General features: G+C 46.8%; 2 protein-coding genes across 2 annotated transcripts; both read right to left on the bottom strand.

Moving 5' to 3' along the window:
- Positions 1-1,284: 1,284 nt before the first annotated feature.
- CFAP157 (cilia and flagella associated protein 157) lies at positions 1,285-13,981 on the bottom strand. The gene is made up of 9 exons (XM_028714554.2): positions 13,745-13,981; positions 12,874-13,145; positions 11,680-11,833; positions 9,574-9,841; positions 7,242-7,372; positions 6,923-7,073; positions 5,924-6,111; positions 3,792-3,939; positions 1,285-1,783 (listed from the first exon to the last, which is right to left on the bottom strand). Exons 1-9 carry the CDS (start codon positions 13,888-13,890, stop codon positions 1,679-1,681), a joined length of 1,563 nt encoding a protein of 520 aa, XP_028570387.2. The 5' UTR covers positions 13,891-13,981; the 3' UTR covers positions 1,285-1,678.
- A 1,309-nt stretch (positions 13,982-15,290) lies between these two features.
- On the bottom strand, positions 15,291-47,809 carry CERCAM (cerebral endothelial cell adhesion molecule). The gene is made up of 13 exons (XM_028714951.2): positions 47,488-47,809; positions 41,191-41,301; positions 40,496-40,613; positions 38,902-39,036; positions 37,804-38,008; positions 36,694-36,813; positions 34,988-35,064; positions 34,548-34,654; positions 32,885-33,017; positions 31,465-31,592; positions 28,805-29,008; positions 23,956-24,212; positions 15,291-19,247 (listed from the first exon to the last, which is right to left on the bottom strand). The coding sequence occupies exons 1-12, from the start codon at positions 47,736-47,738 to the stop codon at positions 23,966-23,968; spliced, it is 1,836 nt and encodes a 611-aa protein (XP_028570784.1). The 5' UTR covers positions 47,739-47,809; the 3' UTR covers positions 15,291-19,247; positions 23,956-23,965.
- Between the last annotated feature and the right edge of the window lie 9,890 nt (positions 47,810-57,699).

Genomic DNA, 57,699 nt, shown 5'->3' with positions numbered 1-57,699 from the left:
AAAGCGCTCCACATATTGCTGGTCACCCAACTCCCATTTTCCCTGTCCACTGGGTGCCACCGGAGACACCTCCCTGGGTTCCTGTGAGGATAAGATGGGGCACGTAAACTCAGTCTCGGTATTCAGCCCTGAGCTCCTTGGATGAGAACTGGGCCACAGGGCCACTACAGATGTTGTATTTTTTTCTTGTGTATTCCTGATTATTTGTGCCCATGACACTATGAGGGTGGTTATATACATAAGCCCATTTTCAAGGCTGTTTATACCTGCAAATGTTTCAGGGTGGACATACAGTTTCGCTCCCGGTCAGTGCACATCATGTAGCTTCCTGCTGAAAAACTGCAACCTCTTATACCACAAATGTTCCAAAGTTGGTGTTTTTGCCCTGCTTTTGTTACGTTGCAGTGCAAAAGGGGCCCTCTGGACTGCAATAATGCAAAAACATCTCATAAACTTTGCAGGACAACTAATAAGGCGGAGTGATGTGTGAACAGTCTAGTATAATTCCACCATTAATGCACTTTTGTTGTTGCAACAACAACCTTAATTGGGAGGAAGTGCACTGGAGGAGAGGAACGTTCCCCTCCCCCTCCTACTTCTCATGATGAGCTGCAATGATTACTTGTCCCAGATCTCCAAGCCTAGTAATTCCCAAGCTGTGTAGCATGAGAGAGTGTGGGCATCTTGCAGGCTACTATGAAGAAAACGTGAATGAAATAATTTAAAAAGCTTTTTGTGAGCTTCCAGTGTGTTCACCCATAGACGAGGCTCCCTGATAATGCACAAAACAGGAGGGTGTGTGCAAAACAGCTTTCCCCCCTTTTTCTTTGGGGGTAGCATTTATGGCTGAGGAGTGGCAGGTGGGGTGTTGTTTGTTTTTAAATGCTTTATGTGGCGCTGTGGGTTAAACCACAGAGCCTAGGACTTGCCGATCAGAAGGTTGGAGGTTTGAATCCCCACAACGGGGTGAGCTCCCGTTGCTCAGTCCCTGCTCCTGCCAACCTAGGAGTTCGAAAGCACGTCCAAGTGCAAGTAGATCAATAGGTGCCGCTCTGACGGGAAGGTAAACGGCGTTTCCGTGCGCTGCTCTGGTTCACCAGAAGCTGCTTAGTCATGCTGGCCACATGACCTGGAAGCTGTACGCCGGCTCCCTCGGCCAATAAAGCGAGATGAGCGCCGCAACCCCAGAGTCGGCCACAACTGGCCCTAATGGTCTTTACCTTTAACTTCTACATAAATAAAAGTTTCCTCACACCTCTAAAGAGTAAACCTTGAGTATAAGGGTTGAAGTGTGTCTTCCACTTTAATTCAGAAAGGAAGAAGAAGGTGGGAGCATATATCAGCTACCAGAAAGGCCGGAGGCCTCCTATCCTAGCTGGATCCCACTTCGCAAAGACCTGTTGTCATGCGGGAGCAGTGTGGTGGCCTTGCCCTAGGAAATCCACCCAGCCTCGGAACATGGTTGGGTTAGAGGGCCGCTTGTGCCTCCTCCTTTGTTTGGTTTCCGTTTCTGACTCAACAGCTCAGTGGCTCTGTAACTTGCCTCAGGCAGTTCTGCACTGACCTATTGGGATATAAAAGTCCTCAGAATTCCACCCCGAGTATCATTATCTCTTGGAGGGATAGGTGCTGATGCAAAATGAGAATACTGGATAAAGGGTTTCTTCTTCTCCATTCACTATTCCTCAGTTGGTTGCTGTGCAGCCAGTTTCTTACAGACAGCTTTCTCTTGTGGTTTGGTCCCTTCCTCTTTCAGCTCCATTCTCCATGCTGCTATTAAAGGCTATGGGGGAAAGGGCAGGTGTTCAGGCTAGGGATGTTAAATCCACACCCCTCACAATTTCACAGATGAAAACACAGATAAATGTACTCATAAAAAACAGGACCAGCCCAATACATTTCAGTGCCTGAGGCAGAGGAGAAGGGTAGTTCTCCACAAAACGATTCAACAGAATAGCACCTGGACACCTTTATTTATCAGGCTCATTTATATACTGTTCTTGGCGTAGAAAATTCAAGGGTGGTTTGGAAATATATATATATATATATATATATATATATATATGCAGGTTTTGGTGTCCTCGGGTATCTTCCCGTGTAAAAGTTGGGGTGTCTAGGCGACGTTTCGACGAGGTCTCACTCGTCATCTTCAGGCTGGTGCTTTCGGCTTCTTGTTACTGGAACAGAGCAGGATCTCAGTGTTTGAGTTCCTATAAATACTGTTGAGGAGGTGTGGCCTCCTATGTTCTGGGCAGAGAGGAAGTTCCCAGGCTAGTGTGCCTTTTCTTCTTTTGTTCCTTAATTGCTTGAGGGATATCTTGAGTGATTTCTTGAGTGATATCCTGAGTACCACTTAGGTGGGTCATTAGGTTTTTCTGGCTGGCACAGGCCACAAAACCACAGCTCGCCCCTATACACGAAGCCAAGCCAGAGCACAACTAAATGTAGTACACCCATCTTCTCAGAAAAACTCTTCACAAAGTTCAAGAGGTCAAGACACAAAGGCTTTAGCAACTAATCCACACCTAATGACCCACCTAAGTGGTACTCAGGATATCACTCAAGAAATATATATATTTGCTTTCGTAGATTTTCACGGGTACAGGAATGCAGGTTTTGGTGTCCTCGGGTATCTTCCCGTGTAAAAGTTGGGGTGTCTAGGCGACGTTTCGACGAGGTCTCACTCGTCATCTTCAGGCTGGTGCTTTCGGCTTCTTGTTACTGGAACAGAGCAGGATCTCAGTGTTTGAGTTCCTATAAATACTGTAGAGGAGGTATGGTGTATAGCCTCCAATGTTCTGGGCAGAGAGGAAGTTCCCAGGCTAGTGTGCCTTTTCTTCTTTTGTTCCTTAATTGCTTGAGGGATATCTTGAGTGTTCCTTAATTGCCCTCAAGCAATTAAGGAACAAAAGAAGAAAAGGCACACTAGCCTGGGAACTTCCTCTCTGCCCAGAACATTGGAGGCTATACACCATACCTCCTCTACAGTATTTATAGGAACTCAAACACTGAGATCCTGCTCTGTTCCAGTAACAAGAAGCCGAAAGCACCAGCCTGAAGATGACGAGTGAGACCTCGTCGAAACGTCGCCTAGACACCCCAACTTTTACACGGGAAGATACCCGAGGACACCAAAACCTGCATATATATATATATATATATATGTGTGTGTGTGTGTGTGTGTGTGTGTATGTATATGTATGTGGGAATCTGGGCCAGCCTACCCTACTTCATTGGGTTGTTGTGAGGATAAATGAGGATAAAAACTACAAGCCCCCTTGAGTTCCCTGGAAAGGGTATAAAAGGTGGGATAGAAAAGTAAAAATGAATGAAAATAAAATAAACACTAGGCTATGTGCAGCCCATACAGCTCTGTCACCCCAACAGAAGGGAAAGGCTTATTGGGTCACATCCATACCATGGATTTTTAAAGCAGTATTATACCACTTCAAAGGTCGTGCTTCTCCCCAAAGCATACTGGAAACTCTAGTTGTTAAGGGTGCCAAGATTTGTTAGGGAAGAGAACCATAACACATGGAAGTTCCCAGAAATCTTTGGGGGCAGCCATGACAGTTTGTTTACTATTAAATTAAATCCCACCTTTTCTCCTAAGAGTTCAAGCTGGCATACACGCTTCTCTCTGTCAATTATATCCTTGCAACTATCCTGGCTGAGAGACCGGTGGCAGCAAATTCCATGCATTATTGCTCCAGCCTTCATTCCTGCAAGTTGCCTAGGTTTTGGTTATTGCTTCCCACCTGGGGGCCAATAAGTCCTGATTCCCCACTCACCTCTGTGGCACTAGCGTACGGCCGGACAGTATCCTCACGGACCTGGGAGATGTTGCGCAGAGATGGCATACTGTGGACAGCATGGGTCCCTGAGATATTGGCAACATTCATGTGCGACATGATGCGGGAAGGCTTGATAGCAGAGAGGCTGAGAAACAGATATCTACAGTTCCATATCAGTTTGCGAATTGGCTTATTTATTTTACAAAACATTCCTGTGGAAATTCAGCAGCATTTTCCTGCCAATTTCCCCTAACGCTCAACATTTCTACATGCAATTCTGCCTAACCCACACATTTTCCCAGAATGCTGCTGTCTAATGTGGTTTATTTTGTGCATGTGCTTTCCGCTGGTGTATATGCTGTTTCTACACACGCTTTTCTCTCTAGAACATGTATTTTCGGCTAGAGAACTACACTGCAGAATTGAAAGAAGTGTGAATTTTGAAGAGTGGCTGCGTTTCGGTTCATGCACTGTTTCAGAAAGTGCAAGAAGAAGAAGAAGAAGAGGAGGAGGAGGAGTTTGGATTTGATATCCCACCTTTCACTCCCTTTAAGGAGTCTCAAAGCGGCTAACATTCTCCTTTCCCTTCCTCCCCCTCAACAAACACTCTGTGAGGTGAGTGGGGCTCAGAGACTTCAGAGAAGTGTGACTGGCCCAAGGTCACCCAGCAGTTGCAGGTGGAGGAGCGGGGAAGCGAACCCGGTTCCCCAGATTACGAGACGACCGCTCTTAACCACTACACCACACTGGCAAGTTTCAAGGTTGCTCTGAGGCAGCACTGGAGCCCATCTAGGCTTGTAAAAATAAAACCCATGTGCTGGAAGGAGTGTGGTGATGTGACTTCCTTTTTCCATGCATTACTTCCTTTTTCCACACAGTAGTATGAGAGCTTTGGGATGAGACATTTGAATCACGTGTACATCTTTGGAGCAGGCCCTTGCACTCCTCATTAGACATTAATATGCATAAGGAACCAATCTGCATTTTATTAACAGCAGCCAGGCTTGTAATGTTTGGGAAGTGGCCATTTCAGATCAAGGCAGAATTTTGGCAACCTGTGGCTCCCCCCCCTTTTTTTTTCTTTTTTTTTTTTGCATGTGCTAATAAAGGAGAGAGACCTTTCCTTCCTCTTTCATCTCAGGAATGCCTGTGGATACGATTGTGTAGACTGATAACTTCCACGCTAAGCAGAGGCAGAGAGTTTCACCCAACATTGGGGGTTTCCCATCATGGGCGCCATGACATTTGTTGAGGCCTCCCACTGCTGCCACAAGGCTCAACAAGGGCTGTTACTGCAGGGCCTCCCCCCCCCCCCAGATTGGAGGGGCTCATCCCAACAAACTTTGCAGGGGCTGAATACATCTCAGCCCTATAGAATTGGTGCCTATGATGTTAAGCTTATATTGAGAATTGGCATATGAACTATGATTGCTGTAGACTGGATAGACTGGAATTATTTTCTTTGGTAAGACTATTTCCTTGGATATTAGAGTTGGAAGGCATCCTCAAGGCTCATATAGTCCAACCCCCTTGTTATGTATACAAATTAGAAATTTAATGGTGGGGGAAGAAAGTGTGGATTCCGCAGTTTTGTCTTCCTGTGCTATTTGAATCAAGTTTCCTCTTCCATTCCTATGAGGCAGCTATCTATATTGTATTGCTTCCTTTCACTAAGTAGCTCTGCCTGCTTGTCATTTTACAAGAACGTAACAGGAGGTGGCGGGACGCGGGTGGCACTGTGGGTTAAACCACTGAGCCTCTTGGGCTTGCCGATCAGAAGGTTGGCAGTTCGAGTTGCCGCAACAGGGTGAGCTCCCGTTGCTCGGTCCCAGCTCCTGCCCACCTAGCAGTTCAAAAGCACATCAAAGTGCAAGTAGATAAATAGGTACCGCTCCAGCAGGAAGGTAAACGGCATTTCCGTGCGCTGCTCTGGTTCGCCAGAAGCGGCTTAGTCCTTCTGGCCACATGACCCGGAAGCTGTACGCCGGCTCCCTCGGCCAATAAAGCGAGATGAGCGCCGCAACCCCAGAGTTGGCCACGACTGGACCTAACAGTCAGGGGTACCTTTACCTTTACCAACAGGCAGTGGCACCCCTCCCAACCCTCATGGATCTCATCCCCTTTCTTACCTGCTGCCCTCCGAGTTGGTAGGTTTGAACACCTTGCTCTCTACATAGAGAGTCCGGAGAAGCTGATTGGCCTCGATGCGTGCGATGCTTCTGTTCAGGAGATTCAAGGTGGCTTGCAGCACATCATTGCGCCTTAAGTGGAACATCACGTCAAAGTGGCCATCCTCATCCTCATCAGATGGGCGTTCCTGTGGGAGTGAAGAGGAAGAACACGACTGTAAAACCCTCTTAGATTTCCACCATATTTGTTTCCCACACTTCAAATAAAATGCAAAGTTTGAAGTGGGCAAGTATGTGATCCCAGTTTGCCCAGCCCAAATGCTTACAGGAAGCAGACAGTTTAGGTTAGTTCATAGAACTGTAGCCAACCCCTTGCTCGATGCAGGACCTACAAAAGCAAGTTTTACAAAAGTAAAAGCAAGAGTTTGGCTTTTACTAGCTTGATCCTGTTCAGAGAATGGAAGATGGCAGGATCTCCTCTATGGAAAGATGGTTTCAGGCACCAGACCTGTTGGCAAACCAACTCTGTGTTACAAAGATTTCTGCAGATGTGACATGAAGGCTGGAAACATCACCCCCACAGTGTGGGAATCACTTGCAAACGACCACAGTGCCTGCAGAAGAGACAGGTTGTGCATCCTTAGCAGTAACCAGAGAAGGAATGACTGCTGGGAGGAGCGCAGAGAGAATAAATGCCTGGGTGCACCTGCAACAGCACAACTGGACACCTTCCTTTGTCCCAGCTGCAACAAAACATGTCTCTCCCATATCAGTCTCCACAGCCACAGCAGGTGCTGTATCTCTCTGATGGTTTGAATTCACCCCCAAAGGCGCACTCCTCCATTGTCTCCCGAGACAGACAACTCAAATGCAAAGAGATGCAATATTGACCCATAAAAATCAGCCAAAGCTCATAAGGCCAATCAACTTGGATTTTCTTAATGTGGCAAAAGGTCTCAAAACCCTCCCAACAGTGTCCCTATAGTCCCAGACACTCACCAGCAGCACTTCCTTGAGGCCCTGGGCAGTGTGCCTGAGGATTCTTTCAGCATTCAGCCGCAGCTGATGCTCCTCTTCAAGGGCCTTTGATTGGCTTTCCTCTTCACTGCTTTTCCGTTGCATCTCCTGCCTCTGCAGAGTCAGCTCCTCTCTGAGTGGGGCAGGAGAAGGCCAGACCAGGAATAGAAACAAGACAGTTAGTCGACAACCAGCAGCGCCTAACCAGGAAAGAAGCCAGGGCAGTGAAAAAACTGACTCTGACTCTTGAGAGAGAGAGAGAGAGAGGGAGAGAGAGAGAGAGAGAGATGCCTGTACTAACTTTAGCGCCACGTTCTGCTGCTCCAGCACCTCATTGGTCTCCTGTGTTTGGGCCATGACCTTCTTCATCTCCATGTACTCTTCCACCTGCGCCTGCAGCTCCTTGCACTTGTTGGTGAGCATCCAGATCATCTGTGTACCAAATATGCACATGTGAGCATACCTGCACATGTGAGATGTCAAAGAGATAAATAATTACCTGACATTCAGAAGACATCTTAAGGCAGCCCTGTTCAGGGAAGTTTTTAATATGTAACGCTTTACTGTTTTTAACACTGATTGGGAGCCGCCCAGAGTGGCTGGGGAAACTCAGCCAGATGGGCGGGGTATAAATAAATTATTATTATTATTATTATTATTATTATTATTATTATTATTATACCTGTCACATACACAGGTGATCAGTAGTCTGCATTCTGCCTTCAGCTGGGTGTGGAAAGGTTCAGCACCATTTGAATATAATATAGTAACTAATATCAGCTTTCCCACAACCTGATGCCCTTCTGGTAATGTTGGACTCCAACTCCCATCATCCCCAGCCAGCATGAGCAAAGTTGGGGATGATGGGAGTTGGAGTCTAGTAACATGGGAGGCACAAGGTTGAGATGTTAGAGGCAGCCCTGTTTAGGGAAGCTTTTAATGTTTAATATGTTATTGCATTTTAGTGTTTTGTTGAAAGCCGCCTAGAGTGGCTGGGGAAACCCAGCCAGGTGGGCGGGGTATAAATAATAAATTATTATTATTATTTATTATCATTTTATTTTATTAAATATCTTTATTATGCCCTTTGCTTGGACACCTGGGCCTATTAGCTGGGTGGATTTACTCAAGTGGTGCACAAAAGCATCAGCCCTGGATCATGTCACTGGCTCTTGTTATCCTGATGAGCAGAAAATGCAACATGGGAGTCAGCTGCTGTTTCATTTTCATGGGTAGTCAATGTAGGGTCCTTCAGATGTTTTGGACTACAGTTCCCATCATCCCTGACCATTGACCATGGTGGTTGAGGCTGATGGGAATTGTACAAAGGTGCCATGGTCCAAGACTGCCCAATAAGTTTCTAACCACTGAAAATAAGTATTCCCACCCTTTGTGCTGATTGGAGTCACTGAGGATGGACTACCAGGGTCACTCTGGAGAAGGTATGCAGGAAGGACACAAAGGAGGAGGAGTCTGGCATGCTCCAAAGCCAAGCTTTTAGCAACACTGAAAACAAAAGGAGCTTCAGTCTCAAGAGAATGGTGTGCAAGTTCTGTTATGTACAATGGAACTTCAGGGAAAGCGCAACTTCAGTCACTCCAAAAGTACAGGTGAAACTCGAAAAATTAGAATATTGTGGAAAAGTTCCTTTATTTCACTAATTCAACTTGAGAGGTGAAACTAATATAGGAGATAGACTCGTGACATGCAAAGCGAGATATGCCAAGCCTTGATTTGTTATCATTGCGATGATCATGGCATACAGCTGATGAAAACCCCAAATTAAGAATCTCAGAAAATTAGAATATTCAAGGAAATCAGCAAAACAAGGATTGCAAATCGAGCAAGATTGGACCTCGGAGAAGCGGAAGCACATCTCGCTTTCCATGTCATGAGTCGATCTCATATATTAGTTTCACCTTTGAAGTTGAATTACTGAAATAAATGAACTTTTCCATGATATTCTAATTTTTCAAGTTTCACCTGTAGCTCCTGGAGCACTCCAAATAATTTGTCCAAGTACATGATCAGAATGCAGTAGATCTAGCTGGAAGGCAGTGCATGGAGGTTCTCATTGATTGTTGTTGTAAGAATGTAAGAGTCTGCAGGATCAGGCCAATGGCCTGTCTGTTCCAGCATTCTGTTCTCATAGTGGCCGACCAGGTGACCTAAAGGGAAACCAGACCTGAGCACAAGAGCAACTTTCCCTTCCTGAGCTTTCCAGCAACTGGAATTCAGAAGCATCACTGCCTCAAACTGTGGAAGCAGAGTGTGACCATCCTGGCTAGTAGCCATTGATAGCCTTCTCCTCCACTACGAATTTGTCCAGTCCTCTTTTAAACCATCCAAGATGGCGACCATCACTGCCTCCTGTGGAAGCAAGCTCCATAGTTTAGCCAAATGCCACATGAAGAAGTGGACTGTATCTTTTAAAGAGGATTGTATAATCTTAGAAGTGGATGCAGCTGTGAAGTTGTGTGGTTGTGACTACTTTGAAGGGAATTTCATGCACTTCTGAATTACCCACTGTGTTATTGGAGTCAGAGTCTAACAGCATTCGGAAGGTACCATGCTGGCCACCCCAAGCATAAATTGTGGCCCAGCCCGCAACTTTTGCAAAGGACAATTCTTACTTTCTGGTTGCTGAGGCTGTTCTGTGCCATCTTTGTCTCGTTTTCCTCCAGCAGCTCCAGCTGCTTCAGAGCTTCTGAGTGGGCCTCCTTGAGCCGTTCGTTCTCTTGGAGGAGCTGGAGGCTCTGCTCAGTTATCTTGGTCAGCTGGAAGCTGATGGTGACATTCTCCCGGATGGTGCGCTTAGTGGTCTCTGCCATCTGGCTGTGGGCCACCTTGCGGAACTCAGCAGCCACCGTATTCACACGGTGCATCATCTCCTTCTTTAACCTGAGAGAGAGAGAGAGAGAAAGGAAGAAGAGAGGAAGAGTTTGGTTTTGATATACCCTAAGGAGTCTCAAAGCGGCTAACAATCTCCTTTCCCTTCCTCCCCCACAACAAACACTCTGTGAGGTGAGTGGGGCTGAGAGACTTCAGAGTAGTGTGACTGGCCCAAGGTCACCCAGCAGCTGCATGTGGAGGAGCGGGGAAGCGAACCCGGTTCACCAGATTACGAGTCCACTGCTCTTAACCACTACACCACACTGGCTCATTATCCCAGCATGGAGCTGGCAGTAGGCACAGCTCCTGGCCTTGCAGCTGGGAGGTGGCAAAGGCGGATTGGCCAGTGTCTGAGCCACCCTGGTCTAGTAGGAAGCCCTCTGGAAAGCATCCAAGGATCATCTGTCCTACTGCCCCAGGCAACATGTGCCATTTCATTTCATTTGTAATTTCAGTACCACCATAAGTCCTGCTAGATTGGGCCAAAGGCCCAACTCATCAGCCTGTTTTCATGCTTTTCTGCATTACAGGATTCAAGGAATTTGCAATCCAGGAAATGACAAAATATACATTTTTTAAAATCACACTGTTGTCCTATAATAGGGGTGGGTAACCTTTCAACAGCTATGGCCATTCCTGGACCAATAAAGACTTGCCACCGTAGTTCATGCACCGGTTACTTCAAGCCTGGATTTCTGCACTGTGCTCTATGTGGGGCTTCCCTCACACTTGATCTGGAAGCTGCAGTTAGTGCAGAATGTTGCGGCACAGTTGCTGACGGGAGTGAGGCCTTGTCAGCATACAGCAGCTGTGCTCAAAGGTCTGCACTGATTGCCAATTTGCTACCAGGTCAAGTTCAAAGTGCTACTATAAGTACATAAAGCCCTTAACAACTTGGAACCAGCTTATCTGAGAGATCGCCTTACCCCAACATGTGCCCACTTGACCACTTTAATAAGCAGAATTGGCACTACTACAGGTGACACATAATACCTGTTCTGCATTTGTAAGAAATCGATCGCAGCACCTACACTTTGGAACCCTCTGCCTCTTGAGATCAAGCAGGCGCCTTCAATGTACTCTTTTTGACCTCTGCTAAAAACATTCCTGTTTCAACAATCCTATCCAGATGCTTAGAATGGAGAGGTAATTTTAATCTGTTCTGGTAATTTAACTTTCATATGTTTGAAAGTAGGGTTGCACATTTTTCTTGATTTTACTGCTTTATTTTTTTTTTGTAAACCACTTTGAGGTTTGTCTGGGTTTTTGTTTGTTTTTTACAACCGGTGAAATAAATAAATAAGAAACAAAAAGAGAGGTTGCCTTCACCAAGCCAGCTATTGCCTGCTCGGACAGGCACTGGCTCTCCAGGTCTCTCACACCACTTGATATTTAGTCCCTTTCCATATACTGAATCTTGGTTACATTAGAACCCCTGATCTCTAGTTTCACAGTGGGGATGTCTGGGTTTGGATAGGCAGGCCATCTCAGCAGAGCATGTCTCCACCCCTGGCCCGCCATTTTGCCTGTAGCTCTTCCCCTCACTACTCTGCCATTGTATTGCTACCAGCTCCAGTTGGCTGAACCATGAGATCATTGCAAATAAATAAATAAGAACAAGAACAATACAGTTCTGCAAAGCCTGTAGTCTGCATGTGTTCCATCCTACTGAACACCTGAAACAATGGCGCCCTTGGTCAACCCCAGCCTTCACCAACCTGGTGTCCCCCAGATGTTTCAGACTACAACTCACGTCAGCCCCAGCCAGCTGATGGGAGTTGTAGTTCAAAGCATCCGGGGGGCACTAGGTTGGCGAAGGCTGGTCACCCCCATCCCACAGCACACACCTCTCTTTATCAATCACAGCTTTCCTCTCCAGGTTATAGATGTAATCCTTGTGGTCTTCTGCTTGCTTCTTCAGTTGTGCCTCGAGTTCAGCAAACTTCGACATGATCTCATCTTTGTGGATCCTAAAATCCTCCAGGGCAGCCAGCTTGCCACCTAGCGACCAGAAATTCTGACTTTAGGCAACCCCCTTAGGCCCCAGTCATCATACTGGGGTATGAATATAGCCAGCTCAATATATTTTGCTACCTGAGGTGAACAAGGAAACAGTGCCCATCCCTGTAACCTGTTATGCAGAGGTAGACTGCCCCTGAACCTGGGGGCTCTGTTTCTTTCCCTTTGGTTTTCTAAGTACAGAGAGCCCAGCCAGGCAGCCAAGTGATCAACTTGGCTGCCCATCTGAGGCGGCCTCCATGTGCCAGGATGGCACTCGTTTGCCCACCCCACCCCCTTGTCTGCCTGCCTCTACCCTGCCCCTCTGCCACCCAAGTGACCTCACCTCAGGAGTGCCATGGAGAACTTTGTGCCCTCAGCCAGGTCTTGCACCTGGTCTGACCGCCTGACTCACCAGGGCAGCAGCCACCCATCCCCACACCCCTCTCAGCCTGTTTGGAATCTAACTCCTTCCTTGTGCCCAGTTGCTAAAAGGAGGTATCAGTAGGGGCAAGAAAGAGAGGTGCAGCCATGTCCTTCTCCTTGGCACCGTCCCCTGGAGCACTTCTGAGGTCTCTGCAAGGCAGGGAGGCAGGTGGGGCCCCAAATCCACACCTGCTGCCCCTCCCCTCTCTGCCGCTGAAGCAACTGCCTCATCAAGACTCCTGGTAGTGCCAACCTAGGTGAGGGGGTTTATAGGAGACACACATCCTCTTGTGCACGGGTGGTGCTTTTCCGACTACATAGCCAATGGCATTTGCAGCCTGGATTGTGGAATTATGTACACATAGATTAGGAACAACAGAAGTACATGCTCTGATTTTACCTTCAGCATGCTTCAGAGGCTTGGTGTTATTTTCAGTTAACTGAAAAGAGAGTTTAAAAGTGCTGCAGATGCAAGGCAGGCACTGTCCTGGAAAGCAACTGAAAGCAACTCCTTTCTAGTGTGCTCTACACAGGCACACTCCGCCTGTGGAGCTAAGCAGAGGAGCCTAAACCTCCTTCCCCTTTGCTTTTTCCAAAAAGCGGCCTGGCAGCCTTACTGAGGTTCATATTCTCAGAAGTCAGCTGATCCTTGGTCTCCTGGAACTCGTGCCTCAGCTGGCCTAGCTGGGCCTCAAAGGCGTCCTTCTCTGTGTCTTTGGCCTGCTGGAGTAACTGGAGCTGCTCCGTCAACTCTGCAATCTCGTCCACCCGCTGGTTGAGCGTCTTCTTCAGAAAGGACACAATCTCCTTGTTGTCATGGAGCATCTTCTCGTATTCATTGCGGAAGATCTCCTCGCTCACCTGCATCTCGTCCCATTTCTTCTGGTACCTAAGCGAAAGAAGATCAGTCAAGAGGCAGGAACCCAGAACCCGTTCCAAATGCAGCGGGTTGTAACCAGCTAACTTGACACCCACGAGCAGAGCCATTGAGATGAATGAGCCTAAGTTGGCCATGGCCCATTCGTTAGGATGGGTGCACTCCAAGTAGGGTTCACATTGGGCACCACCTTAGCATGCAGGAATCCAGCCTGTGTGCTCCTTCTGCACAGTGGGGCCCCAGGTAGAGTTGGCTCAGTCGGTAGAGCATGAGACTCTTAAATCTCAGGGTCGCTGGTTCAAGCCCCACATTGGGCAAAAAGACTCCTGCATTGCAGGGGGTTGGACTAGATGACCCTTGTGGTCTCTTCCAGCTCACTGATTCTATGATTTGATAATTCAGCACCCAAATCCTACCCTGATGGTACCCCTGGCTACCAAGAAAGGGGATGCTTTCCATATGCCCCATCTAAGGAGCAAATGCATAGCAAAGATTTGTGGAAGTCGGTGTCTATGCTCTGTTCCAGCTGCCCTTCCCTATACACCTCAGAGAATACAGTGTACACACAAACAAACACACACACACACACACACACACACCCCTTTACCCACCGGGCTAGTCGCCCCTCCAGATCTCGGATCTGAATCAAGTAAAACTCCCGGCTGTGTTCAGGTACGATATCATCATCCAGCTCCGGTTCCTTGGCAGCCTCTTCTTTCTTGCGCCCTCCTCCTCCTCCTTTCTTCTTGGGCGCCATTGGTGTTGCTGGGGTTTTCTCTTGCTGAGAGCGGGAGATTCAGGGATGGCGAGGTCGAAAGGGAATGCCGCCAGGGCCCTTTCAGAGGCAGAATGGTCACTAGGGTGGAGGAGATGTGCTGTCACTAGGGTGGAGGAGATGTACATAGCAACAGTGGGAAGGGGGGGGCGTGCCCATCTGGAATGAAAGCTTAAAGGGCCAGGAAACCTCCCTCAAAGACACCACAAGCAGTTTCCTTTCGTTTAGAAGGGATAGTATGGGAAACAGCCCTACCAGAAAAATTAAGCAATACAGTGGTACCTCGGGTTAAGAACTTAATTTGTTCCGGAGGTCCATTCTTAACCTGAAACCACTTTAGCTAATGGGGCCTCCTGCTGCTCCGCCGCTGCACAATTTCTGTTCTCATCCTGAAGCAAAGTTCTTAACCCGAGGTACTATTTCAGGGTTAGTGGAGTCTGTAACCTGAAGCGTCTGTAACCTGAAGCGTTTGTAACCTGAGGTACCACTGTATACGCAAATGGATCCAGATAAAATCCACACTACACCTATAATCTATAATCTAATCTATAATTAGATTATAGAATACAGTGGTACCTCGGGTTAAGTACTTAATTTGTTCCGGAGGTCCGTTCTTAACCTGAAACTGTTCTTAACCTGAAGCACCACATTAGCTAATGGGGCCTCCTGCTGCTGCTGCGCCACCACTGTGCGATTTCTGTTCTCATCCTGAAGCAAAGTTCTTAACCCGAGGTAATATTTCTGGGTTAGCGGCGCCTGTAAACTGAAGCAAATGTAACCTGAAGCAAATGTAACCCGAGGTACCACTGTAAACAGAAACTCACACGGGGACAAACGGAAGAAGATGCCTTCACCCCGGTATGGCTCCCCTTTATCACACACACAGCCCAACAAGACAATGACAAGAATCCACCAATAGCATATGAATCAATATGGCTAACCTGATCCAAAACACCCATCCACCCCCCTCACACATGAAAACAAAGACCACCACAGCCAACCACAAATGAACAACCATACCCTAGGCCAACCCCAACCTCTCTCACCACCAAAGGAACACAAGGGAACAGCAGAGAACCCGCACAAGCAACGCTGACACCAAACCCCACACATACATTAAGCAAATTAGAAACATCACCTCCCCCCCCCTTTTATTCCTAATGTAACCCTCAACAAATGAAACTGACCTATGGAAAATGTAACTTGGAAAAAAGATAGGTAGCCGTGTTGGTCTGCCATAGTCAAAACAAAAAAAATTCCTTCCAGTAGCACCTTAAAGACCAACTAAGTTAGTTCTTGGTATGAGCTTTCGTGTGCATGCACACTTCTTCAGATACACAGATGTGTATTTTTTTTGTTTTGAAAAAAAGAGACATTGCGCATACCTTTGTAAACCAAGAAAACTTTAATAAAAATATTAAACAAAAAACAAGGGTTTGATTCTCCTTTACTGTGAAGTCTGTGGACAGGGGGCCTGGTTCCCACTGTGGGAAGGAATTATCACTTAACAACAACAACAACAACAACAACAATTTATTTATATCCCGCCCTCCCCAGCTGAAGCCGGGCTCAGAGTGGCTAACAACAATAAAAGTAACACAGCATTCTAAAATCAATTCATTCTAAAATCAATTCAAAATCAAATTAATGACAACCATTGGGCTATAGTTCTGTGAGGATTACCGAAGGAGGGGGGGTCAGACTGTGCCTTGGCCAAAGGCCAGGCGGAACAGCTCTGTCTTGCAGGCCCTGCGGAAAATGTCAAGTCCTACAGGGCCCTAGTCTCTTGTGACAGAGCGTTCCACCAGATCGGGGCCAGTGCTGAAAAGGCCCTGGCCCTAGTTGAAACCAATCTAACCTCCTTGAGGCTCGGGACCTCCAAAGTGTTGTTATTTGTGGACCTTAAGGTCCCGTAGGTATGAGGGTCCTAGGCCGTATAGGGCTTTAAAGGTCAAAACCAGCGACTTAAACCTGACCTTGTACTCCACTGGGAGCCAGTGCAGCTGGTAAAGCACTGGATGAATGTGATCCCATGGCAAGGACCCCATAAGAAGCCTTGCTGAAGCATTCTGCACCCGCTGGAGTTTCTGGGTCAGCTTCAAGGGCAGCCCCGCGTAGAGCGAGTTACAATAATCAAGACTGGAGGTGACCGTTGCATGGGTCACTGTGGCCAGATCAGGGCGAGAGAGGTAAGGGACCAACTGCTTAGCTTGGCAGAGATGAAAAAATGCCACCTTTGTTATAAGAAGCAGGATGCCCAGCTGCATGCATCAAGGCCCTGGGTTCACCCTTGCAGTATCTCTGGTCATGGCTGGGCTCATTCAGTGTTGCTATAGGACATTCTAGGATGTTAAAATGGGGGGGGGGGGCTGCCTACCCTGTGCTGCTACCACCCACCACCAGGTACTTTCATTTTAAGGCTGTGCAAGTTTCTAGCCATGTGGGCAACCACAGGTAGAATATAGTCTTCATTATTTGTTATATTGTCCATTATAAACAGAGCCTAGGAGGTGCTTTCTAAACCCTGTTTGTTCAAGAAATCAGCCTCCACTTGGCACAGAGGGTTCTGCGGTGGTTGAGTGACTCTAACACCTTTGTGACTCACAAAGCGGCCCTTTTTGCTCTGGTGGCAAGGAAGATTAGGAAGAGATAACTAGACAAAACAGCAGTAAATTTAAATATACTGTATGTAGTCATGGAGGCTTCTCATTTATAGTCCCGCTTGCATTACATGGTCCCATTTGTTCAAGTAGAGGCTTTGTTTTTTTTATTTTGATATTGTCTGAGCTTATGGTTTTGTCACAAGACCTATAGAACGCAAAATTTATCACTTCTCTGGCCAGGTATAAAAGCAGCTTATTTTAATCTGACTTAAAAGCACTGACGTAGGATTTGAGCATTGAGCAGAGGCCTCTGTCGATTGCTCCTTCAACTCATGTGGAATTTCATCAATATTTAAAAATAACTAAAACAACCAAGACAAAATAAGAATGCAAATTTCTTTATGCATTTATTGTAATTCTACTCCCCCCCCCCGCCCCATAGCACACCTACAATTTTCTCATCACAGCATTAGGTTTACATGCTAGATTCCTGACCATCAGAACCCACGACGGCTGAAGTGCAAATGCTCCAGGTTAGCATGTACCCTAAACATTCAAGGTTGCCAGATTTCCCTCCTGCACAGGGCCTTGTGCTGTTATCACCTGTACAAACTTATATCCAGCTGGTGAAGTTCCCTGCCCTGCATGGAGACATGTTGGTGGAGAAAACATCATAGGCCGGACTTCTGTTTGTTGTAAAGGTAAAAGTAAAGGGATGCCTGACCATTAGATCCAGTTGTGGCCGACTTTGGCGTTGCGGCGCTCATCTCACTTTATTGGCCAAGGGAGCCGGCGTACAGCTTCCGGGTCATGTGGCCAGCATGAATAAGCCACTTCTGGCGAACCAGAGCAGCACACGGAAACGCTGTTTACCTTCCCGCTGGAGCGGTACCTATTTATCTACTTGCACTTTGACATGCTTTCAAACTGCTAGGTTGGCAGGAGCAGGGACCAAACAACAGGAGCTCACCCCGTCGTGGGGATTCAAACCGCCGACCTTCTGATCAGCAAGTCCTAGGCTCTGTGGTTTAACCCACAGCACCACCCGCGTCCCTCTGTTTGTAAAGGGGCCTTAAAGGGCAGAAGAACATTGGCAGAAAAAGTTGGCAATGATGGGTGATATCCAGCCAAGTCATATTGAGAGGACACCCAATGAAATAAATGAAATTCCTGAAGTCAATGGGTCTACCTTGGTTATGGCCAGTGGATATCACCCCATAGCTTTGGAGAGGAGAACAAGAATACAGTAAAGATATGGCTCTGTACATTTAAATAAGAGATCAAATTTAACCTTCAGTTTGATTTACTAGTTTTGCTTTTTTAAGAAATGAAACAAAGAGTTGAGGAAATGGTGTGCCAGAGGAAGCTGACAGTGGAGAGAGAACTGGAACTGAAGAACTCCAGAGTCAACAGGCAGCTCACAGTCTTTCAGCCAACGTGGAGGTCCCATCCCTGCTGGTGGCAGCTGAACAGATTACTCAAAACTGGAGAACTTCGGATAATTTACAGTCGGCTGTTTGGAAGCAGGAGGTTTGCACAGCAGCTCTTATGGAAAGGCAAACCCAACAATTAAGAGCACTAAATGGACCACAAATGGAAAACAACTTCAAAGAAATATGGAACCACAGAGCCATAAAGCTGGACAGTACCCCAAGGGTCATCTAGTCTAACCCCATGCAATCCAAGAATGTACAGCTAAAAAAACCCTAGTTATCTTAAATGTTTTCAGTTATGCATCCTCCAGCAAGACATGGCCAGCTATGTATAGTGAGGTACATTTGGCTAGCCTTTGTTATCTTACTCTTCTGAGAGAAGTGTTCTTTCTTCTTGATTGTATGGGTGTTTTCTATTTTGCTATACTGTGAAAATTGTTGTTGTTTTAAGTCAAAGAGGCAGTCCTGAGGTCTCCTAGCTGGCTTAGGGGAAACATTCACTTACTAGCAGCCTTCTGGGGGGGACCGAGGCAAGAGTGAGTGAAGCATCAGGTGTAACTTCTGCCATTTGTACCGTAAGCCAGATTCCAACCATGCAAATGTTGAGAGGTTTTCCCATATATACATCCACACCTGTTGCTCCACCTATATCCCTGCTGAACAACACATTTCACCCAGGGAAGGGACTGAAGGGGTGTGTGGCTTCAAGAGGATGTCAAAGGCCTGATAGAAAGATCTTGAGGGCCAGAGGTTCTCCCCTCCTTTGGTGTTCAGTGAAGACACTGTCTCTCTATACCAGCCATGCCCATGGCAATGCCAGGCAGGGCAGAAAACTCCAATCGCTGTGCAGATTATTTATCCAAATTGGACAGTAAAAAAAAGTTGGAACGGCCTGTTCTGACAGCAAACATCTGCACAAACCAATCTACATCTCAGCAGGCTGCAGAAATTAGGTCTCTTGCAAGTGCCGTGTGCGTGTGTTGTGGAGAAAGGAAAACAGCCAAAGGCACCCAGCTGGTGCCAATATCAGCTCCAAACCATCGTATAAGTGAAGGAAGCTTTTGCTGCTAGGAGAGCACAAATATTGCAGCACCCCAAAACTCCACCGTCATGCAAAAAGGGAAATTCCAGAGGCATTGGCAGAGCACAAACTGGTCTTCGATGCAAGTTTTGCACACGGTGCATTCGTTTCCCTGTTCAACACAGCTCAAGCAAACACAGTGTCCTAACACAAGGTGGTGAGTGGGGGAACCAGTCCTTGATCTGTCATCGTCTTCTCGCTCATGGGCTGCAGCAGGTACACCTGGGAGGGGAAAAGGAAGAGATGGGTGTTATTAGGACAGAGTAAAACCTACTGATAGAGAGCAGGAAGAAAACACTTTGGCATAGACCTGCTGCTATAGTTGGAGACACAGGCCGTGTGTGCAATGATAAGCAAGGTGCTTATTCCACCAGCTGCTGTTCTTGCAGGCATTGCTTTCAGGGCACAGGGGCTAGGAACTTGTCCTTCGTTGCTGTTTAAAAGGAAGCCAAGATTCTCAATATTGACAAATTACAAAACTCTGCGATTTGCATGGAATTTCAAGGCACACACTGTCAACATATAAACCTGCCCAATGGCAGCAATCATAGTAAGAGGAGTAAGATTAAGGCCACATTCATACTGTACATTTAAAGTGCTATGAAACCACTTTAAACAAACACAGATTCCTTTGAGATGAGTTTGTTAAGCGTGCTGAAAGTTTATAAAGGATACCCTGTCAGTGGCGTAGCGTGGGGGGTGCAGGGGGGGCCGGCCGCACCGGCCGCAACATCTGGGGGTTAGGGTTAAGGGGCGCAAATCCACGGGTTAGGGGGCACAAATCCACGGGTTAGGGAGTGCAAATTACTTGGCTTGCCCCGGGTGCTGACAACCCACGCTACGCCACTGTACCGTGTTCCCTTCCCAGGGTGGCTTAAACAATCAATCCCAATCATAGGATACACTGGGGATCGTAGGTCTGTGAGGGGAATAGACAATTTCATAGCATGCCAGTGGTGGTGTGATAGGAATTTTATGGTCTTAGGCAGGGCCAGAAAAAAAAGGGGGGGAGTAGACAATGAATGTGCTTTTTGCCTTTGTGCAGTAGGCTAGTTTCTGCACACATGTGCAGATTGCCCTCTACCCTCCGTCCAGGGAACCAAGAGGCATGACCAAAGTTCAAAGACACATTCCAGCCAGGCAAAAGCACTCATGAAGGTCCCAAAGCCAAGGCTGGTAATGGGTGCAGCCAGTGAACAGTCACACAGAGAGAGGCCAGGAGGGTCAGATTTGGCTCCTGGGTCTGAAGCTCCTCTTTCCTGCGGCAAATCATTAACCAGCACATGCAAACTGGGACCCAGAAATATCTTTGTTGCAGGAAACCGATCCAGCTTATAGCGACCTGCGTTGCATGGTTTTCATTATTCTGTGGTTGCATTCTTGACACAGGGAACAGCAAGCGGGCTCCGTGTGCAGTGCTTTGCTTGCTTCATTTCCTTTCCCTGTGCATCACCAGTATGTAGGATCTTTTTCAAAAAGTGGGGGTGCGGGAGGCAACAGCTGAGAACCAGCTGGCTAACAGCTAAGCAAGCCAGACTTTCCTGACCCTCCAGCTGCAGGGAGCACAGGGCCGTTGTTTGTTTACCTCGGAATCTGAGCAGTTTCTCGGGATTTCCTGTCCTAGCAGCTTCAGGGAACTCACAAAAGCAGCACTGAGCCTCAGCACACGTCCTTAGACAGAGTCTTTTGAAACCCCTGCTTGTTTAGGCTCTGCAAGACACACAGGCAGTCCAGAGGAGAGAAAGAGTCAGCCAGAGTAGCAGAGGAAGCCCACGCGGCATTTGGGAGCCGAGGCCAACTGCCTGAAATCAGGATAAGGGCAGGAGGATTCAGAGCCATGTTCCAGCTGCTGAGTTTTCTCTGGTTTCCAGGTTCTTTAGAGGGTCGCAGGTTTTGCCCAGATGTCAGGCTCCTGCTAGTGCTAAAACCTCCCACACAAGCAAGGCTCAAATCAGAGAGAAATCCACAGAAGTGGGACAGAGGGTGGGGCTTGTGGAGAATGCACCCCTCTTTCCTTGGACTAAAAACTGCCAGATTTTTCATTTACAAGGTTGTTTGTCCGTGATGTGTTATGCAGTGGTTAGGATGTTGGGATCTGGGAGACCTGGGTTCAAATCCTCCCCTTGCACTTGGCCATGAAATTCACTGGCTGACCTTGGACCAGTCAGTCCTTCACAGTTCAAGGCCCTACCTCACAGGGGTGTTATGAGGATAAAACAAAGAAAGGAAAGAACCTTGTGGGCCTTGAGGGAAAGGTGGGGTATAAATGTAAAAAGAAACCCAAACATATTAGATTAAAGTCTGCTTAACTACAATAACAAGTGTCCCCCCTTTTTTGTAACGTACACAATATCCTCTTCTGTTTTGTTTTCTACATAGGTACTATTTCTTGTTTCCTCTTCTTTGTGTCTTATCTTACTCTGTGCACTTGCAATTTTGTACTTTTTAATTTTTCAATGAAGAATATAAAATAAAAAAAGAAACCCAACCCGATTCCAAATCACCCAAATTAGGGACAGACAGGGAAAACAATGTAAAATTCACACATATTTCAGCTCTCTATACAGTGGTACCTCGGGTTAAGTACTTAATTCGTTCCGGAGGTCCGTTCATAACCTGAAACTGTTCTTAACCTGAAGCACCACTTTAGCTAATGGGGCCTCCTGCTGCCACTGCGCCGCCGGAGCACGATTTCTGTTCTTATCCTGAAGCAAAGTTCTTAACCTGAAGCACTATTTCTGGGTTAGCGGAGTCTGTAACCTGAAGCGTATGTAACCTGAAGCGTATGTAACCCGAGGTACCACTGTATTATTCTGCTTCTTTGATTCATACGCAGTATTTATGGTGAGTGCTCAGCAGAAGCGACTTCCACCCTCTTCAGTAATAAACTGTATACATGATTAGAGGAAGCTGCAGTCATAGGCCCACATACCTGGAAGAAGTAAGCCCCTCTGAGCTACGGGAGGGGTTCACTTCTGAGTAGATGCAGACAGGACTCTGCAGGAGGATCATGACCAAGCACATGCAGTGTGTGGGAGATGTGCAAAGGGGGTGGAGACATACTCCTTAGCAAGATGAGGCCCCACACAGAAGGAAGACTGAGCGAAAAGCCTGCTTTCACAACTAGGGGCAAGTAGACAAGTGGTGAGAAAAGAAGTGGAGGTGGGCAAGTGGAAAGGGGGAGGTTGCTTCCTGGATGCAGAACAAAGCAGGGGTGTTCTGAGTTTGCCCCACCTCCCACCAGCTTTGCCCGGGGGCTCCTTGCCCTTCAACTTGGGGGACGCTGTTCTGGAGTTGCTCCATCTTCCCTTTCAGAATAGGGGACCCTGCCCTTGGCTGGTGTGGCAACTTAGCTCTCCCCACTGACCAGCGCAATGCAGCAGCTCCAGAGCCTGAACATAAGAGGAGTCCTGCTGGATCAGGCCAATGGCCCATCTAGTCCAGCATCCTGTTTCTACAGCAGCCAACCAGAGGCCTCTGTTGGGGAGCCTGCAAGCTGGACGTGAGTGCAGCAGGAACAACAACAAGAAAAACCCTGTGGTTTCCAATAACTGGTATTCAGAAACATTGCTGCCTCCAACTATGTTGGCAGAGCATGGCCATCCTGTCTAGTAACCGTCAATAGCTTTCTGCTCTGTGAAATGGTCTAATCCAAAGCACTCCAGGTTGCTGACCATTGCTGCTTCCTGTGGGAGTTCCACAGCTTGACGTGTTTTCTGCATGAAGAAGTGCTTTCTTCTATCTTCCCTGAATCTTCCAACATTCAGATTCACTGGGTGTCCATGAGTTGCGGTGCTTTGAGAGAGTGAGAAAAACGTTTCTGTCGGTTTTCTCCAGGCCGTACATAATTCTATAAACTTCTATCATTGTCTCCTCTTACATGTCTTTTCTGTAAACTAAAAAATCCTGACTGCTGCAGGCTTTCTCTATATTTGAGTTGCTCCATCCCCTTGATCAGTTGGGTTAGGGTGAGGCCTTTGCCAAACTTTTGGGGGAGGCACTGCCTCCTCAAATGTGCCACCCCAGGTAACTACCCACTTTGCTCCCCCCCCCTAAATATGGAGGGAGAAAGAGCCTCACAGGACACAGACGTGGCCAGAAAAACAAACAACAGGCCTGGCTTGCTGCTTTTTAAGAGAGATCTGCAGAAATGAGCAACTGAAGATGTAGAGCTCAATACAAACATCAGTACATTTCAAGCAGCTGTCCAGCGAGTAGCAACCCTCACCAGGATAATTATTACTTTGCTGCCTTAATCTAAAGAGCAACGATGGCAGAACTGAAGAGTCTTGGCAGGAATGAACACTTTGGACTTCAGCAAACTGGCGCCCAATGTCTCAGCAAAATTGGTGGCTCCAGAAAGACAGTTATTGATTTATTTATTATTTTAAGGGGTGGAACCTTTCCAGTTAGCTCCATGACACGTTGAGGACACGCGCACACACAAAGAATCCAAACAAACGGCAAGTTACATACACACATCTCTGCATACAGGCCTGCAGGAGACCACCTACCCAGTAATGAATGTGAGCCTCCTTGCAAGGTGCTCATTTATTTATTTTGGTCATGCAGTAAAAGTATTTATATACTACCCACTCATAAAGGTATCAGGGCAGTGTACAGTAATATAAAAACATTTACCGGGCACTGCCCAGTAAGCAAGGCTCCTTCCATGCTCAAAAAGAGCTTTCAAGCTCTCCACCTGGTGTGCATTTAATTTGCACAGTTTCAACCGGTCTGTTTTCAACAGTGCAAGTTTGCAAGTTAATTGTGCATAAGATGTCATTATGCTGTAGATGAGTTGCAGGGGGGGGGGGCGAGGAGCAATCACTTCTGGGAAAGGCTTCCTGCAGCCAACTGCCCTACAGCATGCGGCTCTGCCCAAGCGGTTCCACATCTGCTGCCCAGCTGTTTCCCAGGCCTTACTTACCAGCCAGATGTTATAGCTCATCCCGAGAGGCCGGGCGGAAGGAGTGGCCTGAAGTGCCTACGCTGCCATGGGTGTCTTTCAGTGTCTTTTGCGAGCCGCTCCAGCCCGTCTTGCGTGAGTCATCGTCCCAGATGGTGGAGGTTTCCGTGTCGCTCATCCACTCGGCGTCGCCGGTGTAGTGGGTTGGGTAGGCGAGGTGGGGGCGCACAGAGAAAGCTCGCAGGTCCCGGTTGCTGAAATGCTTTTTGTAATCCTCACTGAGAGAGAGGGAGGAGAAGGAAGCATCAGCCTATCCGTCTGACCAGTGACTCTCAAAGGGTGCTCTGCATTATGACATCTGCACTCCAAGCCAATTCACCCACTTGGCACTCTTGTGGCATCTTAAAACCTTGCAAATTTGTTAGAGGCAGCCAACATGGTGCCCCCATTGGGCACTGGTGGACTTTCATCATCTTTGACAACTGGCTATGTTAGCTGTGGGGAGTTCAGAGTCCAGCAACAACTGTAAAATGTACTACAACTTGCCTGGTATAAGTACACCATTAGTTCCTAACACTGAAAATAAATGTATTTTCAAGGAGTTTCTACGAATTTGTTTCAGAAATTTGTTTTCTCTCTTCTGTATTTGTTAATAATTTGGAAATTCAATAAAAGCATTTTTTTAAAGTCATTCCCCACCACCACCACAACATCAACCACCTTGTGGCTAACCAGTGTTGGCTAACCTAGCATAAACATTTATTGACTAAGAGTCCACTTCATCAGGTGCATGAAACTCAGTCCTAAACTGGGGCGGGTGGGGAGAGAAGTGAGATCAAAGGGAGCCAAAATGCAGACCACACTCACATCCCCATTAGCAAAGGAAGTGTTATTGACTACACAGCAATATTTTGTTTGTTTGTTTGTTTGTTTGTTTGTGTGTGTGTGTGTGTGTGTGAGAGAGAGAGAGAGAGAGAGAGAGAGAGAGAGAGAGAGAGAGAGAGAGAGATTTTGCATTACGCAAAGACAGAGCCAAAAAAGGCCAGGTGAAATTCTGGTTTGGAGCGAGTGTCTGGCACAGATGGAAAGTCTGAAAACACAGCCAGGAATCCTGGCTCAGCCTCAGCCGGCTGCCTGTAAATCACATTCCCGAAGTGTCTTGAGCAGAGGCCAGTGTAGCCCGTGGGAAGCCATGCAGCAAGCAAGACACAAAAGCTTCTCCTATCGAGCCCACTTTCTATTTGGGGCACAGCGTGGCTGCTCCATCCCACATGCCAGCATTGCTTACTATGGTGACCCAGTGATGGACTCCAGATTTGGGGGGGCGGAGGGGCAGGAGGGCTGAACAAGACCTGCCTCTGTTGCCCATTTGCTTGCTCTCTCCCACTGGGCCCAATCCGCACCTGCGCACAGAGGAAGTGGGCAAGGCAAGTGGAGGCCAATGCTCCTCCTTGCTCAACTGAGAGGGAAGGCGAACATGTGGCAACTGCAAGGCTGAACAGGGCAGAAGGAGAGGAGGGCTCTCAAGGTCAACAGTGGGGCCCCTTACCACAGCGTGGGCCTTAGTCTGTGCCTGTCAAAGCCAATCATCGCCTACTGACACAGTTGGGTAGGCCAGGAAAATAGCCCATCCGTCAAAACAGGGATAGGGAGCCTGAGGCCCTCCAGATGTTGTTGGACTCCCAGCATCAGCTAAGGCTGATGGGAGTTGGAGTCCAACAACATGTAGAGGACCACAAGTTCCCCTTGTTGTGGTACAGACATTAACGGACAAGATACTAAGCTTTTCCTATATGCAACAACTGCAGCAAGAATTTTATTAGCACAGAAGTGGATACAAGAGGAATTACCGACAAAGGAAGAATGGCAACTGAAGTTAATGGAGTATGCGGAACTGGCCAAAATGACGCGAAGAATGTGAGAACAGCGGGACCAGAAGTTCATCAAGGACTGGACTAAATTTGTGAATTATTTGAAAGACAATTGTAGTCAATCAAACACATTGGTAGGATTGCAAGAAGCTTTGTAAGGAAAGGTATAAAAATCACTGCAGAGAGGAATAAGAAAATATGCTTTGATGTTTTTGATTTGAAAGCAAGGGTTAAGTAGTGAAAATGCAGAAATCTGAAATGAAAGCTAGAAAATCACAAGGAAGGTTTGAAGGAAGTCATGGCCCTAAAAAGCCAAAATGTATAATATAAGAGGAGAGATTGTAATGGAAAGCATTGCAGTGGTACCTCTGGTTGCGAATGGGATCTATTCTGGAGGCCCATTCGCAACATGAGCAGAACGCAACCCGTGTCTGCGCATCTGCGGGTCATGATTCACCACTTCTGCGCATGCGCGTGACTTCATTTTGAGCATCTGTGCATGCGCAAGCGGCGAAACCCGGAAGTAACCCTTTCCGGTACTTCCGGGTCACCACAGGACACAACCTGAAAACGCTCAACCTGAAGCAAATGTAACATGAGGTATGACTGTATTGTAAAATTAATAAAAATGATATGGGAGGGGGGACAAGTTCCCCTTGTTGTTGTTGCCGGCATCCATCTGTCTTGAGAGACAGTGGAGTGCACCTCTAGGGGTGAAGGCAAACTACTGCATTTGCAGCACCAGAATGACTCTGAAGCGCAAGCCTGGGCAGTGTGCATGAGGTCCTGGGCTGCCCAGGAGACAATGCCCTCTCGGCATTGCAGGTGTGGTCTAAAGGAAAGCGGAGCAAGACGTTTGGCACCAGCTTGGCTGCAGGAGGAGTACAAGGTACCATTCAACTGCCTTAGGGACTCCACTCTGAATTTGTGTAGGGTTTATTCCTTAGCTTAGCCTTTTCTTCCCCTGAAGGTGTCTCACAAAGAATCAGGTGTGGATTTTTCCTTGGGGTTTACTCCTGAAACCTTTCTCATGAATGAGTAGAGCCATGAGACAGCAGAGGTTTAGGATCTGGTGGTAAAGGGGAGTTCATCCTTCCTGCCATTTCCTCACCAACAGGGGGGCAACTTTCACATACCCCTCCCCCAACAGCACCCCCCCCCCCATGCTAACCCCCACTGTTTGGGAGCGCACCCCAAGCATCAAGGGAAGATGTTTTGTGAGGGACATGAGGACCCGGTGGAAAACTGCCTCTTCTATGCCCCAACTTCTGACCTGGAGCATCAGGAGGACCAAGGATTCGCCATCGCAGTCCCAAGACATGGCAATCAGCCACATTTCCCTGGCTCCTATTATGCTTCCAGCAAACGGAGCGAATGGCCGTTCAAGAAACCTCAACACCCTCTCCTCCTCCTCCTGGGGGCTTGCTGACTATTCTTTTCCACAGACTTCTGCAGGCTGGAGGGAGTGAAGTCATAGGAACAGATGTTTTCCCTTAACTGATGCCGGAGCAGTGAAGGCAGGGATTGGTGCGGGGCGGGGAGAGAGGCGCTTTTCTTCTTTTCTTTGCTTACAAGGCATGATCCTGCCCAACTCATTCTGGAGGCCTTATCTGTGTGTGACAGCCTTGACGTTTCTGAGCACAATTCAAAGTGTTGGTGCTGACCTTTAAAGCCCTAAATGGCTTCGGTCCAGTATATCTGAAGGAGCGTCTCCACCCCCATCGTTCTGCCCGGACACTGAGGTCCATCTCTGAGGGCCTTCTGGCGGTTCCCTCACTGCGAGAAGCCAAGTTACAGGGAACCAGGCAGAGGGCCTTCTCGGTAGTGGCACCTGCCCTGTGGAACACCCTCCCATCAGAGGTCAAAGAGATAAACAACTACTTGACATTTACAAAACATCTGAAGGCAGCCCTGTTCAGGGAAGTTTTTAATGTGTGACATTTTGATGTCCTTTTAATCTTTGTTGGAAGCCGCCCAGAGTGGCTGGAGAAGCCCAATCAGATGGGTGGGGTACAGATATTATTATTATTATTATTATTATTATTATTATTATTATTGGAGATTTAGCCTCCCACCCCTGACTGGTTGGTGCTTGTTTGGTTTTCCCAGACATATACTGCCACGTCACTGGTGCAACAAGAGTACAATAGCTGTGGATTTGTACTGGACCGTCCACACATCCTTCCCCATTATTAGCTGTTTTGAGATGCTTCCTCCTATGTTGCTGCTTAATTGCCCTCTAGATTACTAAGCTTTTGCACTGCAGCGCAACAAAAGGAGTATTTGTGGTATAGAAAGTTAACAGGATTATCAGCAGGGAGCTGTGCAACACGGAAACAAAAGCATGTCTGCCCTGAAACTTTTGCAGGTGTGAACAGAACTGAAAGTGGGATAGTGCATAACTGCCCCAAAAGCACCATGAAAACAAACAACCACAAATTCACAGTAAAAATGGGGTCTAGAGGGGCCCTGAATGTGTGACCTGAGCAGCGGGACAGAAAAACCAGCGAGAAGGAGAAATAGAAGGGAACATCCTGTAAAAATACATGTTTATCTGCATGGTACCTGCATTACGAACATACAGTAAGGGCCCTGAGGCTGGATCAGGCCCATGGCCCATCTAGTCCGGCATCCTGTTCTCACAGTGGTCTACCAGATGCCTGTATGAAACCTGCAAAACCTGAGCACAAGAGCAATTCTCTCCCTTCCTGTGGTTTCCAGCAACTGGAATCCACAACATTACTGCCTCTGAATGTGGAGGCACAACATAGCCACCATGGCTAGCCATTAACAGCCCTCTCCTCCATCAAGTGTTCCACACTGCAACATTTTGTCGCAGGTCCCACTCACACATTAAATCCCGCCACAGACTTTCCCATACAGACAGGGTGCTTCTTCAGGGCTTCCATGAGAACATCAAGGCAAGGCTGCTGTTCTGTATTACTACATCTGAACTCCAAGCCAATTCAAACAAACCCACAATATTTCAAGATCCTTACTTGGGGTGCTTGTCATACATGATGGGCAGGAATTCATCCACAGGGAGGATTTTGGAGAGCGGCTGTGCATCAATCAGTTTCTGAGCCCCTCGCCGTGAGATGATGTAAGCTAATGTCCAGTAGGAATATCCAGGCACCACAAGATTTCGTACGTCCTCCACAAGCTCCTCATCCTCAGCGTTCACTTTCTTCCGGCCCAGGTAACTGAAGAAGACAAATCGGCCTTTTCAGTGTTCACCCATTTCCTTCTGCCTATGCCAAGAGTGGGGAACCTTTTTGCCCCAGAAAGCCAGATCATCATCTCCCACCTCCAAAAGCCAACATGAGCCCCTGGGCAGTGCGACCAACCTGTCAAAAGTTGGCTCTGTTAGGATATTGATGTTCCGTTCCACCCTGAGAGAAACAGCTATGTGGATTGTTGCATGTCACATGTCTGTTTACATTCCAGCACAGCTTGCTGGGAACTTCTGTTTGTATATTGCTTTTGCCTATGCTGTTTGCTTGGAAACGAAGGGAAGCAGACATGTCTGCTGCTAAATAAAATGATGTAAATATGCTTACATATGCCTCTGTCCGCCTCTTCTGTTGCAAAGAGTTCTTATCTCTGCTGGCTTGCATGCTTAAGCTCTGAAGGCTTCTGAGGCCTGAGTCACAGTTTCTGATGCTATTCCGATAACCGGAGTTTGCCCGGTTGCCGGCCAGTGCCTGGAGCCAGCTGGGGGCCTGCCAAATGCCCCCGCCTCCTCGGATGCATCCCAACAGGCCCATGGGGATGGAGAGAGATAGTAACTGAGCAGAACTGAGGAGACCTGGCAGGCCAAACCTGGCTGGTGGGCTGGAAGGTTCCCCACCCCTACATTAACAGACAGACCTCAGGGAGCTGCTGCTAGTCAAAGCACAATGTTCCAAGCTGGACAGATCCCTCATCTGACCCAGTATAAGGCGGCACCATTTGGGGGCAGTGGGAAGGATCCACAGCCCAGTGGCAGCGCACTTGCTTTGCATGCAGACAACGAAAATCCCCAGGTTAGAGGAGGGGCCCTTATCCATGTGCAACTTACCCAGCCTGCCCCACCTCCCACACCATACGACCCCGATCTCCCCAGCTCCTCTCCTCCCAGACACATCTCTACTCCCTCAAGATAAACAAACAACAACAACAAGCCTTCCACAGATTAAAAACAGTTAAAACAATTTAAAACAGTAAAACAACTGTAGCTGCAGCTCTGTCTCAGCTTTGCGCTGCAGCCAGAAAATGCAGATTGGCTGCAGGTGCAGAGGACTGGCTTGTGACATAGCGCAGAATGCTGGAGCCCGATTGCTGGCAGGAGTGAGGCCTTGCTAGCTCAGAGGTCTGCACTGGCCGGTGATTTGTCACTGCACCAAGTTCAAGTGCTTCTGTTAATATATAAAGCCCTTTGCAACTTGGGACCAGTTAACCTACGAGATCACCTTACACCAAATGTGCACACTCAATCACTTCAATCATTGGAATTGCTACTACTTTACAGGTGCCACATAATACCTGTTCAGCATTTGTAAGAACTCAATCACTTAGTGTGGCAGCGCCTGCACTTTGGAATTCCCTGCCTATTGGGATCAAGCCTTCGCTGTGCTCTTTTCGGCACCTGCTAAAAACATTCCTGTTTAGACAAGCCTACCCAGGTGCTTGGAAAGTTGAGGTGATTTTAATCAGTTTTAGTATTTTAACTCTTGCATGTTTTGAAGCAGTGTTGTGGTCTTTTTCTAGATTTTTTTCTTTTGCCGGTGGCATTGTGGGTTAAACCACAGAACCTAGGACTTGCCGATCAGAAGGTCGGCGGTTCGAATCCCCGTGACGGGGTGAGCTCCCGTTGCCAAGTCCCTGCTCCTGCCAACCTAAAAGTGCAAGTAGATAAATAGGTACTGCTCCTGCGGGAAGGTAAACGGCGTTTCCGTGCGCTGCTCTGGTTCGCCAGAAGCGGCTTAGTTATGCTGGCCACATGACCCGGAAGCTGTACGCTGGCTCCCTCAGCCAATAAAGCAAGATGAGCGCCGCAACCCCAGAGTCGGCCACGACTGGACCTAATGGTCAGGGGTCCTTTTACCTTTACCTTAAACCACTTTGAGGTGCTTTATGCTCAAGCAGTGCATAATCTTTATGAAATAAACAAATGTGAATACAGGAAATAGCTTTCTAATGATTCAGACTATTGGCGCATCTGGCTCAACATTGCCTCTGGTGATTCTGCAGTATTTCAGACAGAGTCAGGATCTCTTTTCCAGCCCTACCTGGAGTAGCCTAGGATTGAGCCAGAGACTTCTGCATGCAAAGGACAAACTCTTAACAACTGATTCATTGTCCTCCACCTAAAACTAAATATTCCAGCCCTCACAGTTCTGAATAAAGGGATGAACCAAACAGGAACACAGGAAGTTGCCTTATGGAGAGTCAGGCCATACGTCAACCGAGCTCAATATTGCTTACACTGACTGGCAGCAGCTCACCAGGATTTCCAACAGGGGACTTTTCCAGACCTTCCTGGAGAAACCTTCTGCATGCAAAGCAGGTGCGCTGCCACTGAGCTATAGTTATTCTGGCATTCCAAAGTGTAGCCAAACAACTAGGGCTGTTTTGCAGCTGAGGACCTCGCCCAACCCCACCAGCTAACCCAACATACATCAGGTCCCAATCCAGCTGTACTTGCTCCAGTTCATCCATCAGCCGCAAAATTCGCTTCTTGAAATATGCCTCAAACCGCACATCATCTTCCAGCACCACAGACTTCTCCAGACCCCGTTCGACAATCTAAAGGGGGGAGAAAACCACAGCGCTAGGAGTATGGGTGAAAGAGACCTTAAAGTTCCATCGCAGAGCTCACCCAGGACTGCACCAAGCAAAGGGACACCAGAATCTTTACCAAGGGAACTTGCTGTGTATGCTATATCAGCACAGCTCAGAGCTGGAGAAGCTGTTGCTCTTTAGATGTCTTGAGATCTACAGCTCCCATTAGCTGTGGGGCTGATGAGAGTCCAACAACATCTAGATAGCCACAGGTTCCGCATCCCTGGTGTAGACCTTGTTGAGAAATCCAAAAGACCTTTTTGGGGAAAGCGCAGGGCAGAGAGCAAATTTTATCATATGCTCACAGGCTTGGATTAATTAAGAGGATTGGAGCCAGGACCAAGGAATAACATCATCTCCTGATAATCAGAACACGGGAAGTCATCCAAAATTGTTTAATTTGGAACTGGATAATTGGCTCTTTTGTATTATGATTTGATATTGTATTAATGTGGCTTACATGGGATTGTTATTAATGAAAAATAATAATAATAATAATAAGTTATCTAACAAAAGAACTACTTTGGAACATTGGGAAAGAGTGACTCCTGCGCTACTGCAGCTTAGACAAGATGGCTGCCAGGGCACCTTCTTATCCTTCAGCTCTATGATTCCAAGTGCAAAAGTGAGAGGGCAATGAATTCCTGATGCATGCGTCAATCTGGGAGGTGGGGGTCAGGTCAACCAGTGTCAGGATTTGCAAGGATTGGGCTCCCCAAGCCTCCCGACACTTCTCCACCCACTCTCTGCTACGCTGTATGTCGAGCAACAGCCAGAAAGGCCTCTCCTACTCTTCAGCCCAGGAAACCAGGTAACCTGAGAGACACAGTAGGAGCCTAGCTGGACCTAAAAGAAGAGTTTGGATTTGATATCCCACTTTATCACTACCCTAAGGAGTCTCAAAGCAGCTAACAATCTCCTTTTCCCTTCCTCCCCCACAACAAACACTCTGTGAGGTGAGTGGGGCTGAGAGACTTCAGAGAAGTGTGACTGGCCCAAGGTCACCCAGCAGCTGCATGCGGAGGAGCGGAGACGCGAACCCAGTTCACCAGATTACGAGTCCACCGCTCTTAACCGCTACACCACACTGGCTCTACCTATATAACCATTGCACAGGGCTTGGCCCCAGATCTTGAGTAGCCAACCAGAGAGAAGCTGATGGGCAGGCTCTGCTTGACCACATCAATCTTGACCTTCCCTGCACTGAACCAACCCAAGCCCTTGACCCTTTCGTCCAACCCAGCCCAAGCCCTTACCTCATTCCACACATGATGGTGGCTCAGGAAGCAGCCCACCTCCCCTTTGGTGAGTGTCCTGCCTGAAAAGGGGTCAAAATAACCTGGAAGCAGGTCCACACCCAGTTTCTTGATGTCACTGCTGTTTAGGGCACTGGCAGAGGAGATAACAGAGGTTAGCAAAGCAGAACTCCCAAGAGCGCAGGTCAAGAACCAGGGCAGGCAGCATGGAGCGACACAGCCCCGTATAGGTATCCCACCCAGCCTTGGGTCCCCCAGGTGTTGTTGGGGTGCCAGTTCACATCAGCTGTAGGTGGCACGGAGTCCACGTGCTCCTCTCTCCAGCTTTCAGGTGCAATGGGGTTCAGACAACTATACAGCAAGTAGATTTATTGCATCTGTTCAGGAGCATTTCTAGTTAAAAGTTCTGAAAGCCGTGTACAAAGGACAGCATAATAAAAACAGAGAAAGTGCATTAAAAAAGTATTTAGAGAAGAGACGGTGGAAGAAGATTGGAAGAATATCTGAAAAAATATGTTAATATTTAAATCTTAGAGTAACTTTGGAAGTGGATATAGGCTGTAGGGTTAGAAGTAGAAGACAGTGTATTTTAAAATAGTATAATTTGTAAGTGATAAAATGTGAAGATTTTTATGGTAAAAGTAGGCGTGATTTAAAAAAAAAAGGTTAAAAATTTTGATATATGTAAACTGCTAAAGATGAGGTAAAATGAAAATCAGATAGGGGGGACTTGGGGAAGCCCACCTAACAATGTTTAGAAAAAATAAGGATAAGACAAGAATCTGTTTGTATTGTTTGTATTTTCTGTTTGTGTTGTTTAGTTGAGCTATAAAATGAATTAAAAAATGGGGGGGTATTCATAAAAAAAAGAGAGGAATTCAGCAAAAGCAGGGTCCGATGTTATGGGTCAGGGGAAGCCTGGGCAAAAAGGTTTATCTTCACAAAGATGACTAAAGCTAGTGATGAAAGAAGCTTCACATACAGCAGAGGGAAAGGCTGGGCTATTTAGGAACATGCAGAGATGGTCCTTCTGGACCACAGGCCCATCTTGTTCAGCATCCTGTTTCCACTGCGCCAAAGCAGATGCCTGCAGGAATCCCACCAGTGAGGCAGGCAGGCAGTGGCTTCCCCCACCCTGGCTACTGCCCTTCACCTAACAACTAATATTCCATCGTACACTGGTTCTGCAAGTTCTGTAAATCCATCACGACTAGTAGGACTTGATAGTTGTTTCCTGAATGGACTTGCTCCTTCAAATCTATCTACAGTGGTACCTCTGGTTGCGAACGGGATCCGTTCTGGAGGCCCGTTTGCAACATGAAAAGAGCGCAACCTGAAGCGCCGTATTTGCGCAGGTGCACAGTGTGACTTGGCGCTTGTGTGCATGCGCGAGCGGAGAAACCCGGAAGTAACCCTTTCTGGTACTTCCGGGTCGCCGTGGGACGTAACCTGAAAGAACGTAACCTGAAGCAAACGTGAGGTACGGCTGTAAATAATAATAATAATGATCATCACCATCATATTTTGGCCCTTTCTCCTATTACATTTGCAGTTTTTAAAAGCTATCTAAGCCTTGTGGCAGAGAGGTCCACCAGTTGCAGCAGCCCCATTTCATGCTAAAAACCAAAACAAAGCACCCCAGGAAGAGGCGTCAGCCAGTCACCTTCCATCGACAGCGTTAATCACCAAGGGCTCTATCTCCAACTCAAAGAGGGAACTAAGCATGCGCTGCCGACGGTCTGGGCGCCTTGCCAAGTTGATGAGGAAAACCTAAAAGGAAAACAGAAGGTTCAATTCCTTTCTTCGAGTACTTATATAAGCCACTTTTCATCACAAAAGCAAGCTTACAAAGAAAATCTAATGAAATTAACAATGAATTTTAAGTGGAACATGTAAAACAATGAAGCTCAAAAAAAAGCCATAAAATAGGATTCCACTCACTCCAAACGCACAAAATTCATCACATGCATTGAGGCATATTCTGACTCAGTCACTCACAGCCCTCACAGGTGCTGACAATTTCTCTCTTACACACACACACACACACACACAGAGAGAGAGAGAGAGAGAGAGAGAGAGAGAGAGAGAGAGAGACTTGCTTACCTCGTCAAACCCAATTTTGGTCGGATGCTTTGGTGGGAGGTAGACATGGCTGGAGGGGAACATTGGGGTACCATCCACTGCAAGAGAGATGTAAAGCTTGGAGAGGAGGCTACGTCACTACTCATGTTTTTAACCCGTAGAGTGGTACCTCGGTTTAAGAACAGTCCTGTTTTTCGAATGATTCGGTTTACGAACTCCGCAAAACCGGAAGTAGTGTCCCGGTTTGAGAACTTTACCTCAGTCTAAGAATGGAATCCGAACGGTGGAAGGGCACCGGCGGCGGGAGGCCTCATTAGGGAAAGCGCGCCTCAGTTTAAGAACGGTTTTGGTTTAAGAACGGACTTCTGGAACAGGTTAAGTTCGTAAACCGAGGTACCACTGTACTGTACTTAACAGCAAGTGAGTTCCATAAACAGCTTGCTGTAATTTTGCTGGTGTATTCTGCCAATAATCCCAAACCAGCTCCCAAAATTTTCTCCCCTTCCCTCTTTGAATTGCTTATAGCTGTTATCTTTAGGGCTTCCATTGTGTTGTTGTTGTTAATTATTAGCATTATTAATTATAAGTAGTAGTAAATGGAGAGGGAGAAACAGTTCCAGGTTTGCATTTCTTGCATCAAGCAGGAGACAGACAAAATGGCCTGCAAGGCTCTCTCCAGCTCTTTGGTAATAAGGATCAAATTTCCCTTGAGCTTGAGAAGGTTAAGTTATTAATATTACTATTAATTAAATTTGTATACCGTCCTATACCCACAGATCTCATGGCAGTTCACAACATAAAATCACAATATAAAAAACACATAATACATAATAAAAGCAAAAACAAAGACAATCCAGTAATTCCCCCCTTCCACAACACATTTAAAATGACATCAGATGTCAATCAGCCAAAGGCCTGGTAGAAGAGGAAGGTTTTTGCCTGGTGCCTAAAGGTGTATAATGAAGGCACCAAGTGAGCCTCCTTGGGGAGAGCATTTCAGAAATGGGGGGCCACTGCAGAAAAGTCCCGTTCTCGTGTTGCCTCCTCTGGACCTCTCATGGAGGAAGAACATGATGAAGGGTTTCAGAGGATGATCTCAGGGTCCGGGTAGGGTCATATGGAGATAAGTGGTCCTGGTGTATTGTGGTTCTGAGCCATTTCAGGCTTTATAGGTCAAAACCAGCACTTTGAATTGGACCTGAATTGGCATAATATGCTCAAACCTATCTTTCTCAGGTAAACCAGAGAAAGATAGGGGGCCATATCCAACAAAATTCTACCCAGACCTACTAAAATTAATGGGCGCAACTTATGGTGCTTCCAGACAACCTGCTTACTGAGCATTCATCCCCATTTGTTTGCAGGCAGGTTAGACGCTGTTGCACCAAAGCAAATGCGACCCCTCACTTTCCTTACCAGCAAAAAGTCTGATCTTTTGGGGAAGAAGGTTTGCAGCACAAGCCCTCCCAATGGAATTTGATTATGCAGCCTGAATTTGCCAGCATGCGACTGAATCCCACCTGAAAATAGTGAGGGTCTGGAAACTCCTTTAGTCATGGCTATTAATTGCAATGGGTTTGCTCTGAGTAGAGCAAGCACTGGGTACATGCCATCAAGTGTAGGGCTATTAGGGTCCCACAGCCAGGAAGAAAAACACCCTACAATGACCCCCAAGAAAGATTTTCTTGTGGGCCAGGGCAGTATTTGGAGCAGGTGCACTAACTCACCCATTGCCTCCAGGATCAGGTGTACAAAGTTGATGCTTTCATCCTCCAGCGTCTGGTGAGATTTCACAGGGACATTGATATATCCAAACCGCTGCTGGTTACACAAGTACATCTGGGCTCCTGCACAGGAGACAGAAGAACAACTTAAAAGTATGCCGCTCAACAATTCTATGGTTCTACAAACGAGCATTTAAGATAAAATCCAAACAATTGTGAGCCCCAAATCGCCAGCACAGGCTCCTTGACAGTGGAATTCCTCTGGTCTGCCCAATGCCACACCAGACTGCTGTTCTCTTCTGCACACCTTGGTAGACAGAGCATGGCCTGTCCATCTCCTTTTTGCTTGCCCCAGTTTGAATCAAACATTAGAAAAAAATCAGGGTGAAATGGAGCCTCCATGTCCAGTAGCAGTATAATGCTAAACATGAGCTGCAGGGAGGGGGGACAGAAAAGGGCTTCTGCTTTCATGCTGTTTGAGGGGCTTCCCAGAGGCACCTGGTTGGCCACAGGTACCTCTGAACTAGAAGGGTGTCTGGTCTGAAAAGTAGGGCTCCTATTGCAGTGGACCCTCTGGATACAAATTAAATTCACTCCAGGGGTCCGTACATAACCTGAAAAGTCTGTAATTGGAGGCGCCACTTCTGTGCACGTGCGCAGTGCACAGAGCGCTTCTGCGCATGCGTGTGCGGCGAAACCCGGAAGTACAGCCATACCTCTTGTTATGTTTGGTTCAGGTTACGTCTTTTCAGGTTGCTTCCCCAGGCGACCCGGAAGTACTGGAAAGGGTTACTTCCAGGTTTCGCCGCTCGCGCATGCGCTCAAAATGACGTTAGGGGCATGCGCAGAAGCAGCGAATCGCGACCCACACAGGCGCGGGTTGCGTTCTGTTCATGTTGCGAACGGGGCTCCGGAATGGATCCCGTTCGCAACCAGAGGTACCACTGTATACACTTCCGGGTTTGCCGGGTTCGCAACCCGAAAGTTACGTATCCAGAGCGGTACGTAACTTGAGGGTCCACTGTATTATCAAGCACTTTCTGGACATGTGGAAACTCTACACAAATGCTAGCCATGATGGTCTGCCTCCCCCTTCTCCTTCTTCACTCTCACCTGCAGTTTGGCAGGAGTACGCAAAAACAATGATGTCATCAAATGGCCAGGTATAGCTGGGATGGGGCGGGTGAAAGGCCAGGTCAGCAGTGTCGTTCTTCCGCAGATCAATCAAGAAGGCGGCGTATACCATGGAGACAGCAAAGCACCCGACCCGCTGCCTGTTCTTGGTGGGGAAGTAGTCTGCTGTCCTACGGTAGTAACCCTGGAACGTGCGAGAGAGTCTAATAACCCAACATAGCCCAGTGCTGTGCCAATAACTGTCTTTGAAGACCTAAATACTCCGGGGCCAAGTTATTCCATGAACCACTTGCACCCATACGAGCCTGCTATGGAGACCCCCTTCTTGCAGACCTACCTATCAAGCAGGTGGGAACAGGAAGCAGGGCCTTTTGGGTGGTGGCTCCTCACCTATGAAACTCCCTTCCCCAGGAGGCAGGTTTGGCCCCATCCCAGTTTTCTTTCAAGCAGGCCATACACACATAGGGTTATGTCCAACTAAGTCCTATTCACAGTAGACTGGCTGGAGTTAATGGACATTCCTTAGGTCCCTTAACTTCAGTAGGTCCACTCCCAACTATAACTTAGTTAGATAAAACTTGTTGCTTTTTCAATCCACCTTAGCTCACATAGCTGGTGGTTTTTCTAAACCTGCTTTTTAAATTCACTGTTTTATTCATTTATCAATCACATTCTGCAGTAGCATCAATGTGATTCACATAATTTTTTTTAGCATAGTTTTAAAATGTTGCAAAAATAAGAATAACTTAAACAGGCTTTGAAACAAAAATGTCTGTAGAAATAAAAATGTCTTCAGTTGTTTCCAGAAAGGACAAATAGTGAGTGAGTTCAGTCAAAGCCTGGCTGTATTTATGATATAGATTTGTTTTTACATTGCTCTGATGGTGCATGCATTTTCACTTGCTGAATTGACTCTGCTGTCTCTTTGTAGTGCACATGTGGTCCTCCAGATGTTGAGCAATGACTCCCATCACCCCTGGCCAGTGGCCTACATTACCCGGAGGGCCACAGATTTCCTGCTTGTGCAATAAATAAATTCTGCAAATCTGCTCAAGCACCTCCACCAAACGGGCTTACCTGAGGAGTAATCCCACACCAGAAGTTGGAGTAGTAGGTCTGAGAGTCCAGCATAGGAGCAACAACAGATTTGTTTTGTGCAATGAGGAACTTCAGAGTCTGGTTATTTGTCAAGATGCTGTCTGTGTCTGTGAACTGGGGACAGAATTAAAAGTGCACACTTTTATCTTGACTGAAACCATGTCTGAAAACTAAACCCCACCCCTGAGGGAGCCTGGCAGGCACAACTGAACTGCATCCCTCCAAGGCAAAATTGCCTGCATGGATAGAAAAATCTCACCAAGTGCTCCAGTGGATTTGAAAATGGCCCAAGCAGAGCAGCACCAAGCAGTCAAGGTTGGAAGGTGTGAGGCAAGATGTACATTTGAAGAAAACTAAGTCAGCCCCAGTGGCCACTATGGCCAAAAACCAGGTTTCATTTATCTGCTAATTAGTGGGTAGGAGTATTGCTTTAATAAACAATTTTTATTTTCCCCGCCCCGACCTGGCCACAGTGATCCATGCGACGGTCACCTCCAGGCTTGAGTACTGTAATTCGCTCTACACGGGGCTGCCCTTGAAGCTGTCCCAGAAACTCAGAGGGTACAGAATGCTGCAGCGAGGCTCCTCACGGGGTCTCTGCCATGGGAGCATATTCACCCAGTGCTTTACCAGCTGCACTGGCTCCCAGTGGAGTACAGGCTCAGATTTAAGGTGCTGGTTTTAACTTTTAAAGCCCTTCACGGCCTAGGACCCTCGTACTTACGGGACTGCCTCTCCTGATATGCCCCACGGAGGACCTTAAGATCCATAAACAGCAACACCCTAGTGGTCCTGGGCCCTAAGGAAGTCAGATTAGCTTCAACCAGAGCCAGGGCCTTTTCAACGCTGGCTCCGGCCTGGTGGAACGCTCTGTCTCATGAGACCAGGGCCCTGCAGGATCTGATTTCTTTCCGCAGGGTCTATAAGGCAGAGTTGTTCCGCCTGGCCTTTGGCTTGGAGCCAATTTAATTCCCCCCCTCTCTTTCTTTTTTCTTTTCCTTCTCCTCCTGCAATGAGGCATTTTAATGAGGCATTTTAATATTTTAATGTTTCAATATTTAAATGTTGTATTTTAATTTTGTTTTAAGTTGTAATCATTCAACTTGTTTTTATTATTGCTTGTTAGCCGCCCTGAGCCCAGCCTTGGCGGGGTATAAATAAAAAATTATTATTATTATTATTATTATTATTATTATTATTGCTAAAGTTTTGCTAAAGTTGTTCACTACCATTTATGGAGCTGGCATGTTGCGTCTGTTTTACAAAGTTGTACATTATGTGAAATATTAACATATTGTAAGATCTTGCCCTACCTTCCTTAGGGTATTATGTATGTGCATACATACGTTTTTCTTTACGGTAAGTTTCTTGGAGACCTTCCGGATGACAAGCAACAAATAAGTGTGATAAGTAAATAAATAAATTGTGGCCGCAGCATTTGTAGAGCACCATGTTGAGGAAGGCTGAGGTAGATGAGAACCAGGTGCACCCCAAAAGTGTCTTCTAGTGTGGACAGAATGGAGGAGACTCACGTTGGACATTTTCCCACCTCCAGATGATCAGACTGACTTACCAAAATGTAATCGGCCCGCTCAGATCGGGCAAAGCTCAGAGCTTCCTGTTTGAGCCTCATTACGTGCTCAAAGCGTGCGTCGCTCCAGTGTTTGGGCCCGTGTTCATCAGGATAAGAGCTGCAAGAGGCAAGATTGTAAGCAGAGAGTGCAAGGCCTGTTCCTCTCCCCTTTCCTTTGCACTGCGGTGCCTATTTTATGCAAGCCTTCAGGTTAGCACAGCCCTTCCATACTGTAGTTCCAAGAAACACAGGAAAGCATTTAATGGTTCACTGGAGGGAATTAGAAGAGTTCTGTAGATGGGAAGATCCCCATGAATAAACCAACTCAAGGTCTCTACCCTAAAAAGGGTTCACAGCGTAAGAGCAAGGGGGAATGGCAACAAAATGTTGCAGCATGGTGTACAGTCCCCCTTGGCATGATCTGGCTTCAAGGCTCCATTTATGTTCCTTAAGAGGGTCTGAAGGTATTCTACCAACAGTTGTTCCTGCAGCAACTAGCATTGCCTCTGAACACAGATCTTTCTATTGACAACTTCTCCACAAAGTTACAGCTGCACCGCATCAACCTTCTAAGAAGTACCGCAATTGTTTCTGGGTATCCAAATCCACCGTGATCTTCATTAATTCCTGACCTATGCATGCTTCTCAATTATTTATGAAATTCAAGTAGGTAGGCATGAGTATTCCAAACTTACCTGGGCTCATCTATGGATCTCCACTCAATGTGCCGGTAGTGGCCTTCCACAGCAGTCAGCCACTCATGCAGTATTTCTGTTGTGTTGTCCACATTGTGGTCAGTGGCACACCTGAAAATCCAAATTGCAAATGAGGGATCTGTTCCTCCTCAATTCACCGCTAGCCAATTTTACCCAAAAGCTGGCAGAAACAGCAAATAGGGATCTCTTCCCCCCCCCATAATTTTTTTATTAATTTTCAAATATTTATACAGTTTTCCAAAATACAACAAATTACTTCTTATTTGTTTTTGAACTTCCCTCAGTGTCTCTGACAATCATCCGTATTCATAACTGTAATTACACAATCCTCCTTTCGTGTTGCCATTACACTTCCCTTCTCCCACTATTTACTACTGACAATACTTCTCCGTTTTTACAGTGCCTCTTGAAATCCTGCTAGCGTTGTGTTCACACCACATATGTTTTTCAGATAGTCTACAAACTTTCCCCAGTCTTCGATGAACTTTTGGTCTTTGGTATATCTAATTTTCCCAGTTAATTTATCCAATTCCGCATAGTCTGTCAATTTCAGTCTCCATTCCTCTATCGTCGGTATTTCCTCTTGTTTCCATTTCTGGGCAATCAAGATTCTGGCCGCCGTTACCGCATATTGAAAGAGTTTACAGTCTTTTCTTCTTATATCCTTTCCTACAATCCCTAAGAGAAAAGCCTCCGGTCTTTTTACAAAAGTATATCTTAACATCTTTTTCATTTCGTTATATATCATTTCCCAAAAGCTTTTCACTTTCTTGCATTCCCACCACATATGAAAAAATGTCCCTTCTTTATCTTTGCATTTCCAACATTTGTTACACATCTTATACATCTTTGCTAACTTTACTGGTGTAATATACCATCTATAGAACATTTTCATAACATTTTCTTTCAATAACGTGCATGCAGTGAATTTTATATTCTCTTTCCACAATTTTTCCCATTCCTCAAATTGAATGTTATACCCAAAATCTTTTGCCCATTGTATCATTACCGTTTTAGCCTCTTCATCTTTCGTATGCCATTCCAACAATACCTTATACATTCTTGACAGCGTTTTATATTCATTATTTATTATAAGCAAAGAGGGATCTCAAAGGGGACCGGTGGTGGTGGTTTCCAACTAGAAATCCAAGGTTGCGTGTAGCCTTCCAGTTGGTTTGTCCAGCTGCTGTTTGCCATGCACAAAACATCGGCACTTTATGTCAGCAGAAAAACCTACTAGAACTGCAGCTAGCTGGAGTCCAACAATTTAATGCCACATAAGCCAATATAATTATACATATTATTGGTGTGCATATAGCCTGTGTATATTTGATACCCTGGGATGGCAGGCATGATGCAAGTGGGACCTGCAATGTGGAAGGCTCCTATTCGGGGGGCCAGCCAGCCCTGCCCTCTTCCAGCACACTCCATTCCATTCTCCACTTGAACATTTGGGAACAAAAAAATGGAAAACTTGCCAGGTCAGTGTGGGTTTACCCTTTTTTTATTTTGAGTTAGAATAAAGGCAACCTGGACTTGAAAGCTGACAAACCCTCTCATCTACTGCAAGGTCCTCCCAGTGCTGCCTAGGAAATCTGCAATTTAGACGCTATTGCAACCCAGTCAGTTCTTGAAAATTACATGTTAATTTCCCAAAGGGCTCCTGACTAGAGCATGGCTATGCCAGCACATCATCTCTGAGCATATTTATAGCTAGTGGCATGTATTCTCCGCCAAAACTTGCACTAGTTGGCATGGGCACTTTTTAACAGACCTTCCAAAGCAGAGATTGGGGGATCTGTGGTTCTCCACTGGTCTATAACTCCTATCATCCCTGACCATTGCCCATGCCTTAAAATGTGCTCCATATTGCTCCTTGGCAAGTGGGGCTTGTACTGGGCGCATCCTAAAGCAGTAATCAAATCCAGTATGAATTAGTCTGCAAGCCCCAAGTGGATCACCCAATGACATGATGAAGCAGGGTGGATTTGATTTAAATCAAATTGGTTTAAATCACGATTTAAATCACTAGTCAGTAAGACTTGATTTAAATCATTATTTTTACAGAAAGACTCATTCGTGCTGGTATAATCTCAATATTTACAATCAGATGGAGATTTCATTTTTGGAATAATAAATATTACAGTTATATCAAAAATTACTGGTTCTGTGTATATAAATTTGCAAAGGAACAATGGGATTAAGGTTTTTTTCCTCAACTCTGTATGTTTATTTTATAACATTTTTCCTGTGAAGGAAAGGCAGGTTATCTCTGCAGACACAAATTCACACTTTTGAGAACTGCAAAAACAAGCATCTGTGATAATATCTGCTCGTTGGAAAAACTGCCTCAAATAATCTTACGGAAACCTCTGGAAGAGAATGACATTGTGAATGGATTAATGGAATTCATTTACCAAAAAAATTAAACATTGCATATAAAGCCTCATGCTACATAATTAAAAACAAATCCTTATGTCCTGATGAATAAAAAGCAGCAATCTGAACGGGGCTCAGAAATCCCCAGTTCAGCCACAGCAGAGCCAGTGGTATATGGCGAGACTGCTTCAGTTCCTATCTCAGAAAGAAATGTATGCAGACAATTTGGGAAACCTTTTCCAATCCTGGAACAAAACCCAATGTATCCCAAGGTAGTGAAATGTCCCCAAAACAAAGGAAGGTGTGTGGTATCCAAAGAAGGACCCATGAGTCTGCTTCCTTAGATTGGTTTCCGGAAGGGGAGTGTTGTCAGCCCACCACAGCAAAAAGAGAAAGGACAAAAAACACCAGAGTCTTGTGGCACAAATTTATTAAGACAGACGCTTTTGTGGTCCAGAGTCCTTGGCATATTGTTTCCCTGCAACCTCAATCCTTTCTCTTCTCTCTTGGCAACCATGCTGGTGTATACATTTGCAAATTTAGGATTACAGTGGTACCTCGGGTTAAGAACTTAATTCATTCCAGAGGTCCGTTCTTAACCTGAAACTGTTCTTAACCTGAGGTACCACTTTAGCCAATGGGGCCTCCCGCTGCCACTGCCGCATGATTTCTGTTCTCATCCTGAAGCAAAGTTCTTAATCTGAGGTACTATTTCTGGGTTAGCAGAGTCTGTAACCTGAAGCGTCTGTAACCTGAGGTACCACTGTACACTTCATGGATCTGAAAAAACAGACTTCCATCTGCATGAGCTACAGGAATCCCAGAAAGGGAGTTCTCTCTGCCCTGCCACATGGACTCCCTCCAGCAGTGTTGAACAAGCCAAGAGCCACAGGTCCAAGAACGAAACTCGAGGAAAATTAACTTGGTTTAAAAGAAAGAACAGATGCTAATATATAGCAGATTAAATTGCTGGTCTAGGATGCTGTCTCTCCCGAACTGGACTGAGACATCATTAAGAGGCTTGTGCATCAGTTTAACAGAGACAGCAGATGGAAAACAGCTCATGAGCTCTTAAAAAAGAAGATTTATACTACCAGGGTAAGGTTTCCTACAAGATCGTAGAATAGGCTATAAAACACGCCTGAGACGGAGAAGCTTTGGAACAGAAAGGAAGGGAATTCTGTTGTCTCTGCAGAGTACTGAAAACATGGGGTGGGAGGCTGGAGTGGAGCAGTCCCAGCAAGGTTAGGGAAATGGGGCAGTAGGGGGTTGGAAATAAAAAGGCAGGCAACAAGGAGGGCTCTCTGGATGCCATTCAACAGGGGTGGGGTGGGGGACATGTGACCTTCCAGATGTTGTTGGACTACAGCTGCCACCATCCCTGGCCCTTGGCCATGCAGGCTTTTGGGGTTGGAGGGAAGAGCTGGAGTCTTACAAAAGCCAGAGGGCCACAAGGAATAGCTAGGAGTTGGAAAACAGGAGACCTGCCCGTCACTTGACTCATGGTCTGCATGGATATGGACTACCGGGCTGGCAGAAAAAACTGACATGCCAACTGTGAGCGACCAAAGAAAAATTAGACCAGAATAGGCAGGAACACCATGAGAAGGGACAGAAACAGTAAGAAAAGTCACACTTGCTGGCCAAAGGCAAGTTTTCATGTTCAACCAAGTGCCAGCATGCACTGCTGAAACAGCTTTCTGTAGCCTCCATAAGGACTAGAGACTAGAAACGTACTTTTTAAAGTTATAAAGCCTAAAGACCACCACAAATACAAAGACATATTTGGAGAGACTTCCAAATCTTCCATGCTATGTGTCTTAACGATCCTCTGAAATTCATTATAGCTGCTTTCAGGCTTTATGGAGCAGTGGTCATACTACATTTTGTTCCATTTGTTTATCTGTTTACCCCACCCCTGCTGTAGAGGTGAAGGGAAGCAGCCACTGCTCAGGATCTGCTACCCCAGCCTTCCCAAATGTGTAGCCTTGCAGGTATTACGCTGGATGCAAACTCCCATCATAGCTCCGCCCACTGGCCATGCTGGCAGGAACTCATGGGAACTGGAGCCCAGAGGACCACAGGTTTCTTATTCCTGCCACAGAAGCCTCCACCCTAAAATGCTGGTGTGGTTCCTGCAGCTCTTTCTCCCGAAGCTCCAGTGTAACTAAAAAACTTGCCATGCTAGCCTGGGGATGAGGAAACTGTGGTCACCTGGGTGTTGCTGGCCTACAACTCCCACCATCCCTGGCCACAGTAGCAAGGGCTTATGGGAGCTGGAGTTCAGCAGCATCTGGAAGGCTACAGGAACCCTGTCCCTGTCCTAGCATGTCAACATAGCCCAAAGCATTACAAACACTTTTGATTACAACCACCCCTGTGTATCCTTAGAGAGGGCTTAAAGGTAAGGGAAAGCTACCCCTGCCCGTATGGGCCAGTCTTGACAGACTCTGGGGTTGTGCGCCCATCTCACTCAAGAGGCCGGGGGCCAGCGCTGTCCGCAGACACTTCCGGGTCATGTGGCCAGCATGACGAAGCTACTCTGGCGAGCCAGAGCCGCACACGGAAACGCCGTTTACCTTCCCGCTGGTAAGCGGTCCCTATTTATCTACTTGCACCCGGGGGTGCTTTCGAACTGCTAGGTTGGCAGGCGCTGGGACCGAACAACAGGAGCGCACCCCGCCGCGGGGATTCGAACCGCCGACCTTTCGATTGGCAAGCCCTAGGCGCTGAGGCTTTTACCCACAGTGCCACCCGCGTCCCTTAGAGAGGGCTTATATGCACACACAAAACTTCTAGAAATTTTGTTCCTTCCAAAGGGAGGTTTCCCTCCTCAAAGAGGAAGGGGGTACATTAAAGAGAAAACAAGTGCTGGGGGATGCATTCGGCAACAATTAGCTGACCTCATCAGTGCCCACCTCTATAAAATGAGGTCTTCTAAGAAGGCACCAGCTCTCCCCATTGATCTGCATCATAGGAGGAACATCTGTGTAGCCTTTCAGATGTTGGAGGCCTCAGCAACTGGAGGGCTACATGTCATAGCTGTCAACGTTTCCCTTTTTTTAATTCCCTTATTCCGAATAGGATTCCTCGCAAGAAAAGGGAAAAGTTGACAGCTATGCTACATGTTCCTCACCTCTGATCAACACAACAACAGCTCCATTAGATCCCATTGGGTCTGGAAGGATCATGGCCAGGTCAGCCCTGAAAATGGGCAGGTGGCCCTGCAAAAACAAAAACAACAACACCTCAACACAAGTAGCAGCAACAACAAACTAACACTCTAGGAGACAGTCCAGATACTGTGCCAAACTCAGCACTCTTTGTTCAGGCACCCCAAAGAAGACTTCCAGAAATGTGCATGCTCCTGTGCCCCCACACTAGACACCAGAAGTAATCAGGGCTCGCCCCAAATCACGCTCACCTATATACTCCAAAACCATGCCCTGCAGGGCAGCAGAGCCTCTGAGGACCTGCTCCTCCCCAGACACCCATAGCTGTCAACGTTTCCCTTTTTTTAAAGGGAAATTCCCTTATTCCGAATAGGATTCCTCGCAAGAAAAGGGAAAAGTTGACAGCTATGCACCCTCCCCATACGCAACCCCCAAGCTGAGGTCCTGAGGCACACCTCTGCACGGCCTGCCCAAGGTTCAAGTCCCTACAAACTTTGCACTAACACTACAACTGGCGATACCTACCACCACCCCGAAATTAACTAGGTTCCCCCCACAACTAACCCTTCACGCTCATAAACACTTTTCTGGGGCGTCTCGAACCAATCCCAAATTGGGCTGGGAAGGGGGAACCCCTAAAACTCCATCCTGTCCCCGCTTGCCGCCGCCTCCCCCCCCCCCGGCAGTCAGCGTCAGCGCAACTCAAAGTTGCTGCGCCCCTTACCAGATGGAGATGCGCTCTTTGGGGTAATCCATGCGCTCCAGGGCCCCCAGGTAATGGGGCAGAGAGTGCTGGGAGTTTCGAGCCAGAATAGCGAACACCACGGTTGGAAACTCCTCCCGCGGTCCGGCAGGGCTCCCCGTCCTCTCAACATCCTCCCCCTCCTCACTGGGCGGGGTGGAGACCCCCAAACCTGAGCGCAGAAGGAGAAGCAGGGCGCAAGGGAGAACAGACGCGGCCGCGGGCGAAACCATGTCTCGGAGGCTGCAAAACTTATGGGCGCGCAGGGTGGGGGCGAAGACCGACGTTTGGGAGGGGAGAGGCGAGGAGAGGGCCAAGGGGGCGGGACCGGGACACGGGAGGGGGCGGAGCCGAGAAATGCAACATGTTAGTAAGTCGCCTTATGTTGAATCATAGAGCTCAATGTGGTCTGCGGCTTTCCTGAATTTCAGGCAGGGAGATTCCCCACCCCCACCCCCAGCCCAGGGCCTGAATGCTTTGGAATACCGGTTGCTGGAAGCCACGAGTTGGGAGAGTGATCTTTTGCGCTCCAGTCCTGCTTGCGGGGACATCTGGTTGGCCCCTGTAAGAAGAGGGTGCTGCACTAGATGGGCCATTGGCGCGCACGCACACATAATAATAATAATAATAATAATAATAATAATAATAATTTATTTGTACCCTGCCCATCAGGGACGCGGGTGGCGCTGTGGGTTAAACCACAGAGCCTAGGACTTGCCGATCAGAAGGTCAGCGGTTCGAATCCCCATGATGGGGTGAGCTCCCGTTGCTCGCTCCCTGCTCCTGCCAACCTAGCAGTTCGAAAACACGTCAAAGTGCAAGTAGATAAATAGGTACCACTCCGGCGGGAAGGTAAACGGCGTTTCCGTGCGCTGCTCTGGTTCGCCAGAAGCGGCTTAGTCATGCTGGCCACATGACCCAGAAGCTGCACGCCGGCTCCCTTGGCTAGTAAAGCGAGATGAGCACTGCAACCCCAGAGTCGTCCACGACTGGACCTAATGGTCACGGGTCCCTTTACCTTTAACTTAAACCTGCCCATCTGGCTGGGTTTCCCCAGCCACTCTGGGCGGCTTCCAACAAAGACAAAAAATACACTAAAATGTCACACTAAAAACTTCCCTGAACAGGGAATGTCTTCTGAATGTTATGTAGTTGTTTATTTCTTTGACATCTGATGGGAGGGCGTTCCACAGGGCGGGCGCCACTACCAAAAAGGCCTTCTGCCTGGTTCCCTGTAGCTTTGCTTCTTGCAGTGAGAGAACTGCCAGAAGGCCCTCGGCGCTGGACCTCAGCGTCCCAGCAGAACGATGGGAGTGGAGATGCTCCTTCAGGTATACTGGGCCGAGGCCGTTTAACACACACACCATCATCCCTAGTCCAGAGCCAGAAAGAAGCATCACAGCAAGGGAGACCCACCCATGAGGCAAGGTGAGGTGACTACCTCAGGCAGCAGAACCCACAGGGGCAGCACCTCCAGCCTCTAAGGCAGGGGTGCCCAAACTTTTTTCAAAGAGGGCCTGATCTGATGAAGCGAACATGTGTGAGGGCTGACCAGAGTTCTGACCTTTTTTTTAGGATTGAACTTGTTGAGCTTTTATTAGGATTTTTTTTTATTATACATTTTTATTAATTTTTTTAAACATATCATTTCCAACCGTCATTTAACATACTTTCTTATCTTATACAATACTTTGGACTTCCATCAACAACCTCTGAAGATTTTCCATTCTTTATCACTTATTCTGCATTTCTTAATTTCTCTGTTCCTTTTAATTATCCTTAACTAATAATTCTCTTCATAGTCTTCCTTGCAATATTTCACATAGTCCTCCTTACAGAACTTCTTGCAGTCGCACTAGCGTAATCTGTTTGTTACAACTGCTTTTCAAATAGTTCAAATATTTACTCCAGTCTTCTAAGAATCTCTGGTCACAAAGGTTTCAAACCCTTCCTGTTAATTTATCTAACTCTGCATAGTCCATTAATTTCATTTGCCACTCTTCTTTCCTCGGTAATTCTTCTTGCTTCCATTTTTGTGCCAGTAGTATTCTTGCTGTTGTTGTTGCATATAAAAACAATTTACAATCCTGTCTGTTAATATCCTCTCCTACAATGCCAAGTTAAAATGCTTCTGGTTTTTAAAAAAATAAATGTATATTTCAACATCTTTTTCATCTCATTATATATCATTTCCCAGAAGTTTTTCACTTTCTTACATTACCGAGCTTTTTTTTTAGGATTTTACCCCAGGAGATAAACTGCCACGGGAGCCGGATTAAATGGACCAGAGGGCCGAATTAGGCCCCCGAAACGGACTTTGGATATGCCTGCCTAAGGAATGTGTCACCTGCCACTTCTGCCGCCATGACAGCAGCAACGGCCCCTCAGCAGCCTCTTGGCAAATAGGATGTGCTGATGGCCTCCTCCCTCCCTTGTTCCCAATGTTTATCTCCACTCACCCCTTCTTCCCTGGCTAGAGGGAGGGGTGCTATTTTGTTTTTCACCTCAGGACCCAAAATGTATTGGGCTGGCCCTGCATCACAGCCACTGAAATATACTTGGAGTCGAGCTGCGGTGCTGTGTGTGACGGTCAGCTCAGCGGAATCCCACCTTCGTCGCCAGTGAAATATACTCGGAGTCGAGAGTGGATTTCATGCTCTTTATTCAGCTCATAGTGCTGAGGAGGAATGGAAGTTCCCCCAGAATGTCTGCTTTATATACATTACTTACACAATGGGCCCCACGTGATTGGCTAATTCCTGGAGTCTCCTGTAGACCAATCAGGTTGCTGATTCACTTCCACCTGGAGCTGGATTGGGTGGCTCCTGTGGACCAATCAATCTGCTGCATTATGGATCCTATTGTTCTAGGACCAATCAGACTGCTGCATTTTGGATCCTATTGTTCTAGGACCAATCAGACTGCTGCATTTTGGATCCTATTCAACTCAGTACATAACAGCCACCATCAAAGAGCCTAGCTAGGCAAGGGCCTGCTTAAGACATCATGGCACCAGAGGCAAACCACAAAATGGTGACCCCCCCCCCCAGCTACGGAAGAAGGAGTGAGTGAAGATCAACATGGATAACATCAGGAGCAAAGAAGTGGGGATCAAATCAACCTTACCTGACAATCAATGTGGAAATCAAAGGCCATCTTGGGGTGGGGGAAGGGACCCCCACTGAATCACACTGGGAGGGTGCAAAGCCCAGGTACAGGACCAGCAGCACCTCCTTTTCGCTGAAAGGTCACTGTAGAGACTGCACTGGAGGTGGCTGCGGGGGGGGGGGGGCAGATCCAGCCTCCAAGGAGTAAACTATCAGCAAACATTTTCAGCAGGGGGCCAGTCAACTGTCCCTCAGACCTTGTGGGGGGGCTGGGCTATAAGTTGCCATGATTATGACCCACATTTTTGGCCAAAAAACCTTATTGGGACCAACCCCAACGTTGCCCAAATGTGTTTTTAGTGGGGGGGGGGAGTGTTCCCTCATACACCCATGCTGCTTCCTTTGCGTATTATGCATTGACATTTATTATTTCTCTCGTAAGAATTATTATTTCTCCTGTCAGCCCTGGAGAGCATGTACGCAGGGCCGTCTTAAGCATATCCGGTGCCGTGGTGCAAAGTTCCCTCCGGTGCGCCCCCCCCCCGTTTCCCAGAGTTTTTTAGGGAGGATGGCACTGCCAGCAGGGTTGGAGGAGGTGGGCAGCGGCTGGAGGGTGGCTCCTCCAGTGGGGAAGAGGTGGAGGCTGGATGCAGCACCTCCTGGCTCAGCTGGCAGCTTCGTGCTGCAGTGGCCACAGCAGACAGAGGCTCCGGGTGCGGCGCTGCTTTGGCGCGGCATGGCAGAGGTGGGCGAGGGCGGTGAGCTGATGCTGGGAGGCGCCACGTCCAGCCTCCTCCTCTTCCCTGACACCCTCTAAAACCTGGCGCCCCGGCGCCCCACGCCACTAGCCTCTATGAGTAAGACTCCCCTGCATGTGCGCATGTGGGGGTGAAGGGAAAAGCCATTGGCCACGCTAAGTCAGGCTAGTGCCGCTCAAGCAAAAACGTTCTTTTCCCTGTGTGAGGGAAGATGAGGTGGTGGCTATTTACCTTTCCATGGCTTGCACCATGTAACTAACAAGTGGCCTCCCCAGCAGAGCACAGAACTGCTTGAGAGTGCAGCCGCCCAGGTGCTCCCTGCTTCCTCAGGTGGGGAGCACCGCTGCCACAGACACCAGCGGGCGTCACTCCCAAGGCGCCTCCGAGCCCCTGCCTCCACAACTGCTTTTCCTGAGGTCAGTCGCTGGCAGCTCCATGGTGGAAATCTGAACTGTGGCTCCTTTTCCCTCTTCCCCACCCTCACTCCAGAAGGAAAGATTGTTGTGCGCGCGTGATGGATGGAGAAGGGGCTTGTCTCGAGCAGCCGCCCAGCTCACTTTTGACCCCAAGCCTGGCTGAGTCGCCAAAACCATCATGCACGCGCTATGCTGGCTGCCTGGATTCCCAGACCGTCCGTGGGCCAGATCTAGAAGGCAAATGGGCCTGATCTGGCCCGCGGACCTTAGTTTGCCGACCCATGCTACAGACACTGTGGTGGCAGCAGCAGCGGTAGCAGGGGATGCATTCCTTGAAGGGCAGATCTGCTGCCTCTGTGGATCCTGCCGCCTGAGGCAGACGTTTCACCTTGCCTCATGGGTGGGCTGGCCTTCTGCCAGACATACGTGCTTGGGGAAAGCTCATGGAAACACTCACCCATATCAGAAGCTGGCTGACAACCAGGATGGCATAGGTCTATCCAGTTTCTATAGGAGCTCTTCTGGCTCTTCCAGATGACCTGTTTATTCAGCAATCAATTTGTTTGCATGGAGGCTAGACAACGTTGGCTATTTATTGAGCATTCATTCAGTTTTGTTTGCAGAGTGCTTAGATGGTGCTGAGTTACCCCATACCTTCCAGTGCATTTTGCAGCCACTTTCCTTACCTTCCTTTCCTATCTTTTGAAGATGTCAGTTCCTTGCACAAGACCACCCAATCCAGTACAAATGCACAAACTTTATTTCCTGGCACATGATTGCATCCCACCTAAAAACAGCAAAAGTCTGGAAGCCCCCTCAGTCTGACCTGAATCATTGCAGAAGCTCCCTGCTCCACCACGCTCACTTTCCTGAGTTTGGAAACCCCTTCCGGACTTCTGTCGCCTGATTCTGCTACATGTCCAGTTAAGACCTGAATACAACACTCCTTTGCAGGAGCACAGCATTAGAAGAACACTTAACACACACATTTAAAGCACAGGGCTTCGCTCAAAGAACCTTGGGAGTGGTAGTTTACACCTCGCAGAGCAGTAACCCCCAGTATCCTTAGCAAACTACAGTTCCCAGGTTTCTTCCCAGTATGGGTGTGACCTGGGAAAACTGTGTGTGAGTGGCAGAAAATTGTGATGGGCTTTTGAACTGACATATTACTATCTAACCACACCAGCTTCTATGCAAAACACGGGTTTGGTGGCCTGTTTTAAGTGGTTGTTCAGAAGGGGTGTGTGTGTCTTAGTTCCACACTCTTCCCGTCTGCTCTTCCAATTCACCCCTCACTTCCCTCAAATGATGTTTGGGTTCAGCAAATGCTTCCCCCAGTAGGGTGCTGCCATCTAGTGACCACCATTGCATCCTGCTTTGAGTTTAATTTTCACCCCAAAGGCTGTTTCCACGCAATGGATTTCTTGAGCATTTATCCTGATTGACTGGTTTGCACCAAGTTTGTGAGGCAAGTTAGATGGTGTCTGCTTTTTACTTGAACAGTTGTTCTGATTTGTTTGCATTTATATGGCGTCGCACCAAGGCAAGATGTATCACGCCATTTCCCAGTGTGTTTTCCTGTTGAACTCTCTTTCATTGGAGGTTTTTAAGCAGACGTTGGATGGCCTCGTGGATGCTTTAGCTGAGATTCCTGCATCACAGGTGATTAGACCAGGTGATCATTGGGGTCTCTTCCAAATCTACAATTCTATGATTTCATGATTCTGTGACACAGAACAGGGAGGAATTGCTATCCCCTCAGGAAACAGGAATGCAATTCAACAATATCTCAATAGAATTGAAGATTGGACTCTTAACAATGTGAAGCTCAACAGAGCATGGGTGTGGGCAGGATTTTTGTTGTGGTGGGAACAGAACCGATGTGATCAGTCAGTTAGTTAAGTATTTGGTAAGAGTTCATCTGTCTCTTCTTTATCTAGGAATTTTGAAACAGGTGTGCATCTATCTGGGACCAGTAGATGGTGCTAATGTACCAGGTCCAGCAACACACATGTTGCATGAAGAAGCATCAGTTCCAAAGGGATCCAATCAGGCAAGATCTGCCATTAAGATTTTATATATCTATCTGTGACTCTTGCCTCTGGCACTGGGGATCAGAAGCATCTGATTCTTTCTCTTAACTCTACACTTTTTTTAAAAAAAGTATTTAATCATTTTTTCAATACAAACAACAACCACAAAAAGCACATACAACAAAAACCATAACAACACTAATAACACAGTTTGACGATTCAGATTTGAATACACTGATATACCTATGACTACACCTTTTTAACAATATTTTCCCACCTCTCTCTCCTCCCCCTACTTCCCACCACTATCCGCCTTATCACTTAAATATTCCTTCCAGATTTCTTCATATTTATCTATTCTTAATTTGCGTTGACATGCAATTCATTCGTATTTAGCTAATCTGTCCATATTGTCAATCCATGTGCTCAATGGAATCTTTTTGCGGCTCTTCCAATTTATCAAAACAAGTTTTTTTGCTTCTAATATAGCACGGTACATCCTCTTTTTTTTGACCCCTTGTAATCTCCCACGGTTCCGGAATATAATTTAGAATTAAATTCAATTCCCCTAAATAATAATAATAATAAATTTTATTTATATCCCGCCCTCCCCAGCCGAAGCCGGGCTCAGGGCGGCTAACAACAATAAAACAGTACAAAAGTACAGCATAAACAACATTCTAAAATCATTCATTATAAAATTAATTAAAAATTAATAACAATTTCTTTTTATTACTCTTGCTCTCTTAACTCTACACTTGATGAGTAGGGGTCCAGCAATGTGTTGTGTATGTTCTGCTTTGGTCCCTGTTCATAGAATCATAGAATTGCAGTGTTGGAAGGGACCACAAGGGTCACCTAGTCCAACCCCCTGCAAAGCAGGAATCTTTTGCCCAACATGTGGCATGAACTCGCAACCCTGAGATTAAGGGTATCATGCTCTACCGACTGAGCCATAGTGACCACTAGGATCCATTCATTAATTGAAATTATTTAATTTCCACCTTCACTACGAGGCCCAAGAGTGCTCACAAAAATGCAAATAATAAGAACATTCTTTTATTTTCTTGTTTAGAAAAAAAGAAATGTAGTACTAATATAACAGATTAAAGGGACATGAGAGTGCTCCTTTAATTAAGGCAAGTAGCAAAGAAAGAAAAAGTTCTGTATTCAAAGTCCCCAAGTCTGATGGCTTGCAAAAATGGCACATATTGAACTAATCACTATACAGTAACATATTGTTAATGAGTTGGGAGACCCCTCCTTAACCCTAGAAATTAATAAATGGTAGGATTTTTATTATTGTATCGAAGGGAAGATTGGAGGCCAGCGGAAAAATATAGGCTTCCTTTCCAAACCTGGGCCTCACCTGGGATAGAGGCGTTAACATGACAAAAGATGTTGATGACCCATCTAAGAGAAATCTTGGGCCTGGGCAGACAGAAGGTTGCCGGGCTAACTGGGTGGGAAGTGACAGGAAAAGAGGGTCTTTCACAAGGTGTGCTGGGAAGAAGAGGGGAGAGAACAGAGATCCATCTTGGGCAGGCTGGCTGAAGACACATCTTCAAAGTCCTACAATTTATTAATTTCTATGGTTTAAGGGGATCCCCCTCCCCAACTCACAATACTAATTTAGGCCAGGCATGTGTTGCGTGTTTATGTGTAGCGTAGGCATGAAAGACATTCTCTAAAAGGCGCTCAAAAGGACTTACATACAGTGGTACCTCAGATTAAGAACTTAATTCGTTCCAGAGGTCTGTTCTTAACCTGAAACTGTTCTTAACCTGAGGTACCACTTTAGCTAATCGGGCCTCCCACTGACGCCACACGATTTCTGTTCTCATCCTGAAGCAAAGTTCTTAACCTGAAGCACTATTTCTGGGTTAGCGGAGTCTGTAACCTGAAGTGTCTGTAACCTGAAGCATCTGTAACCCAAGGTACCATTGTATTTTGATGACTGAGCTCACAAATCTTACCCCATATGAGTTGTGTGGCATTGGGAGCAAAGCAGTGGTGGTGTGGAGGAAGGCACTAGTCTTAGCCCCTTTCACTTATTTGCTTCTTCTCAACTGAAATGTCAGACCACCCAACACATTTTATTTCCCCAAAAGCATATCAAGGTCAAAAGCATGCCCAGGCATCTTGCATCATCATCACCATCTATTATTATTATTATTATTATTATTATTATTATTATTATTATTATTATTTCTATGCCACTCTTCATCCAAGGGCAGTTTACAATATAAAAGCACAAAACTATATTCCATAGTAACACACAAAAACAACACTCCCAAAACACACACAATTTAAAAGGCATATATTGTTTAACTAGTCCAAGGCATGCCTGCTGGTGGAAATCTCAACATGCTAGGGAACCAAGATTTTTCTCTTGTTCATCGTTTTGCAGTCCCAGATCCAGAATAAGACATTTTGAATTCTCAAAACATTCAGATTTACTGCAATGCCAGCAGAAGGATTGCAGAACGTACTGAAAGATGTCTGCCTCCATTTTTACAGCTGCAGAATTTGGGGTGCCAGTCTCTTCTATCTCCACCCCCAAAATAGTTTTTTAAACCTATAAAAGCAACAGGGAAAGGACAGGGAAACCAAAGGGAAAGCACAGGGAAAAGAGACCAGAAGAAGCCCAGGAGAACAAATTGAGGATGACATTCTGAAGATGCCCCAGAGAAACCAGGGGAGCAGGAAGATTGGTAATTTCATAGTACAGTGGTACCTCGGGTTAAGTACTTGATTCGTTCCGGAGGTCTGTTCTTAACCTGAAACTGTTCTTAACCTGAAGCACCACTTTAGCTAATGGGGCCTCCCGCTGCCGCCGCACGATTTTTGTTCTCATCCTGAAGCAAAGTTCTTAACCCGAGGTACTATTTCTGGGTTAGCGGAGTCTGTAACCTGAAGCATATGTAACCTCAAGTGTCAGTAACCCGAGGTACCACTGTAAATATCTAGGGTGCTTTTAGTGTGGGAGATCAAGTCTTCCCACAATGCAGTTTCGTTTCGTTTTTGTTGTTGTTTTTTGCAGCGTCCGTATGACATCATTGGCAACAAAAAGCCAGCCCTTCCCCAATTTGATTCAGATTCAGATTTACTCTTTTTGGTAGAAATACACTAAAGTAAAAAAGGAGGGGAGGCCACTTTGCAACATCTCAGTGAGCCATTTACAGTATTACTCCTGAGCCTGGAAGCAACCCAAGTATGGAGGAAACACAATAGTTGCCTTCTGCACCCACGTGTTCCTTCTCTCTGGCTTGGGCAAAGGATATTCTTTGGAGATGTCAAGATAATGGTGCCATGTCATTTTCAGGTTATTTTTAGGTGAGTTTTATTCTCTTCTCCATCTGGATCATCAGAGAGCGATCCCTGTTACAAATATAACCCCTTTCAAATATCTAAGCTCTCCCACCTGCCCATACTTATTTGCCATATAAATTAGACTCTCCCTAACTGTGAATGGCTGGAATGTAAGTAACTGTCATGGACTGGTTAGATGCAGACAAATCGTGCAAGGAACCAGCTGGGGAACACTACAGGGAAGAAGACTCAGAAACCTGGGAGTGATAAAGGGGTGGCATGACTGTTGTGGATGGGACCTACTAGCCCACTGTCCTTCAGGCATTTTGATATTAATATTTTCTTCTCCAGGATTAACATACTCAGCTTTTTAAACTGTTCCTCAGAGGATGTAACAAGGTACATCAGCACCTGATCACCATAGTCTAGAAACACTCCAGTTTGTCAAAGTTCTTAAGATGGGGCATCTAGAACTGGTCCCAGTACTTTGAATGTGACCTGGCCAGCACAAAATAGAATGGAACTACAGTGGTACCTCGGGTTAAGTACTTAATTCGTTCCAGAGGTC

The sequence above is a fragment of the Podarcis muralis genome, chromosome Z (genome assembly GCF_964188315.1).
Source record: "Podarcis muralis chromosome Z, rPodMur119.hap1.1, whole genome shotgun sequence".
NCBI classification, from domain to species: Eukaryota; Metazoa; Chordata; class Lepidosauria; order Squamata; family Lacertidae; genus Podarcis; species Podarcis muralis.
Note: the sequence above shows the minus strand (reverse complement) of the source record. Positions and strands in the feature narration are given on the sequence as shown.

Bases quoted from the DNA above. Each gene is read 5' to 3' on its own strand.
- CFAP157 (XM_028714554.2), bottom strand. From the start codon at position 13,890: ATGGCGCCCAAGAAGAAAGGAGGAGGAGGAGGGCGCAAGAAAGAAGAG. The intron at 9,842-11,679 runs GTGTGTGCTGTG...TCTCTCTCTCAG, and splicing joins GCTGTGATTGATAAAGAGAG to GTTAAAGAAGGAGATGATGC. The intron at 7,373-9,573 runs GTAAGAATTGTC...TTTGGTACACAG, and splicing joins ACAGCCTCAGCAACCAGAAA to ATGATCTGGATGCTCACCAA.
- CERCAM (XM_028714951.2), bottom strand. From the start codon at position 47,738: ATGGTTTCGCCCGCGGCCGCGTCTGTTCTCCCTTGCGCCCTGCTTCTC. The intron at 34,655-34,987 runs GTAAGCAAGTCT...TTTTCCTTTTAG, and splicing joins CCAAAATTGGGTTTGACGAG to GTTTTCCTCATCAACTTGGC. The intron at 24,213-28,804 runs GTAAGGATCTTG...CCTCTCTCTCAG, and splicing joins ATGTATGACAAGCACCCCAA to TGAGGATTACAAAAAGCATT.